Source organism: Miscanthus floridulus, chromosome 4 (assembly GCF_019320115.1).
Source record: "Miscanthus floridulus cultivar M001 chromosome 4, ASM1932011v1, whole genome shotgun sequence".
NCBI lineage: Eukaryota > Viridiplantae > Streptophyta > Magnoliopsida > Poales > Poaceae > Miscanthus > Miscanthus floridulus.
In genome coordinates, this window is record NC_089583.1 from 93,026,507 (window position 1) to 93,098,595 (window position 72,089).

Genomic DNA, 72,089 nt, shown 5'->3' on the forward strand with positions numbered 1-72,089 from the left:
AATTTAACTCTTTAGTTAAATTACAACATCTTTTTGTCCAGAAATATATGAAGATAAATATGACATTCATGTGCATAAGTGGTCTACCAATACCGTCACAGCTAACATCATGCTAAACAAATTACTCAGTAAACATGCAAGTCACAAGTGAATAACCCATAGTGGGACAACTGCTAGGGGGCACCAGGGGTGTTATTACTCTGATCTGCCAGCAACATGATCGAGAGTCGACTGTTCGATGTAATCGATCTTAAATCTTATGCTTGGAGTCGTGCCCTACACTCCTAGAATTAGAAGTTCAAGTACCACCAGGAAGTATAGTTGAACAAAAAGCAAGTTGTGAAGATGTGTGCTCTTAAAAAACTAATTGTCATAGGAGTACGAGAGCTTCTCGGCCTATTTGCTGGTTGGTTTCTGGGCTCATAAGCCCGACTGATGCTGGTTTATTGTGAGAGAAAAACACTATTGACTGGCTAATAAGCCATGTCAGAAATCAACAAGCGAATAAACTGTCTATAATTAGAACCAAAGACACCTATCTATAGACGTGATAGAAAGAAGGAAGGGCAAACAAGGGCGGATCTGGCGGTGGGGCGGGTGGGGCTTAAACCCTCTTCTAAGTCCTAGCATCTCAATGACAATGGAGCCCCTTCTTGAACTCTTAATTTTTATGGACATAAAAGAGAGAAAGGAGGGACTCGAGGTTGAAAATGACTTCAACTCCTCTTGCATTAAATCCTATATCCGCCCATGCAAACAACCTGAATGCTACTATGAGCCGCGCGTGCATTAGCGCGTGTTTAGTTCATACCCTAAAATCTCAAAAAGTGCTACAGTATCCATCACATCAAATCTTGCGATACGTGCATGAAACATTAAATGTAGACGAAAAAAAATTAATTGCACAGTTTGGTTGGAAATTACGAGACGAACGTTTTGAGCCTAATTAGTCCATGATTGAACACTATTTGTCAAATAAAAACGAAAGTACTACGATAACCCAAATTTCAACTTTGGGCCAACTAAACGCGCCCTTACCAGTGCTAGCCGCGCCATCACAACATCAATTACAACTCTCAAATCAAAGCAGTTGGAAAACCTTCTGTAGCGCTGGACCACGTCATGTCTGTTTCTTTGATAATACGAGGGACCGGAAAGGACGAACTACGGTACTTGTATGAGGTTATGATCAGCTAGCTAGGTCCAGGAGCTGTGTCGCTGACGACATGCATGCTATGATGCTGGACAACGAAGAACGAACGTTAGGCAAGCGTACCTGCCGCACATTTAGCCCTTGTCTAGTCGGAGAAATTTGGATTTTAGGGTTACTGTAGCATATTCGTTTTTTATTTGATAAATAGTGTTCAAACATGGACTAATTAGCTCAAAACGTTCGTCTCGCAATTTCCCACTAAATTATGCAATTAGTTTTTCTTTTCGTCTACATTTAATGCTTCATGCACGGACCGCAAACATTCGATGTGACAGGTACTGTAGCAACTTTTTAAAAATTGGAGTGGAACTAAACACGGGCTTACTAGCTACGGAGTATGCTACTGCTACAGGATGCCCGCTGTGCTTGCGTAGGGTAGATCCGGGATGACCTATGCCTCTGCAGCTACTGCCTACTAGTACCTTCCGAGTTGGAGTATCTGAATCTCCTGCCGTACAGATGCATGAGTGAAAATTTTGCATTTTGCATTTTCCTTTTAGAACCTATATATATATATATATATATATATATATATATATATATATATATATATATATATATATATATATAGGGAGAGGCTATTCAGCAGCCGGCTACAAAAATAAGTTATTCTGTAGCCACCTCTATTTACCATAATTTTATATACTAATTTATCATAATGTTAATACATATTTACAATAGTTGGGTTACTATAACACATGAGAATATTTACCATAATGTTATAGTAAACCACTCAGTAAGGAGTTACTGTAAATTAACATAGTAATTATCGTAACTCAAAGTGGCTACAGAATAAGTTATTCTATGGCCAACTACAGAATAGTAGTTATATATATATATATATATATATATATATATATATATATATATATATATATATATATATATTCTCGCCAAACCTTTTCTAAGAATGGACACCTCCGATGAGCCGGTTTGAACTTTGTGGGCTCGGTTGGCCTTCACCGGATGTCTCTGGTCAGTACACGTCCGGTGTATACCGGAGATCACGGTGCTCTCACTAAAACTCTCAATAGTTAGCGCACAGGCAGACGTGTCCGGTGCCCGGCTTCGGTGACGCAATGGAGACGTCCGGTGCATGCTAAATAGCAACATTGACAGCACACTCGATCTCATCTCTTCGCAAAATGTGCTAACTCTTAAATGTTTTGCCAAACATTTAAGCCCTAAGTTGGCATTTTTCCAAGTGTTTTCAAAACCATTTTTGCTTGCTACTCACCATGTCACTAGGGCTAAATGTAAATGCATGTAGATCAATACCTATTGGCACAAGATAATCGTGTTTGATAATTAGAGCTTCCCTCTTAATAGTACGGCTATCTATTCTAAACCCGACATACACTCTATTGCGTCTTGACCAGCAAAGCAAAATTCCTAATTATACCTTTGCCTTCACACCATTGGATTTTATTTTTCTCTTTCTTCTTTTCCAAGCGAGATCTTGATCCAATTGGACTGATCACCCTTCATCCACCTCCAAGCCTTGCCCTCCATCTTGGTGTAGACCTATAACCTAGCTTAATCACACACTTAACAAAAGGTTAGTACACTAGTTGTCTCAACTACCAAAACCAAACATAGGGCTTTCAGTGTCCTCAAGGTATCTGCCTACATTGTCATAAGCATCTCCATTTGCCACACCATAACCATCCATACCAGCATATGTTGGTTGTGTGAGTACTATTTCTTCTTCTGTAGGACGATTTTGTAGCTTGGGCGGTACGAATCCAAAGGTTCTATGTTCTGGCTTTGGATAGTACAATCTTTATGTACCATCAATGAGAGACCAAACTTCTGAGGCCAACACAGCCGCCATCTGCTTCAGTCTTGGACCTTTTGAACCCTAAACCACTCGGACTCACTACTCATTTTTAGCATCCTATTGGTTCTTGGACCTTTTGAACACCCTACATCTATCACCCCTTCCAACTGCACAACCACATCTGCTTCAGTCCAACCCAACCTTCCTTTCATTCGTTCCACTAGCTTGGTAAGGAGGGTGATTCCCTAAAAATCACAACACGTCCTCTACCATGTCCCCAAATTCAACACTATAATCCCTGGTCCTAAGTGCACGCCCTCCATGATGCAATCTCACTAATGTGTCCATCTACAACCATCATACAACTAATATAGTCACAATACATCGTGATATCCCTACATACGGTACGAAAATATACTTCTATCCACACTAACCAAAATTTTGTTATTTTCATATAACAAGTTATGCACTATCTATTCTACCTAATACTTCACAACATTGTAAGCAACACCATATAACCAACATTACACATCTAGCTCTAAACCACCAATGCACGACTAGTTTAGGGTTCTAACCATAAATCACCAGACCAAACCTATGCAATATATCATAAGTGAATAACCAAACAATTGAACACAGATGGTTCAGAGATTAATCATATAAAACTAACCAAACAATTCTAGCCTAGGGTTCTAGCCATAAAAGACACAACCAATGCAACTAAATCCAACTAGATTGAATAATGGAAGAGAGGAAGGAGTCCCTCGGGGAAGAGATGTCCCGAGAGAATAGGGGAGTTTGGGGGGAGAGAGAAAAGGGAGCCAACGCCGATGAGAATGGATAGAGGAGGAAGAGGGGCCGACACGTGGCTTTAGTGCCTGGATCTCAACGTTGAGTCAGACCACGGCATGGTCTGTTCTTTGGCATTAATTGAACCAACACCGAGCTCCGTAGGGCCTAACGCCACATTGGATCCTACATGGCTACAACGCCCGGTGTTCTCGCTGATGTGGCAGGGGTCAGCGTATTCTAACATGATGTCGAGCCATGTATCTCGGCGTAGTGTTCTATAACGCTGAGCTTCGGGTGTGTTCTTAGAAAAGGTTTAGTAGGGAATCTATTTATAAAAAAAATCAGAAAGAGCTAAAATATGCAAAATTTTCAGGATGCAGGACGGGATTGAGTACATGCGTAACTAAAGCACTGTCACCGTGAGGCTCCGACGAAAGAGGCTCTCACACTACGATCGACATGATCATGTGATCGCTGACCCCCCAGCCGGCGAGCACGGCCATGTGCGGTGTAAGAGAGCGCGGAATGCGTACCATACCATCGAGTGCACCAACGGTGTTCATTATATTGTTGCTCTTATTTATTTATTTATCATCATCGATCGATCGAGAGAGAGTGAGATAGTACAAGGCTACGTATATACAGTAATATCCTACAAGATCATCGCTCGTATGCATGCAGGTTTTGTTGTGGGATCCCCGTACAAGCTGAGCTGCAACTCCGATCGTCGTGCGCGGCGGATATGGCGGAGTACCATTTAGGGTTGATGAAATGATAGCGGAGGATCTACTTGTCCGATGTTGCAGAGAGGTGCAGCGGCGGGCCGCGCGCGTACGTCTACCGAACCGCCACGGTTGAAGAGAACCATTAACTCATGAAGTGTTTCAGCGGTTTTCGTCGCGGTAGGGATTATGACTGAGCTACGGTGTTGGTTCGTACACAGCTTGCACTACATATTCATACGTCACTGCTGGATTATTAATGTCGATTGCTTTCGAATCAGCAGTGATAATATATTACTATCAATTTATGGCTAGCTACCATCGTCAGTGATAGATATATTTTCTATCAGTTCTTAGCTACAACAGGCAGTGATAAGCTATTTTGCATAAAAGATTATAATTGTTTTCATATGAAGTCGAATCAAGATAACTTTTATATCAAAATTATAGAATTCAAATAGATCTAAAACTTTGCAGTTGATAACTTTTTTTTTAACTTGAGATGGTTTTTATGCCATCCAAATTTTCAATATAAGTTCTTGGGGCGGATTTAATTTGATATGGTTGAAAATGTTGAATGGATACAAAGTCAACATCAAAGTTATTGTAATTTTGACAAGATCTACAACTTTGTAGTTAATATTTTTTTTTTATAATTTAGGACAGTTTAGAGTGTCAAATATACAATATAAGATTCATAAAGATGTAGATAAAAGAATATCATCCGTTATATATTCACAAGTGTTGTGTAGCTCAGATGGTATATGTGCTTGAGAGAATGATAAGGTCTTGAATTTGAATCCTGGCAGCACATATATTTTGTTTATAACTGCTGGTTTGTGGCTACGCCTAGCAGTATAGGACGATTTCACTGTCGGCTTTGGAATCGACGATGACAGTTTCCCTAATCCGGATCCAGTTTCTTTTATCACTGCTGTTTTGTGGCTAGACCTGATAGTGATAGGATGATTTCACTATCGGCTATGAAACTGATAATTGCCCTCTGTTGGATCCAGTTTTCGACGGTGATTGTGTGTTTAGACCCGATAGTAATGTATAAATATGTACTAGTGTCGACATATTTTATCATCCTCAAAATATATTAGAAGAGCTAGTTTATTAATCATATGGTTGCAGCTACAACCCTGGCCAATTTTTTTTCTAAAGTTTGGTTCCACATGTTAATCTTCATTTTTTCTAATATTAAATGGTGGAAGACTTCTTGGTCCGTTATCGCTCACAACCGTCCAATAGGAATCCACCGAACCCAATTAATCTCTCACTTGCTCGTACAAAGTTACGGTAGTTTGTTCAAGCATGAGGCAAAGTTCAATTCCAAACCGAATTGGAATATACATATTTATACCAAAATTTGGAAGAAGAATTGCAGAAACTCGAAAGGTCCTAAGATCATGTCATCAATGAATCGATTGCATAAAGGTTAGTATCAGCTGATTCGAATGCAGCACTGGAATCGGCTCTCTTCAGATAGCGCCAGCAGATAACGATAAAAGCTACGATCGACGTCAGGAAAAAAACATGTTGGACTCTAGAAAAAGGAAAAGATTAGGGTCTAAGTTATCTTAAATTAAGAATGTTTTCTCTTAGACCAAAAATTATAATGAGTCTGCTTAAGTAGGATTCATGCGTAGGTTACGGGTATAAATATTGGACCCCGGCTATTGTAAAGGACACACAATCAATCAAATACAAGTTACTTAATTTTTCGGCTCTGGCCACCCCTTAGGAGTACGAGTAGAGTAGATCTCGGCGAGTTCTTCAGCGAGCAGGGTTGCATCGGTCCGGCCGACCTCCGGCTTATCTGTAAGTACCGTCATGGCTTATACTTCTGTTCGTACGGCTGCATCAATCCGGTCGACCTCCACTACGGCTCTAGTATAAGCTAGTTATCGACTCTTGTCTAGTTCAAGTATGGCTGCATCGATCCGGTCGACCTCCACTGCTTGAACTAGATTAAGGTCAAGTTATCGGCTCTATCTAAGGGTGGCGTTCTTCGGGTAGATTCATTAAGTTACCGATCTTGCTGATGTATTTCGTTGTTATTAGTTTACAGCAATATCAATTCGTCCGGTCGAGATCGAATTAGATCAGCCTTATATCCTTTCAGTCCGTCGTTCGCTTTACCACAACACGATGTTTCTTACTCTGAGCGACGGATTATGCTTCATCGGCTGTTTTTACTTCGATCTTGATCATGCATAGTACGCGGTTAAGGCATGAATAATTTTGAAGAGGTTTGCTGGCTAGTTGAATCTGGTCTATGGTTCACCATTATGGCTGTAACGATCCGGTCGATCCCCACTGATGGCAATGTAGATTGAAAGACGCTAGTTAGTAGATTTGTTTCTGGTTAGGCGTGACCTTAGCTGTTTGCTATGCCTGCATCGGCTAAATAGCCGATCGCCTGTGCGTTAACGCCTGCGGTGTGCGTCCATGATTCTGTTAAGCGTGAATAGATCTGTGTAGTTTAAGGGTATGATTCGTTGTCTTTTTCACGGCTACATCGATCCGGTCGAACCCCACTGTTAGAGATAGCAGGTTGAGTCTGAGAAATTCATAGGTTTGTTCATATGAAATAGTCGATTGCTCACACGTTGTAGTCCTTTTCACCTGAATCGGCTATTTTAGCCGATTCATCCGAGCCTTCACGTATAGCATGTCTTTCGGAAAGCCTGTCGAAGTACGTACGTTTTTTGTCGATTTTTTCGGTTTTAGTTTATTACTATCATCATAGATGCCATCGATCCGGTCAAACCTCACTGTTGGTGGTAACAGATTAGATTCAGAGCATTTATAGATCCGTTCGTATTAGATAGTCGATTCGTTCGTGTGCTATATCTTTTTCTGATTAGGTTCATCGGCTCAACGTTTTACATTTGATAATATCTGCCTAGCTGATGATCTTATTTACATATATGTGTACTGTACCTATCAACTTAAAATCAATTGCTACCTACGAGCTTTACAGTCCGTAACAGCCGATTTCTATGCCGATCAGCTATTTAGTCGCTCTTCCCGTATGGCTGCTCCCGAAGCGGCACCCTTGGAACTGTCTGGGCACAGACCGGCATGTTCCACCTTAAATTACTGGTAAACTTTCTCTTCTTATCAATTACAGGGTCAAATTGACTAGCACGTCTTGGGAGGAGCATGCAGGATTGACCATCCCCGCGTTTAAGCCAGGCAGATCTCTAGCTCCATCGAGCAGACCCTTTCAGCTTGCTCCTATGCCCGGCACGAGACACATTTTCGTGATGACGCACGTTCTAGCATGTCCGGTGGGACACCACAATCGTCATGGTGGCTTATAACAACAACGACATCCTTATGATATCTTATGATGACCTACCTGATAGAAATAAAGATGTCATCAGCAAAGCTATAGAAGAATTTCAGAACAAGTGTTTGTTGTCCTACACCAAGACACATGGTAATATAATTGTTCAGAAGTATCCTCTACCAAGAGTTCTATTACTTGGGCAGACAGATGCAGATGAAGCTAAAGACATGTGTTTCTTCATAGAAGCTGTAAACAAATCTGTTCATGATGCCATATCGAACTATAATGAAGTTTTCTTGAAAATATTCCACAACACCATGAAAGAGGTGTTTCATGGGTTTCCAGTTGATCAGGTTGGGCCGGCTTATTATAATATTTCACATCCGTCGACTCAAGAGACTAATCAAACCGGTACCAGCCATCAAGAAGCAACACCAGCGGGTAATAATGATGTCCAAGTAGTTCAGAGTTCATCTAAGCAAGCTCAAGGTGCTACTACAAATCAGATACAACATAATTCTTGATCATCAGTACAACATATGCAACAACCGGCGGGGCAAGGTCAAAACCAGATGATTAATTTTGGCACATTGGGCCACATACCGTCATCGGCTCAGAAAATAGCACCATCAATCCAGAGGATCCATAGAGATATAGATCCTAATATCTATAACTAGAGACTTTAAGCGGCAAACCAGCAAAGGACCCAACAGATAGAGATCCCACAGGGATATCATTATGGCACAGATTACAACACCCTTCACATGATTCCAAATCTAGGGTATCAAGGTACAAATGATTTCAATCCATAGATGGGTCAGCAAGTGCGAAGAAATCCAAATTCAAATGTTGATGAGTTGTTGCTGAGAGTGACTAAGATGATGAAGAATCAGTTCAGTTTAAAGCCAAAAGGGCAGACCTTCTCATACAAATGCCCATATCCAGAATAGTATGATTTGGTCGCTCTTCCTATAAATTGCAAGCTCCTAGAGTTTGCTAAGTTCACTGGCCAAGACAGCACAAGCACAATAGGACATATCAGTCGGTATCTTATACAGTTGGCTGAAGCATCTGTTGAAGAGGCCCATCTAGTTCGTTTCTTCTCCTTGTCCCTGTCAAGGCCAGCCTTCACTTGGTTTTCATCACTGTCAGTTAACTCCATTGCCAGTTGGGCTGACCTAGAGAAAAAGTTTAATACATATTTTTATACTAGGACAGGAGAAAAGAAGATTACGGATCTAACAACTATAAGACAGAGAACTAATGAATCAGGCACCGAGTTTCTTCAAAGGTTCCGAGAAACTAGAAATTTATGCTTCTCATTAAACTTGGCTGATGATCAGCTAGCTGCTTTGGCCGTTCAAGGAATGCTGCCAATATGGAGAGAGAAGCTGCTAGGACAAGAGTTTGATAACTTGGGTCAATTGGCTCAACGAGTGGTAGTGCTCAATAGCCAGTTCCAGAATATGCGCAGAGATACCTAATTCTAGAAAAATACCACAATGACTAAAGCCTATAATCCATATTCAGTCAATGACATCTATGAAGACGATGAAGAAGAAGAGGTTGCCATAACTGAATGGAATTGGGGTAAGAAGACGGTAATGGTGCCGAATGCTTGGGGAAGAGAAGTCGAGGAGAGCTATGACTTTGACATCACAAAATTGGACAAGCTCTTCGATTTCTTGCTCGATAAGGGACATATCAAGTTGCCCGATAATCATATTATGTTGCTCCCTGATCAGTCGAAGAATAAGAAGTTCTACAAGTTTCAAAATGTTACATCTCATTCTACTAATGAAAGCAGAGTTTTTCGGCAGCATATATAGAGGGCTATTTAGCAAGGAAGACTCAAATTTGATACGCCTCAAAAGATGAAAATTGATGATAATCCTTTCCTAGGAGATCAGAACATGGTGGATGCTAGGCTGCTCAAAGGGAAGACTAAGGTCCTAACATCAACCAGATCAAGGCAAACTAGAACAGTCAATCCTGAGATGCAAAAATTGGCTGATGAATATAGAGAAATTAGAAGACGTCGCGACAAGCAAAAGAGCCGATATGAGTAGGGAGAAACGTCAAAAGATGGAGCGATGAAGCCGCGTGTCACATCTCGATTATCAGCATTGGTTGGAGGAGCAAGAATACCAGCATCAACAAGAAAAAGAGAGGTATGAAAGGAAACAAGCTGAATCGCATTAGAATTGTCCTTTCTTCAGATATTGCTAGAACGAAGGTTTGAAGTTGCCTACCAGAAATAATTGTCTAGAATGCAGCGAACAATATTGGGAGTTTAGGCAATCTCAAGCCAACCGCTAGTCTATTAATGCTCAAGACGTGTATCATCATAATAACATGGATCAATGCTTAAAAAATAAAAGTATTCATGATCGGCTTGGAAAATGAGTTATTGACCAAGACTGGGCTGATTATGAAGAACAAAGCAATGAGAGAGAATATGTTTGGCAGGAAGGTCAATAGTGTCTAAGAGGTCTGACAAGAAGCCAAAAACAAAGAGTGCAATGGCTAAGGAACCGAGAACTAGAACAAACTCAAGCATCTGGTAGACCTCAAGTGTGGCGTGCTAAGCAAGCAGCCGATAAAAGGCAACCATCGGCTAATATTCAAATGACTTTTCTATTGCCATAAGAGTTTAGGGCTCTAGTGGATCAAGAAGTTTATTTAGATTTTGATGAGTCAGACTATGAGGAGATAGTTGCCAAGCTAACAGTTATATAGCAGGCTATATTTGATAAACCAGTCAAGCATCAACACTTAAAGGCTTTATATGTAAAAGGTTTTGTTGATGGGAAGCTGATGAACAAGATGTTGGTGGATGGAGGTGCTTCTGTCAATCTTATGCCTTACACCACTTTTTGTAAACTTGGCAAGGGACCAGGAGATCTAATTGAGACTGGTATGATGCTTAAGGACTTTGGGGGTAATATGTCTAAGATCCGGGGGGCAATGAACGTCGAACTAACAATCAGGAGTAAGACTCTGCTCACCACGTTCTTCGTCATCGATGGAAAAGGGTCATACAGTTTACTCCCTGGTCGTGATTGGATTCATGCAAACTATTGTGTGCCATCGACCATGCATTAGTGTTTAATTCAATGGCATGGAGATGATATCGAGCTGGTTCGCGTAGATAAGTCTGTGAGTATCGTAATAGTCGATCCAGTCTTTTGGGAGCTAGAAGACTTCGAATGCTTTTCTGGCAAGTTATGGGAAGGAGGCTTCATTAGGATCAATAATGAAAGCCAACAGCCGATCCAAGAAGTTAGCTTTGAAAATTTGTTTTAATGGATAATCCAATAGATGGTACAGATGGCAAACTAGGACATGTCTTCACGTTGGCCGATGAATGAGAAGAGGTAGATATTGGTTCTGGAGATAGACCTAGGCCGACATATATAAGTGCCAAGTTGGGTCCTGAGTATAAGCGAGAGTTAGTTGATTTATTAAAGGAATTTAAAGACTGTTTTGCTTGGGAATACTATGAGATGCCTGGTTTAGACCGATCAATTGTTGAACATAGGTTGCCAATCAAACCTAGATATCGGCCATTTAAACAAGCTCCGAGGAGATTCAACCCAAATGTGCTTGATGATATAAAAAAGGAGACTAAAAGATTACTAGAAGCAAAGTTTATCTGACCATGCCAGTATGTGGATATCAAATGTTGTTCCTGTGTATAAGAAGAATGGAAAATTAAGAGTTTTGCATCGATTTCAAAGATCTAAACAAGGCCACACCTATGGATGGTTATCCAATGCCAATAGCCGATATGTTGGTAGATGCAGCAGCCGGGCACAAGGTTATTAGCTTCATGGAATGCAATGCAGGATATAACCAAATTTTTATGGCTGAAGAAGACATAGCAAAGACCGCTTTTAGGTGCCCTAGCGCAATCGGTTTATTTGAGTGGGTTGTGATGACCTTTGGTCTAAAGAATGCCGGTGCAACTTATCAGAGGGCAATGAATTATATTTTTCATAAGTTAATCGGCAGGATTGTTGAAATCTACATTGATGATGTGATGATAAAATCCAAGGGGTACAAGGAACATCTAGCCGATTTACGGGAGACTCTAGAATGCACAAAAAAACATGGTCTAAAGATGAATCCTAATAAGTGTGCCTTTGGAGTATCAGCTGGGCAATTCTTGGGTTTCATGGTCCACGAGAGAGGAATCAAAGTTGGTCAAAAGAGCATAAAAGCAATTGATGAGGCAGTGCCCCCAACTACTAAAAGAGAGTTACAATCTTTACTTGGTAAGATTAATTTTATTAGGAGGTTCATTTCAAATTTGTCGGAAAGAGTTCTGCTATTTTCTCCCTTGTTGAAGTTGAAAAATAATCAAGAATTTAAATGGAATGGCGTACAACAAAAGGCGTTTGAGGAGATAAAAGAATATATGAAATGTCCACCTGTGCTGGTCCCTTCTCAGCAAGGTAAGCCTTTTAAGTTGTACATATCGGCTGATGACAAAATAATTGGATCAACCTTGACGCAATAGTTCGAAGGAAAAGAGCGGGTTGTTTTCTATCTGAGTAGAAGCTATTCTCTCACCGAAAAGCTATACTTGTGTTTATATTTCTCTTGCACTAAGCTGTGACACTACTTATTATCGGCTGAGTGTACGGTTGTTTCTAAGGCTGATGTGATCAAGCACATGTTATTAATGCCATTACTGAATGGGAGAGTGGGAAAGTGGATTCTCGCGTTATCGGAATTTGACTTGAGGTACGAATCAGCTAAAGCAGTCAAAGGATAAGTAATGACCAATTTTATCACCCAGCATCATAAGCCAATTATTGGCTATGTGGAGCCAGTACCATGGACATTGTTCTTTGATGGGTCATCATGCAAGCAAGGTGATGGCATTGGTATTGTTATTATTTTACCTTGGGGGCAAGTTTTGAGTTTGCTTTTCTGACTGTACCAATGATTACCAACAACCAAGCAAAATATGAAGCTATTCTTAAGGGACTTCGACTTCTTCATGAAGTAAAGGCCGAAGCAATTGAAATATTTGGAGATTCACAATTAATCATTAATCAGTTGATCGTCCTATATGAGTGCAAAGAAGATACTTTGAGGGGATATTATGATGAGTGCTAAAGGTTGCTCAAAGAGTTTCCTCATGTCTCTTTTTAACATATTCCGAGGGCACAGAATCAAGAGGCTAATCATTTAGCTCAAAGTGCTTCAGGTTATCGAGTATTTCAAGAAGTCTTGAATAGTGAAACCTCGAATAATGATTGGAGAATTAAAATAGCCGACTACCTTTGGAATCCATCATAGAAAGTTACCAGAAAGCTAAGGTATAAATCGACTAAGTATGTTTTACTAGATGATCAGCTATATTATAAAATAGTCGATGGGGTGTTGCTCAAATGCTTAAATCAAGAGGAACTGGATATTTCTGGCCAACGATATTGGAAGACTGTTTTGAATATTACAAGGGGTTCCAGGACTGTCAACGTTTTGGTAATGTCCAAAAATCGCCTGCATCGGCCATGAATCCAATAATCAAACCATGGTCGTTTTGAGGTTGGGGAATTGATTTAATTGGCTAGATTTTTCTGCCCTCAAGCAAAGGACATAAGTTCATATTGGTAGAAATAGATTGCTTTACTAAGTGGGTTGAGGCAATTCCTTTGAAGACGGTAACCTCAAAGAACATGGTTGATTTTGTCAAGGAGCATATTGTGTATCATTTTGGGATTCCTCAAACTATCACTACCGATCAAGGGACAATGTTCACGTCAGACAAATTCAGAGATTTTGCTGCTAGTATGGGAATTAAGCTACTAAATTCTTCTCCTTACTATGCTTAGGCTAATGGCTAGGTAGAGGCATCCAATCAGATTAAGATTAAGCTAATTAAGAAAAAGATTGAGGAGCAGCCAAGGAAGTGGCATTCAACGCTTAATGAGGCATTATGGGCATATAGGATGGCCTATCATGGATCGATTAAAACATCAGCTTATGAACTTGTGTATGGCCATCATGCAGTCCTTCCTTGGGAAGTTCAAACTGGATCAAGGCGTGTTACATTACAAAATGATTTGTCAGCCGAAGTCTACAAGAATCTTATGATAGACGACTTAGAGGACTTCAGTTACCATCGGCTGCGTGCTCTTGAAATATCAAAGCCAATAAACTGAGGGTTGTAAAATATTACAATAAAAAGGTCAAGAGCAAGCAATTTTCTAAAGGAGACTTGGTATGGAAAGTAAAATTACCGATCGGGTCAAAAGACAGCAAGTTCGGCAAATGGTCACCTAATTGGGAAGGACCTTATCGGATTAAACGTTGTGCGCCTGGCAATGCTTATATTTTGGAAACACAAAGAGGAGAGGAAGAATTTGGCAGAGCAATCAATGGGAAATATCTAAAGAAATATTATCCTAGCATTTGGATTAGTACTTGAAAACCAATTTGTTTGGTCGTCGGCTCTAATAGCCGATACTAGAAGGGTATCGCCTCTAGTACAAAAATAAACCCGAAGGGGTAGAAGCCGGTATGATATGTATCGCCTATAAGAGCAAAGCAAACACAGATAGATTGATGGAATATGAAGTACGAAGCAAAAGGAAAATCACTTAAGACGAGGAAATTGTTTGTTAATATCACCTATTACAAACTATAGGCTGGAAAAAACTTTGTTTACTATACCATCGTCCTGAGAAGTAAGGGCTACAGAGTTGGCAGGGTCAAAGAAATCCTCGACTAGGCACTCATGATCCCTAGGGTGTGCCATGGCTAGAAAACCATGGGGAAGAAGCCGAAGCTCATGGCCAGAACGGGCTTGTGCAGCAGCCAACGCCATGGCAGCACCATGATAGACGCCATGTAGAGCAACCTCCCTAACACAGTTCAGGATGTCATGCAAGTGAACCACTGGAACAGCGCCTCTAGCATTGACGAATCCCACCACTTACTCCGTAGCTGATCGGAGGCTTTCCAGCTGAGTCGATAGGTCTAAAAAGATTCAAAGGGGAGATGATCAGGATCTTGAAGATAAAATTAAGAGGAGACAGAAGGTTGTGGTAGACATCTCACCCATAATCCTGGCCTCAGCCTTGGCCAACCTATCCTCCACCGGATCAACCTCGGGAGGTGATCGGCACCGAACCATGGCCAGAGCCAATTCTACGAAGGAGAGGCAGTCGGCGAGGTTCTAGCCAGCCCGATCAATGGAGGTGAGTAGATTGTTGTTGTCGATCTATCTCCTCGGATAGCAGGGGAGCAGGCAACGAGCTATTGACGAAGAGGCCTCAAAGGCTAAACGGAGTTGGCCCTATGCCTTGAGGTAGTGGGGGCATCATGAGTTGTACCCTCCTGGTGACAAAGGCACTGGCGTGATGACGCAGCTCCATTGAGGGCCTCCTCAACAGACCTCTTGCTGATCTCCATGATCTCAAACCTATGGGAAAGCAGAAACTACACTAAAGACACGAAAGGTTTGAGACAAAGCAGGTTGTTTTTTGATCCACAGTCGTGGCCTGTATATATAGCCTAGGAAGGTGAGAAGATAGATTTTGTCGGGGTTATGGAATTGAAGTCAGATACAGAAATGGATCGACACTTTGGAAATTTAGGGGACGAATAACGAAGAGATAACAGATTCAGACTTATTGCTTCTCATAATCACAAAATATCATGGGATGTCTACGAAAGGTTTACATTGACCAGCAATCAACCTACCAAGGCTTCTTTGGATTGAAGGGAGTTCGGATCCCCACAAGGCCAAAGGTCATCACGAACCGAGTGACATCAGCCCTTGATAAAATTATGCTAGGAGAAAGGGAAAGGCCGCCTGCTTAACAGGTGCCTAGATGATTTCTCAGTAACTAGAAAACTATGGGAAAGAAGTATGTGGCTTTCCTGATGGGCATTTGGTGGAGCGAACAAGGGGAAGGTGTCCACACGTTTTAGCCCTTACAAACACTAGAACAGCTCTGCGAGCATGGAGAGAATACTCAGGTGATATTACAAGAATTCTTCTAACCGCAGTAGCTGATCCTCTTGCTCAACAAGGCGCTAAGATGAGCGACACAATCACCCTATACATAAGAATTCTTTTCTAACCACTCAAGATCCTCATAGCAAGGAATTAGACCATGGAGGGTCCAGCAAAGCCAGAGGCACTTGAGGAAGCAGATAGAAGAGAAATATAGCTGAGTTGTTGAATTACTCTCGCCAGAGTCAGATAGACATTTGATAGTCGGCCTAGAAAGATGGATCCAAGTGCTCGTGAAGCAATGATGCTCTCATAAAGGTTTTGAAGCATGGGCTCATAAGATGGCATAGATGGTGATAAACAGTAGACCCCAGATCAAGATTCTTTACCCGTGACTGCGAACCTATCGGGAGTACATACATGATAACTTTGGAATAAAATTACTTTTATCCCAAAATTAGGGGGCATGTGTTTACATCAAAATTTGGAAGAATTGTAGGAACTTGAAAGCTCCCAAGATCATGTCATCAAGGAATCGATTACATAAAGGTCGATATCAGCTGATTTGAATGCAGCACTGGAATCGGCTCTCTTCAGATTGCGCCTGCAGAGAACGATAAAAGCTACGATCGGCGTCAGGGAAAAAACTTGTTGGACTCTACAAAAAAGGAAAGATTAGGGTCCAAGTTGTCTTAAATTAGGAATGTTTTCTCTTAGGCCAAAAATTATAATGAGTCATGCTTAAGTAGGATTCATACGTAGGTTCCGAGTATAAATATTGGACCTCGGCTATTATAAAGGACACACAATCAATCAAATACAAGTTACTTTTTTGGCTCCGGCCACCCCTTAGTAGTAGGAGTAGAGCAGATCTCAGTGAGTTCTTCAGCGAGCAGGGCTGCATCGGTCTAGCCAACCTCTAGCTTGTCTATAAGTACCATCATGGCTTATACTTCTGTTCATACGGCTGCATCGATCCGATCGACCTCCACTGCGGCTCTAGTATAAACTAGTTATTGACTCTTATCTAGTTCAAGTACGGCTGCATCAATCTGGTTGACCTCCCCTGCTCAAACTAGATTAAGGTCAAGTTATCGGCTCTATCTAAGGGTGGCGTCCTTCGAGTAGATTCATTAAGTTACCGATCTTGCTGATGTATTTCATTGTTATTAGTTTACAGCAATATCAATTCGCCCAGTTGAGATCGGCCTTATACCCTTTTAGTCTGTCATTCGCTTTACCACAACACGATGTTTCTTACTCAGAGCGACGGATTATGCTTGATCGACTATTTTTCCTTCGATCTTGATCGTGCATAGTACACGGTTAAGGCATAAATAATCTTGAAGAGGTTTGCTGGCTAGTTGAATCTGGTTTATGGTTCATCATTATGGCTGTAACGATCTGGTCGATCCCCACTGATGGCACTGTAGATTGGAAGACGCTAGTTAGTAGATTTGTTCCTGGTTAGGCGTGACCTTAGCTGTTTGCTATGCCTGCATCGGCTAAATAGCCGATCGCCTATGTGTTAATGCCTACGGTGTGCGTCTATGATTCTGTTAAGCGTGAATAGATCTGTGTACTTTAAGGGTTTGATTCATTGTCTTTTTCATGGCTGCATCGATTCGGTCAAACCCAACTGTTAGAGATAACAGGTTGAGTCTAAGGAGTCCATAGGTTTGTTCATGTGAAATAGTTGATTACACACATGTTGTAGTCCTTTTCACCTAAATCGGCTATTTTAGCTGATTCATCTGAGCCTTCACGTATAGCATGTCTTTCGGAAAGCCTATGGACATTTTTTGTGGATTCTTCAGTTTTAGTTTGTGATTATCATCATAACTGCCATCGATCCGGTCAAACCTCACTGTTGGTGGTAACAGATTAGATTTAGAGCATTTGTAGATCTGTTCGTATCAGATAGTCGATTCGTTCATGTGCTATATCTTTTTCTTATTAGGTTCATTGGCTCAACGTTTTACATTTGATAATATTTGCCTAGCTGATGATCTTATTTACATATACATGTACTGTACCTATCAACTTAAAATAAATCGCTACCTACGAGCTTTATAGTCCGTAACAGCCGATTTCTGTGTGGATCGGCTATTTAGTCGCTCTTCCCATATGGCTGCTCCCAAAGCAGCACCCTTGGAACTGTCTAGGCACAGACCGGCATGTTCTACCTTAAATTACTAGTAAACTTTCTCTCCTTATCAATTGTAGGGTCAAATTGACTTGTCACATCTTGGGAGGAGTACGCAGGATCGACCATCCCTGCGTTGAAGCTAGACGGATCCAGCTCCATTGAGCAGACCCTTCCGGCTTGCTCGTATGCCCGGCACGAGACACATTTTCATGCCAACAATACACTACTATAGATTGATTTATCATTGTCACCACTTTCACTGCCGTAGTGATAGAAGTGATGGTGTTATACTTCCACCGCCGGTTGGACCGTTAGCGAGGCCTCCTAAGGAAGGAAACCGACAGTTGAAACTTCTAAGACCGACGGGTTAACAATAGATGCGGCAGTTGTATTTTCTCAGTCGTATGAAAAGTCGAGCCAACTGAGATACGTGTTATGGCCGTTGGCCCTCCATGACTATTTTGTCTTCTGGCGGTAAAGTCAGCATGAGTTATTTTCCAACTATCCACAACATAGTTGCATCACCATTTTTTTAGACAACAGTTGCATCACCATTACTTGCACTTCTCCATCTTCAAGGTTAGCCTATTTAACCAGGGTCTGGATGCACCTCTTGGGCTCAATCTACACACTCTTGAATCCACACACTCATGAGCTACTGTATCTTTCCTCATCGCCAAGAAGTGCTTTGTCTTTGTCCTGGCCATTAGAGGTGCAAGATAGACATAAAGCACCTCATGGAGTGTTTGGAGAATGCCTTCAAGATTGGGTGCTTTAGATTCCATAACCTTACTACCCCTTAGCACTGAGATGTAGATCTACATCCCTCGACGCTAAGAGGTAGAAAGATTATGGAACATATAGAACCTCACTAAGATGCAGGTGCAAGTTTTGCGAGGTGCTACCGCTGAACAGGAGCTTGACCTTGATGATTGCAGATCTCTTGCAGATCTTGTGTTAACAGAAGATCTATAATCCTCTAATTCTCTCCTATTGAGGGGCTCCATACTTGATTTGGGGTGCTTGAAGTTTGCGAGGTGCTCGTTCTTCAAGATTGGGTGCTTATATTCAACCAATCTTGTTATCCTCACGATCAAGAAGTAGATCACATCTCTTGACCGTGAGGGTTGCAAGATGGAAGGTAGAGCACCTCACTGAGGGTGAAGTTTTGCGATGTGCTATGTCATTCTTTAGATTCCGTGATCTTTGTACCTCGGAAAATCAAAATGTAGATCTGTTGGTTTATATGTGCAAACCATCGTATGATACAGATCTATTATCGTGTAGATCTCAATGGAAAATACATAAAGAAGTACTATATATACCCAAGTATTTGGTTCCATGCTTGATAGCCGAGTCCCATTGGCTCAAAATATAGCTGACACCTAGAGTATCACCTTTAGAACAAAAAATAACAATAAAAGACATAGGCTCAAAAGTGAAATTCAATTAGTAGATTTTTTACTGATAAGACCCTAGATATAATCTATGGTCCTGAGAAAACATTGTTTACTACATCTTCTGCATGGATGATCACTGCAATAGCCTCGGTAGCATCAGTGAAGTCTCCTATCAAGTCCTCTTGATCTTCCAGTCGATCAGTGTCTGGAAAACCAAGTTTCAGGTGACGGAGCTTGTGCCCTGAACTCAATTGCGCTGTAGCTAGAGTGGCATGGGCACCATAGCGGACCCCATGAGTTGCCACTTCTTTGGCACGAACTGGGATATTGTGTAGGCATTCTTCAAGAGAAACTCCCCTGGTGTTGACTGCTGCAATTGCGCCTTGTGCTGCCTATTGGAGGATCTCATGGTGACTCTCTAGGTCAATCTTCTAGCGACGAGCTTCCTTGATCTCGCAATGAGAAGCAACCAGTTGTTCCTCAAGATCTAATGAAAATGAAGGGTTATCGGATAAAGTCACAAATATAAAAGGAAAGACTCTTTAAAGAAATTTTACCTGCTACCCTAGCATGAGCTTCATCAGCCCTCATCTGAGCAACATTGGTCTCTTCTTTAGATGTAGCGAGGGCTGTTTTAATGGCATCGAGACATAGCTCGAGCTGACCTACCTCGTGCGTCGCTTCAGAATATAGGTTTCCTGCCTCCCTCCTTTCACGGATAAGATTCCGGACATCCTGACCATCATATGACTTAGAGTCAGAGGATGAAGATGAAGATGAAGATACCATGGACCTAGCAAGATGTGCTTCAATAGCACACACAATTGATTGTTTTCCAACCTTTGCCAGAGTTAGCCGATGTACTGCAGCATGAGATGTAGCACTGCATATTTAAAGTATTAATGCATGGCAGCCAAAGATATAAGAAATTATTCCCTTTCACCCTTGGTGACGAAGAGGGACACGAAGGCATGGAGGTAGATCCACAACTTCTAGAGTTTCCTCCCTTGGACGCTTGCCATGAGCCATTGTTTAGAAGAAGACTTGAAGGAGAAAACAAAGAAGAAAACATATGTGTCATAGCACAACAAATGAACACAAACATTATTCCTTGTACTCTGCCTTGCCTCCACATTTATAGCCCTAGGGGACCTATATAGTGGGTTCATCGAGTTACACATGAGATTGGAGGGCATGTGTTCTCACCAAAATTTGTTAAGATGCATAGGAAGCCCAAAACTCAGGGAAGCATGCATGAGTTTTGAATGTTATCCCTACTTCCAACACCGTCCCCACCACTTGTTATGTCGGGAACCATCGTGTACCTCATCATGCTCCCTAGATCACGTATCTTAACTGCACTGAGTCTAGGTGCATCTTCAAGGTGAGTATTGAATGTCCCAACTTCCAACACCATCCCCACCACTTGTTACACTAGGAACCATCATATACCTCATCTTCCCTGATGTGTGCTACCTAGATCACGCATCTTAACTGCATTGAGTGTAGGTGCATCTTCAAGGTTGGCCACTTTAAGACGGGTCTAGGTGCATTGAGTCTCTTGCCCCTACCCTCCCCTCTCCTTCCTCCAAATCCCTTAGCATTAGACTAAGTGAGAGAGTGACAACTCCTTTTGTCCACCATGTGTTCCTCCCCGACGATGAAGAAGACGGCGTAGGCAAGACTCCTCGTGGGGCTCCTCATCCTCTCAGATGTTAGAGGGAGTTTCGTGAGGTGGTTCTTTCCAAGGCTTCTTCTAGGCATCGTCCCTACTCGTGGTGAAGATCCAAAGCGCGATGAAGGTTTAGTTACACCTTGGTCTGGATTCTATGCTTCATGAGATGTCCATCACTGAGTGTGGTGATAAACCTACACTCATCGCTGAAATTTGGCTTATGCTGATTTGTTGTGTGAGAAAAAACATTGTTCGTTCGCTGAAAAGTACTACTAAAGTAGTGCTGAAGAATAGGGCTAGGTTTTTATCATCATAACTGTAGTTGTTGATAGATCCTTATTATTGTATGCCTGGTGAATGGAAAGTGTAATAGAGTTAATTGAAAATGAATGTCTTTTTATTGATTTTGAACAATGTTACCTTACTGAGATGCTAGTGGAGTGTTGCTTTGTATGTGCAAACTGTCATATGGTATGGCTTTATTATCGCTTCCATTATTATTGTAGAGATCAATACCTTTATTATGCAACATCAGCTGACAAACTTTGTCATGTTAGCGTCCATTGTTATTGTAAATTGTACGCTGTGTGTTTAGTAAGCTATTGACGCCCAGTTGAATTCGTATCAACATTGTACAATTCTATCACCGTTGGATATAAAGTATCACCTCCGCTAGGTGCTACGGTCCCATCTTTTTTAAGACCCAATCACCACCGCTGGTAGCGGGTAGCCTTCACCGTCGATATCATTAAAATTTGCAAGCCAGCGTGAGACTCTCGCCCATTTTTATAAATTTTGGTGGACATTTCTATCCGTAGTCACCTTACAAAGATCACTACCTACCAAACCACCCTATCCATCTCCTCCTCAAGTGTTGTGATTCCTCACCTACTAATCAGCGTGCAAGCCACCACTCACCGCCGACAAGCTAGTGCTCCACATCGGTACGCCTCACTGGTATGCCCGGACAAATCCACCAGTGACCAAGCTGGTACTCATCACCAACGTAGCCACTCAAGCTCACTGCCGCAAGATCTAAAGGTAAGGGTAATGCTTTCTCACACTTCCCTTATCCATGTTTCTTGACTTTTTATTTCCCTCTCATCTCATCTGAGTACGAATCAATCTTCCATCTGATCATTAAGAAGCTCACAAGCACATCTCCTTAGGTGCTCGTACTTTGATTCAGGCGATAGCGTCGCTGCTTCCATTGCTGGCCTCGCTCCACCACATCCTAGTCAAGATGGTGGAGGAGGCCACTAACAAGAGGAATGAAGTAGACATCCTCACAGATGAAGTCTTGGTCCTTATCCTCCGCCACCTCACCGCCCGCAACTTGTGTAGCTACAAGTGTGTGTTTTTGTTGGCATTTCTTAGCGCAATCACTAGGATTGGTGCTTCCTAGCAATGTCACCAAAAACACCATGATGATATTTCTAAACACATGCAGAAATATTCCGCAAGCGCACGAATATATCGTTGTAGCATTTCACCCGGAAGCACATATATCGTTCATTTATATTTTCCCAAAGGAAGACATGGTGTAAAAGTCTCTACTAAGGATATGGACAAGATAACATGGCTGCATAGCAGATCAAAGTCCATAATAGGGTCATTCAAAGATATATAGTGGATAGTGTGACACACACACTCAAGCCAATCTCAAGGATAAAGATAAATAAAAGAATAAATAATAAAAGAATATACCTAAATTGGAGGTGGCTTACCTTATATAGCTATGCTAAGCAGATAGTCATACAAATACATGAATATCTAAGGGTAGCGAAATTAAGATAGCTTTGGTCACTATAAACTTACTTCAGGCACCGGATAACACTTGGTCTGCCAAGCGTTGCCGGCCTACAGCTCTATGTCGTATTCGAACGTGGGGCATTATGAACGACGGATAGGGCTATCACCACCTACCGCCTACCCCTCAACCAAAGAATACAAGGCAAACAAAGGTAGCCTCTAGCCTAGACACCAAGTCTATGCTATCAATTACTACTCTAGCGTTGGCCAGGACCATCCATCTTTATCAAGAGTCCTCTACTAGAGCATCCGCCATGAGGATGGACGATGAACCTACAAGAATATAATGACCAAAACTAATCTTAAAGTATAACTCACAACCTCAATCTAGATCTTGGTCTAAACATGTATGTTGTATGAAATATTAAGCATAAAGTTCTATATGCTAACCTAATAACATAAGAACTTAGCGCTATTTCATAAGCATAGCTATATTGATAATATGAGAGCAAAAACATAGAATAATCCTTAATATTATTCATACCAAGAATTCTCCAAAGTACAAGCTCTCCCATGAAGCTTCTTGCCTTGCTCCAAGTAAAACTACTAAGAATAGTAAAAAGATACAAGTGTGGGAGAGAGCTCTTGTGTGGTGTGTGTGAGAGTGGGGAGACCTCCTCTTCTATTTATAGCCATGGAAACGTCGGTTCTAGAGAATATTTCACTAGATCCCACATGCAACCATCATGAAGGCCCCACCAGGAGATGCCACATGGAAGGAGGTGGAGGTTGGCGCCCCTTAGGGTGCGGGCACACCCTGGGTGCGGCCACACCTAGGTGTGGCCTTCCCACCACCATCTTCCGCATGGCGGTTTGTTCTTGGGCCAGGGTCACGTCTACGTCGCTGCTTGGCCTAGATTCACAAGGTAGGTAGGCTTCTCTCCTTATTTCTCTTCTATGCTTTGTCAGAAAGCATATTTTTGTCACCTTTTCCACTATATTTGTGTATATGTCCTGAAAATAATAATCTTCCAATACAAGTGGAAATAGGTCAAAGTGATAACATATATGTGTAAGTCATGCTTAGTTTCCTCTTCTTTTGGATCTTAGTTGGTGGTAAAATGTTGTCGCTAAGGACCACCAACAAAATCCCCCAAGCTTACCCCTTGCTCGTCCCGAGAAAGAGCTAAGACATTGGTTATTGATCAGGAGTTGCTTGAATGCTGATTACAATTTAGAAGTACTATGCTTATAACAAAGTATTCTTCCTTGATCTAAATAAGTTGGCATTTTATCCACCCTTTTACCTTGATCCCTGTGGGGCTTGTTGCTTTTCCAAGTCTTGGGTGGTTGCAAGATAGAATGGTTTCATAGAACCACTAGTCATTCATTCCTTGATCGAGTTTCTTTCCGGAGGTTTAAGAGTTTTGTAAAATAAAAGTAAGTTCCTCGAATGATTCACTCTTTCGCTCAAATGTGTACGTTCCTCACCAAAGGCTTGATATTGCCTTTCTTTTTATCCTGCCACTAAAGGCTTTTTTGGTGGAGTTTTAGGTAGGGATGAAAGAGAGACATGCTTGCATCACATAATATTGCTAAGTAAAAAATCGAACCTCAAGGAGATGCAAGTCATACACTTTGATCAAGAAGTGCAAGTGTGTGGAATTTTGAAATCTTCCTAATGCTAAAATATTTTTTGTACTCCTTTGATCATGACTCTCTCTCTTTTGGATGGATGTCTTTTATTTGAAAGTATGGGCTATCTTTTATTTCTTTTCTCTCGTCTTTTTTTCTTCATGCTCTTTGACATGCATTTCTTTTTCTCTTATCCTTTTTAGCATGGATATTTTCTTTCTTTTTTTAGCATAACAAATACTTTCTTTTGGCATATGAAAATTTTTAGAGAGAGACTCATGAAAAAGGTATGTAGTATTTATTTTTTGGATGGAAATAACATATTTTTATGTGACTCTCAGTGTAAGAGTCAGCGATTTATTTGTGGGTGTACGTGAATCTTGATCATGGGTGCATGACGAGAATCTTAACAAGGGTCATAAACAATTTGAGAAAGCTCAATGCAATAACAAGTAGCACATGACTAAGGTTCTGTATCTTTGAGTATTGTCATATGGCCTTGGTAGATATTCATAATCATTGAGGAACTTTTCATTTTAGCATTTTTAAATTAAAAACTCCGAATGTCAAGTCTCTGTTAGAACAAAATCATAACAAATTCCATTTATACCATATGATAACTCGCAACAACTTAGAAAGGATCATGCGTTTGCAACCCATAAGTTTTAAGTTTTAGAATGAGACATATTTTAGCCAACAAACTTAAATCTTGAGGAATACTAAGTTATAAACTAGGCACAGATGAAGTATAAGACAGAGCAACTATTCATCATTTCAACAAAGGAGAAACTAAACATTCTTACTACACATATGTGGAGTGAAATAAATATTTTTTATTTTTATTTTATTTATTTATTATTATTATTTTTAAGTAAAATAATGAAATTAATGTAAGATAGAAATGCAAAAAACATGTTACCTCTATGGGGTTCTCCCCCAAGCTAGCCTAAGGGCTATAGTCCTTCAGTTGCTTTTATTAAAAAGAGGCAAACTTGCGGGCAAATTTCATTTTAATATTTTATATATATTTTATTTTATTTGTTCACCCAACTTTTTATTTTTTAGCAAAACTCAAACAAGGCTTAAAGGTAAAACTACAGTAAACTTCTAGCCTTGATTCATCTCCTTTGTAGATTGCTTCCATTGTTTATGAAAATAATTACTCATAGTTCATTAATCAAGATTAAACACCATGTCTAATTTTGATTAAAAATCATTTTAACCTAAGCACCATGTTTAATTTAAAAAGCCTATGGATGTACCACATGTGCCCATGTGCATACACCCAAACCAGAGCAAAAGACATAAACAAGGTAAGCATGAATTTGTATATCTTCATGGAGACAAAAAATGAGTTAATGGAGTTGGTGAATGTTGGTATATTTAATGCACACAGATAAATCCATAAGTGCACGGATACCATTGTAGCTTTTACCCAGAAGTATTCTGAGTATCGTATCCATAGGAAAATATGTGAGATTAACTACGATCTAACTTAACAAGGGGTAGCGACTAGGTTAAGGTTTAACTTAACTAGGAGTAGCAGCAAGGCTAAGGATAAATAGGAGCGTAGAGAGGATAACTAAGGTTCTCTAATTCTAACTTGGTAAGCTATGCCTTCTACTGTTCAACTAGAGACATTACTAGGGAAAGACACCAACAGAGGATGTTTTCCTTCATAACCGGGTCCTACTTGGTCTACAGATGGGAGATGGAATACAAAGGATCAACGATGCTATATAGTACTGATGTCACAACCATGATCTACCACCGATCCAGAATGTAGGGTGCATCCATGATTAACCTAAGTCTAAGCACCACGTTTACACTCACAATTAATACTCTACTCCCCCTAGGAAGAGAATAAAGCACTCAAAAGAGAGTCATAATCCTAATGAAGAATATAAACAAAATACTTACTTGAATCAGAAGTTTATTACCAGAGAAATCTCAGAAGCAAGCTCAAGTAGAACTCGATTCCACCAAGGTACAAACCATAGAGAGAGCATCGACAAGCCAGCATCTCCTCCAAACTCTTCCCTCACTCTCTATCTCACTATTTCTAATCATAAGACTAAATCCTATAGAGGACTAATCTTCTCTTGATAGATGGCTCTAATCTTGACAAGGAGAATATAAATTAGGGTTTCTGGATGGCTCTAGGGAGGGTGGCAGGGGCTGGTACATATAGGTCAGAGCATCCAACATAAGCTCTTAGATCAAACCGACTTAAAGGACAACGTAGATTGGATCTCAATGGCGGCAGAGAACCGACATTCAAAGCGTAGACTGACAGGTGGGTCCCATGGGCTAGCCGGCCCCACATGTCAGTCCCTCGAGTTCTGCTTTGGTGGGTTGCCTTCCAGAGTGTTCTAGAGTCTTCTCACGCCAGTTTCATTGTGGATAAACGTGATTTGCTTTGATGAATAGGTCTACCTTAATGGTTTTCTAGATAAACCCTGCTAAAAACATAGATTCACCAAAACTCATAAAATTTATTAGTTTAAACCCCTATACCTATGTTTGGTGATGGAGTTAAATATAAATACAAGTTATGTTGATGGTTTATAATTGATGTTAGTGGCCGTCAACAAGTTCCCCAAAATTAACCTTTGCGAGTTCCTGAGCAAAGCTAAACTCAGCAATGGACCAGGAGTTGCTACAATGTTTTCACGCCTCAAAAGTACACAGGTGTTTAATAAAAAAATCTCCCCTGAATTAGAATAAACTGATCTGACTTTCAAACTTACCCATATTAACTTCAATCATGGGGCTTCTCAGCCTTCACTTGGGTCTTGAGAAATTGAAAGACAGAATGATCAAGTCAAGCACTATGTCTCAAGTTCTTTGTTCCACCATTGTTCTAGAGTTTTTTATAAGTTTTCAAAATAAAACTCAGAGATTCCATTGTATGACACTCTCAAGTCTCTCAATATATATGGTATTTGTGGATCCTCACCAAGGCAATAAAGATGTTATACCTTTAATCTTCCTACTACTAGGGCTTTTGTGGAGTTCATAGGTAGGGAGAAAGCAAGAACATACTTACAATGCATATATTGTAAAGTCAAATAATGGATCCAAAGAGAGTCGAGTCATACAATTAAATCAAGATGTGCATGTGTGTGGACATATTGTGGATATATATAGTGGCTAACCTAATTCTACTTTGCTCCTTGAAAACTTTTTTCTCTTAGAAACATTTGCTAGAGAACAGGGGCTATCTTATTTATCTCTTTCAGGCGGGCATCTGAGTACCCATTGTTTTAAATATCGTGGACACTTGTCCATTTTTTCAACTCCTTTTTTTCTTTTATATTTTTATGAATAACTTTTGCATAGCCCCATGTCTTTTTTGTACAATAAAACTATCGGTGTTTCGTACGAGCACCGGCAAGTAAATTTATAGTAATGCGCGTTAGGCTCGGATGGTGCGCTAAAGGACACAAGATTTATACTGGTTCGGGCCGAATGTCCCTACGTCCAGTTTGTTGCTGCTCGTGTTATTAGCACCGTGAATGGTCTGTAGTAAGGGGTACAAACGATCGAGAGAGGGACTGATCCCAAGTCTCTGATGAAAGGGTTGAAAGGAGGTCAAGAGCTTCGTAGCAGCTTGACTCTGTGTAGGTGTGGGTTCTTGTTCGGTCTCAAGTCCCCTCTTTGACGGAGGAAGCGCCTCCCCTTTTATAGATGAAGGGGCTGGCGTTACAAGGGTGAGGGTTTTAGGATGCGTACTCTACTTATTCTTGTTGCTCACGTCTACCTGGCCTGGTTCTTCGCTCTGATGAGTGCGAAGGAAGATAAGTGCCTACAATACTGTCGATGTCTTTGTAGAATGTCAGGTTGATTACAGAATGCTGCCCTGTGCAGGGTATGGGCTGTAGTACAGTGGTTTTGACTTATTGGCCTCCCCCAGCCTTGCTCCGCACACCTTCTGGTTCCTGTGAGTCTTCATCGGAGGGACGAGGGGTCGGGGTCTGGAGTGACGCCGTGGTCAAGGCCTTCTGACTTGGCGGATCTAAGGGGTCGGGAAGCGAGCGCTGCTCCCTCGGGTCCATAGAGTGGTGACGGAATATCCGTCGTTCGTGGAGATAGCAAATCCTTTTCTGGAGCATAGCGGTTGTCGTATATCTTCATTGGGTTCCGTGTCCCAAGGCTGAAGGCGGCGCCTACAACTCTACAGGGTGAGGAGCACGCACCTGTACAACCTTTTGGGCTCTACGGCGCCTGGAAGGGTCTAAAGCACCTGTCCCGTCATCCCCTGGCAGTACTTTTACTGCCAGGGCATAGGGTATGGTCCTTGGAGCCATGGTTGATCCGAACATCTTGTCTTGTCCTATACCTATCATCTTGAGGGAACGGGGAGAAGTTGTCAGGTAAGATGAATCTAGTCTTTAGATATGGAGCAGGGTGAGGCTTGTTCCTTGCCGTCGGGTGAAGCGGAGACCAATCCCTATCTCTTGGGCAAGACCGACCCTGCCCCTCTAGGGTTGGGCGAGGCGGAATCTATCCCTTAGCCCTCACGCGAGACCGAGCTCGCCCTAAAGGCATCGGGCGAGACAGAGACTAGCCCTAAGCCCTTGGGCGAGGTAGAGCCACCTCAAAGGCATCGAGCGAGACGGAGTCTATCATTCGGCCCTCGAGCGAGACCGAGCCTGCCCTAAAGGCGTCGAGCGAGATAGAGATTAACCATGAGCCCTCGGGCGAGGCAGAGCTATCTCAAAAGGTGTCGAGCGAGGTAGAACCAAACTCCTGACATTTGAAAAAGGGATGAAACGACGCTCTTATGCGTCCAAAAGTTTTTAACGTTTGGTGGTTATTGGTTCCACCTTCTTGGGTACCCTAGTATTAGGTCCCCGACAGTAGCCTCCGAGCCTCTAGGTGATTTGAGTAGAACCGCCTGGAGGGTGTTTTTTGATTTCATCGAAGTTACTTTGCCGAAGGGTGCGCGTGAGCGCACCCGATGGGTGTAGCCCCCGAGCCCCCGGGTGATTTGAGTAGAGTCGCCTGGGGGTTGTATTGGTCCCTTCACGGGTAAGGCTGAAGGACTTAGTTTTTTGTCAACTGGATGTTTTCCCAAAGGGATCGTGGCATCCCATTCACGAGGAACTCATTCAGGGCTGACCTAACTGGTGCTTGCGCCCTTGATTTCGGATCGTTCGCAGACCCTTCCTCAGTTGGGCTGGCCGCCGAGCTTTCGGGCCCTTGGTGGGCCAAAGGGAAAAAGGGGCTTCGTGGCTTGCGTTTCCTAGGTGGGTGGAGAGTTCGGATTCGCCTAGGGAAGGCGAACTGTCCACCATGATTTTTGGGGTGAGAGGATAGGGACTGCGCACATGTGTCCCGCGATGTGACATGGCGGGGCACATGGCAGGCCCAGAGATCGAGGCGGACAGTTGCCCTTCTTGCATCCGTCGCCCCTATAAAACCACGGGGTTCGCCCCCATGGTTCCATATTTTGCTCCCTTGTCTCTGCGTCTTGAAACACCCGTCGCTAATCGCCCCAGCCTCCTGCACCCGCGCTGCCACCGTCAGCTGGCTTGCACCCGTGTCACAGCCATCATCAAGCTTGTGCCGGCCCTATAGTCGCCATCAAGCTCGCGCCCACCTTTCTCCCCAATTGCTTTGATGGAGCTGTGGGGCAGATCTAGCATCACCCGACGGCGTTTGGAGGGCCTCGTCTGCCACAGCCTTCTCCGCCCGCTGTCCGTCGTCCAGGAGTGGCTGCTACCTGGCGACGAGGGTGAGCCGGTGCCGCTCGAAGGGTATGTCATTTCTTTCGCCATCTTTCATGAGTGGGGATTCACGGTACCCACGCATAGATTTCTTCGAGGGCTGCTGGATTATTATGAGGTGGAGCTACAGCATCTAACTCCCAACAGGGTTCAACACATGGCAGCATTTGTTGCCCTGTGCGAGGGTTTCTTGGGGATCGATCCCCATTTTGATTTGTGGTGGTATTTCTTTAACATTAGTTTGTCGAAGAGGAAGATTGGGGGGGAAAGATGTGAACGGGCCAATGGGATGTGCCAGCATTCATCTGCGCCATACCCGGTCGAGGGGTTACCCATACATGCGTCTGGCGACATCCAACAAGGGATGGCACTCGTAGTGGTTTTATGTTAGGGATGATGCGAGTGCCACCCTACCAAGGTACACTGGATGCCTTATCGAAGAGGCTCTGGAGTCATGGAGCTGGGGCGTCTAGTCCAAAGACAAGAAACACCTCTCTGACCTTCTTTCCGCCCTTCAAGCCCTAAAGGATCGGGGCGTAAAGGGGACGGGGATTATCGGTGCCTATCATGCGAGGAGGGTGGCACCGCTGATGGTGCGCATGGTTCCCCTGCATCGGATGATGCCCGGAATGTCGTTCAAGGGGATGGTGCTTGTCGATGAGGCACTCCCTTTTTCAGAAGTGGCACAGTGCATTAAGGAGGCAACGGAGCCGACGAAGGATTCCAAAGGCAGCGTCCTTGACATTGTATACCCGGTGCCCGAACATCCCCCAATGCGGCCAGAACCTGGGTTCTTTGAATTCGTAAGCCCTCTTCTCCCGTGCTCTTTTCTTTTTCCTGAATCTCCATTTTTTAATACTTGCTTTTGTGACATTGGGACCAGCCGAGGGGCTAGTCTTCAAGGATAGTCCGGTTCCGCTGCCGAAGGACAAGGCCATGGCGGCGGCGAATCGACTCGCGGCCGAGTGGGACAAGAAAGCAAGGGAGGAGATGAAGAAGGCGAACCGACTGAAGCAGGAGGCACGGGATCGGGAGAGGACGTGAGCAGTGAGGATGATGACGATGGCGATGATGATGATGATGAGGTAGCCATTGGCGTGGATTGGGACATCCTGGAGGACGAGGACACACTGACAAGTGGCCGCCCGTCCATGTAGGGACCCTTCCCGTTCCATGCGGAGGGAAGTGAATCGGTGAGGTTGGTGGAGGCCGGTGAGTCCGCCGCTTCGCACGGCGTGCCGGTCAAGGGCCAGTGGATGGAGGAAAGCGGGCTTGCCGCTGCCGACCCTGAAGTGATAGGGGAGGGGAGTGGCTCTGGTGCTGTGCCCCATGAGACGATGGAGAGGAGTGGCTCTGGTGCCGCATCCCACGAGGTGAGCCCCCCTGCCCCAGAGCAGGGGGTAGGCTCGAAATGGTCCCGCCCAAATGAGTTGGGGCAGGGATCTAGGGATCCGTCCCCAAAACGCTTCCGCCGGCCGAGGACATCAACGTGAGCTGCTGATTCCCCTATTTTCATCCTTTTTCCATTTCTATTTTGATCTAATGGCTAATACCTTTGTGTATGTTCTTGCGGACGGGTCACCCCTGGGGCTAGCGCCCAAGAAGAGTCTTGCCATTCAAGTGGGACAGATGGCGTTGCCTGGCGTCACCCCTATTTCGGGTAGGAGTGGTGCCGATGCTGGATCTACGTTGGCCAACCCGACAGCATCTATGGTGGCACCCACGCCCGTGAAGGTTACTGAGCAGGCGGCCTCCTCCATGGTGGATGTGGTACAGCCGGCTGAGGCCGCATACCATTGGTGGAGGTGGTCGTGACCGCGCCAAGCTAGGATCAGTCGGGCGCGGTCATGGTGGCGCTCGAGGGCGTAGTGCAATCTGTGCCACCAGGGGCCCAGGTGGATCCACCCGTGGCGCTCGAAGCGGCCTAGATGGAGGAGGGTCTAGTCGGAGGGTCCTCGAGTGCGGCGGTGGTGCCGCATAGGGTTAGGAGGGAGCCGCCTCCGGCCCCTTTGTCGAGAGGAAGCCGCTCCCCCATGTGGGGGGAGCCGCCGCTTCAGTGGATGGCCGCCCAGGACCCGACGTCAGCTCTGTTCTCGCTCGATGATCATTCTGAGAGCATAGAGCAGGAAGGTCTTGACATTGGAATTTTGACCATGCTGGAGGCCCTGGACCAGGCCAGAGGAGCCCTGCATGAAATTGTTGTTCCTACTACCTAGGTATCCGCTTGATTTTCTTCCTTCTTCGCATGTTTTTGTGTTTTCGCATTTTTGATACCAGTCTTCTTCCTCTTTAGGTTCTTGTTGCTCGTAGCTGGAATAAATCCTGATTCCTCCACAAGCAGAAGACAGAGTGGGATCGCCTCTTCGAGGAGGCCCGGCTGCAAGTAGACATGGCCGCACAGCTTGCTGCCGCACAAGAGCAGGAGGCCCAGGCGCATCAAGACGTGGAGGAGGCCCAAGCTGGATGGGGAGGAGATCGCTAGGCTCCAAAAGGAGCGAGACGAGCTGCTGCAGAGGAATACCGCGGCTAATGAGAAGGCCGGCGAAGTCTTGAAGGAGCTGGAGATGGGGCGGGACCTCTGGCGGAAGGCCAAGAGTAGGGCCACGGCCCTTCAGCAGAAGGTGGACGAGGACATCGAGGTGGTCCGCTCTCTCTGGGCAGAGCTCAGTGACGCGGTGAGCCAAAGGTTGAGCGCCAAAAATGTCTCCGTCAAGCTAGAAAAAGAGGCTGCCTATGCACGAAGGGCCCTTCAGGTTGAGAGCGACGAGCACGATCTTCTGCAAGCTGCGGTCGGGGTGGTCCTTGATGCCCTGAAGGTGGTGGAGCCGGTGGAGACCAGCCCGCTCGTGGCTCGTGCCACAAGTATCACGGCTTGAGTGGGCCAGCTTGAGGAGAGAGCTTTTCACGCTGGGATCACCTAGGCCTTCACCATTGCCCATGCCCATTACGAGAAGGAAATCAACCTGAAGGTGATGAGCGAAGGTTTCCCATCCACCTATGAGGATGATGAGCTGGAGGCAATGGAGAAGATGGTTGCTCCCCTTGCGAAAAACCTGGCAGAAAGAGATGGTTCTCCCTCCGTGGGAGTAGTTAGTCGAATAATTTTGAGAACAATTTATATGTAATATGTGGACAAGTGTCGGTATTTTTCGAGTCTGGACGCGGTTTCGTGATTTTGCATCGTAATTTCGTTTTGTTTGATTTTTTGCGATCTTACCAATCTGTTCCCCCGAATCTTGCCGCTGGTCTTGATGCAAGGAGATTGTTTCGAAAGAAAGAAAGGAGGTAGCCGTACCTTAACCAGCCCCCAAGTAAGGTCCAACCCCCTACAATTGCTGGGGTCGGGGGTTACTGGAGATCGGAACTGTTGTTTTGGTGACAGGGTCGACGAAGTCCTTGGATGACATTGCAATATTTCCCGCCCTGTCTTCCAATAGAAATCCCCAACTGGGGACTCTATGGGCTCGACAAGGTGGGGCCTTTGAACCTGTGTCCCTATATTGATTGGCTCGAGCCCTCAGGCCTTGTTAGGGTCTGATAGGGGTCGGCCATAATTTGTGTGTTACCCCATCCTCGATTTTCGTAATCAGAGGGGCTGAGTAAATGACACTTGCCTCGACGGCTCGAGTATTGCGCTCAACGAGCTCACTAACGGGTACGTTCGTGTGGAATCCGGGTCCATCATTTGCTGATGGGGTCGGCAGAGCCCTCTGGTGGCACTCCACAACTTCTTAACCCACCTCCCGGTAGATGCCCGAGCTGTTCGATAGGCTCAGGCGGCCTGATAGCCTCTTCTCGATGGAGATTCTGTGGGTTTGGCTCGGGGTTAGAATTGAACGAGAAAAGGTCGAGACGTCCCTGTCCGCTTCTGAGCGGGGTCGGGCAAGGCCGCTAGGGCTTGTCTCAGTTATTTCTCCCTGGCTCTGTTTGGCATGAGGCGGCCTCGAGCCCTTCATGGGCCAACCTTCGAACCTCGGCCTGTGGTCGCCTATATCGAATGAGGCGATGGCCATTTCGTGATGCGACACAAAGTGTTGGGATGTTTTGCATATGTATAATATAATCGAAATGAAGGTGGGGTCAGTAACATTACCTTGGCGGCATGAGTGATGAAAAGCTCCTACCAGATGTGTTTGTGTGGGGTTCGGACCTTGATGTTCGTAATGAGGTTGGAGTAACCTGCATAAGAATCGCTATTCTTTGTTTTTCGTGTCTCGGTGGTGGTCCGAGCCATTTAATTAACTTGGGCAACCTGATAGCTTCTCCTTTGGGGGAGACTCTGTAGGCGGACCCCTTCGATCCCTTCTTGAGAGGGCAAGCGTCGAAGCTAGAGACGCGAGGGGCATTGAGCCTGATTTTTCTGGCGAACAGAAACACCATAGCTACCGAGGCGTAGGGTCTGCTAGATCATCCAGTTTTACTCAAAGTTTTATGCCCGTATTTTGTATCCTTAGTTTCAAGCGTATGGAGGGGGTCGGGAGAGGAGGATGTCTAGATTGGTAGACATCCTCGGCAGCCCCCGAGTGATGTTCGTGTTCCCGCCATTTGACGGGGTCGGAAGCTCAAGAATGAATTTTAACGCGTAAAGTAAGAAGGCAGAGATGCTTATCTTTCTTTGGATGTTTGTTCGTCGTCTCTTCTAGGCCGAATGGCCGGCCTAGGAGATCCAAAAGGTCCTGTCATCGGATCATCCCGTGGTCCTGCATGGGGAGGCGAAGGGTTGTCTGCCTATGTGGGCACCTTAATTGCCGCGTTCGGAGTGGGTCAGTGGCGGGCCATACCCAGGCAGTGTTTAGTTTGACCCAGGGGGGACGCCTCGTCGACCGAGGTGCATCCCGTCAGTTCTGGCGCGTCCCCTCAGGTATCAATCAGCATTGATTCCATATTTAAAGAGGGGAAGGGAGAGGGTTTTTCGTCCAACCTTTCACCTTTCCTTAGCTACAGCGCCTCCTCTTTAAATAGGGAGGGGGAGGGGAGTTCTCATCCCACCTCCTCTTCTGCCTCTAAGCCGCTACTTCTCCTTCTTCTTCTTTTCCGCCGAATGCGTCCGTGCATCACGGCAGTTCCTAAGTGAGGAAGAGTAATGCCAGAGAGAGAGAGAAAACTCACAAATTTGCTCATGAATCTAGAGTGTGATGTCGAGCCAGAGGTTATCCAGCGTAGATGAGATGGTGCGTGCCGCCCTTGCCGAGGAGTCGCTGCCGTTGAAAGAGAAGAGGCGCTGGTGGGTGCCGTACGTCGTCGACTGCGCCATTGTTCGCTGTGCTCCTCCTTCGATGGGAGGCGTTTCCTGCCTTTATGCCATTGTCAGGGTGGTGGCTGGTGACGATGGCGTAGTCCCCGGATGCCCTGGTGGAGGCGTCGCTGTCGGGGTTGCGGCTAACGACGATGGCATAGTCCCTGGATGCCCTGGCGGAGGCGTTGTAGATGACGGCGCCTTCGAGGATCCTGCGAAGCGGTGGGATGTCGCCGATGGAGAGCATGACGTGGCGGCCGCAGTAGACGAACTGGCCTGTGTACACGCTCTGGGCGTTGCCAATGGAAAGCGTGGCACGGCGATTGCAGTAGACAAGCTGGCCCATGTACACGCCCCGAGCGTCGCCGATGGAGAGCGTGGCGCAGCGACCGCAGTAGACGAGCTAGCCTATGTACACACCTCGGGCATCACTGATGGAGAGCGTGGCATGGCGACCATAGCAGATGAGCTGGCCCGTGTACACACCCCGGGTGTCGCCGATGGAGAGCGTGGCGCGGCGACCGCAGCAGTACTTGTAGTAAAGCTAAGCAGTGACTGTAATTGAATAACTTTGTGGGGAAGCCCCCAAGTAAGAAGTCCTCTGAATTTACAAGTATATTATTCCTTTTTGTAATGAAATAACTTTTTAAGTGATGAATTTGTGCAAAAAATGAACAAATTTACATCTTTTGCTTATGGCAAGCAATTTTTTATCTTTCTCCTTTTTGTAGAAATGATTTTAGTGCTTTCCGACCCTTCTCATGGTCTAAGTCATAAGAAACTAGGAATGTGGGCGAACTAGTTCTGATTGAGCTGGTGAGCAAGGAGGTTGCAACCACTGGGGCATGGGTGTCCCGCAGTCCTACCAGTTGTATTCAGAATTGGTTCCCAAAATCTTAGCCCTTAGGACTCGTTTATGAGACGAATGGAAAACTTAGAGAATGTTTGTAAATATAACACAGGAGGTTTTTGCAAGCGTAATACTTGTATTACATATGTCACATGTTACGATCACATGCCAGCCCCCGAGTGAGGTCTGACCCCTCGCGATTTGCAGGGGTCGGAAGTCACTAAGGAGCGGGGTTTTGTTATGACAAAAACTGATAAGGAAAAGTATACGCTTATTTTAAGGGTAAAAACGACATAGCTACTCAATGTTCTAGGCGTTGGTGAAGACCTCACCATTGATGGTTTTCAACCGGTAAGCGCCTGGGTGAAGTACTTCTGCGATGACGTAGGGCCCTTCCCAGGGCGGGGAGAGTTTGTGGCGGTCCTTGTTGCTCTACACAAGATAGAGGACGAGGTCTCCGATGTTGAAGGCTCGACCCCGCACCCGTCGGCTGTGGTACCATCGCAACGCCTGCTGGTACTTAGCCGAACGGAGGAGGGCAACATCGTGGGCTTCTTCTAGCTGGTCCATGGCGTCTTGGTGGGACACCTCGGCTCCCTATTCATCATATGCTCTGATTCTTGGCACTCCATAGTCAAGGTCCATTGGAAGAACGGCCTCGGAACCGTAGACCATGAAGAAGGGTGTGTAGCCGATGGCCCGGCTAGGAGTTGTCCTTAGGCTCCAGAGCATGGCCGGGAGCTCAGCGAGCCAGCACGCGCCGGACTTGTTCAACCAATTGAAAATTCTAGGTTTGAGGCCTTGAAGGAGCATGCCATTTGCGCGCTTGACCTGCCCGTTCGTCCAAGGGTGTGCGACGGCTGCCCAGTCGATTTAGATGTGTTGTTCATCATAGAATCGAACGAATTTCCTGCCGGTGAACTACGTGCCATTGTCTGTGATGATGGAGTTTGGTACTCCAAAGCAATGGGTGATGTCAAGGAAGAACAGCACCGCTTGCTCGGATTTGATTGTGGATATTGGTCGAGCTTCAATCCACTCTATAAACTTGTCTATGGTGACAAGCAGGTGGGTGAAGCCCCCGGGCGCCTTTTTGAGTGGCCCAACCAGGTCGAGCCCCTAGACCACGAAGGGCCACGTGATGGGGATCATCTAGAGAGCCTGGGCCGGGAGGTGTGTTTGCCGAGCGTAGTACTGGCACCCTTCGCAGGTGTGTACAATTTGCACGGCATCGGCTACTGCGGTGGGCCAGTAGAAACCTTGTCGGAATGCATTCCCAACCAAAGTTCTTGGTGCGGCATGATGACCGCAGACTCCACCGTGGATGTCGCCCAGTAGGAGTTTTCCCTGTTCGCCAGGGATACAGAGTTGTAGAATCCCGCTGTGACTCCATTTGTAGAGTTTGCCCACTACAAGAACGAAGGACTTGGCGCGTCATGCGAGCCGTCGGGCTTCCGTCTTGTCTGCCGGTAGTATGTCGTGGAGGAGGTAGTTGAGGTAAAGCATTCTCCAGTCATTGGGAGGGTCGGACTCCGCTACTGGGTCCTCTTCAAGCTCCACGACCTCGGGGTCGAGCGGAGCAGTTGGAGGATCGGCCCCTAGGGTTGGACTAGATGGGCCATCGTCGGCTCGTTCCGACCCTATGTAGTGTACCGAGGGTTTGTGTTGGTCGCTGGCAAAGACGCCTACCGGGACTAGCTCTCGGCCGGATGCTGCTTTCGCAAGCATGTTGGCTGCTTCGTTGAGGCGCCTTGGGATGTGATTGAGTTCGAGGCCGTCGAACTTGTCCTCCAGCCATCGGACTTCTTGACAGTATGCCTCCATCTTGGCGTCATGGCAGCATGACTCTTTCATCACCTGGTTGACGACCAGCTTAGAGTCGCCCCTGCGTCGAGGCGTCGAATGCCTAGCTCAATGGCGATTCGTAGGCCGTTGACGAGCGCTTCGTATTCTGCAGTATTGTTTGATGAGGGGAAATGGAGCCAAACCATGTACCTCATGTGGACCCTGAGGGGAGATACAAAAACTAGTCCTGCTCCGGTGCCCTTCTTCATTAGTGATCCGTCGAAGTACATTGTCTAGTACACCTGATCGACGGCCACCGGTGGCATCTGGACCTTGGTCCACTCCACGATGAAGTCAGCTAGTACCTGAGATTTGATCACTGTTCGGGGGGCATAAGAAATGCCCTAATCCATTAGCTCGAGTGCCCACTTTGCGGTTCTTCCCATAGCATCATGGCTACGGACGACCTTGCCGAGGGGAAATGACATCACTACTATCATGGGGTGCGACTCGAAGTAGTGGCGTAGCTTCCTTTTGGTGATGAGGACGGTGTAGAGGAGTTTCTGGATTTGGGAATAGCGGGTTTTGGAGTCGGATAACACCTCACTGATGAAATATACAGGGCGCTGCACCTTGAAGGCATGCCCCTTTTCCTCTCGTTCTACTACTAAGGCGGAGCTAACCACTTGGGTGATGGCCGATATATACAGTAGGAGGGATTCTCCATTGCATAGAGGCACTAGGACCGGAGGTTTAGTTAAAAATTGTTTAACCATGTCAAGCGCCTCCTGAGCCTCGGCTGTCCACTCAAAGTGGTTAGATTTCTTTAGGAGTCGATAAATGGGGAGTCCTCATTCACCGAGGTGTGAAATGAACCGGCTAAGGGCAGCAAGGCACCCTGTGATCCACTGAACCCCCTTTATGTTTTGAATCAGGCCCATCCTTGTGATGGTTGATATTTTCTCCAGGTTGGCTTCGATGCCACGCTCGGAGATGATGAAGCCGAGCAGCATGCCCCTCGGGACCCCGAAAACACATTTTTTTGGGATTGAGTTTGATGCCGTTTGCCCGGAGTTTCGCAAAGGTTTGCTCAAGGTCGGTGACAAGGTGGTCAGCTCATTTGGATTTGACTACGATGTCATCAACATAGGCCTCAACGGTTTGCCTGATGAGGTCTCCGAAGCAACTAAGCATACAGCGCTGGTACGTTGCCCTAGCATTCTTTAGACCGAAAGGCATCGAGATGTAGCAAAACGATCCGAAGGGGGTGATAAAAGATGTCGCGAGCTAGTTGGACTCTTTCATCATGATTTGGTGGTAACCGGAGTATGCGTCAAGGAAGCAGAGGGTTTTGCACCCTGAGGTGGAATCGACTATTTGGTCTATTTGTGGCAAAGGAAACGGATCCTTTGGACACGCTTTGTTGAGGCTGGTATAATCGACACACATTCTCTATTTCCCGCTCTTTTTCGCACAAGAACGGGATTCGCTAACCACTCTGGGTGGTATACTTCCTTAATGAATCCTACGGCCAGCAGTTTGGCTATCTCCTCGCCGATGGCCCTACGTTTCTCCTTGTTGAAGCGGCGTTGGCGTTGCTTTACCAGCTTGGAGCCTGGGAGGATCTAGAGAGTATGCTCGGTGACCTCCCTTGGGATGCCCGGCATATCCGAGGGTTTCCACACAAAGATGTCTTTGTTGTCGCGGAGGAAGTCGATGAGCGCGCTTTCCTATTCAGAGGAGAGCGCAGTCCTGATACGGACTTTTTTGCCCTCGGAGCCGCTGGGGTCCAAGAGGACCTCCCTAGAGCCTTCTGCCAATTTGAACGACCCGGTTGATTTCTTCGTGTCGGGTGTCTCTTCGATGACCTCTTCCCTAAGGGTGGTGAGTTCTTTGGAGGCGATGACTGCGGATGCGTGTCCGCAGCATTCGACCTCACACTCATAAGCGCGGTGGAAGGAGGTGCCGATGGTGATGACCCCACGGGGGCCCGGCATCTCTAGCTTAAGGTACGTATAATTGGGGATGGCCATGAACTTCGCGTAGCATGGTCGTCCCAGAATGGCGTGGAAAGTCCCTGGGAACCCCACTACGTCAAAGGTGAGGGTCTCAGTCCGGTAATTGGACTGATCCCCGAAAGTGATGGGCAGGTTGATCTGCCCCAGTGGCACGGCTTGCCTACCAGGCACGACGCCATGGAAAGGCGCTCGGATGGGGCGGAGGTTCATTCAATCGACACCCATCTCATCGAGCATCTTGGCGTACATGATGTTGAGGCCACTGCCTCCGTCCATCAGTACTTTCTTGAGCCGCTTTGGTCCGATGATCGGATCGACGACAAGCGGGTACCTTCCCGAATGTGGGACAACATCCGGATGGTCGGTCCGGTCAAAGGTTATGGTGGATTCCGACCACCGGAGGAAGGCTAGCGTGGCCGGTCCGGCAGTATAGACCTCGCGGCACGTGAGCTTCTGGCGACGCTTGGAGTCATAGACTATTGATCCTCCGAAGATCATGAGGGCGCCGGTCGGCGTTGGGAAGGCGTCATCCTTCTCCTCTGCATCGTCTGTGGCGGGAACAGGTTCCTTCCCCTGCTCCCCTTTGTTAAGGCCCCCGGCCAAGTATTTGCGCATGAGGCTGCAATCCTTGTATAGATGCTTGGCCAGGAAGCCATGGTTTGGGCATGGCCCCTTGAGCATTTTCTCGAAGTGGTTCGGAGTGCCCTCCGTGGGCTTCCAGCCACCTTTGCGGTCGGTAGCGGCCACGAGCGAGTTGTCGCGCTGTTGCTTCTTATTTTTCCTTTTGGCGGGATGGTTGGAGGTGCCTTCACCGGCGTCCTCATTTTCGTCGGAGCGATCAAGATGGCTCCGACTGCCTCCTCTCCAGAGGCGTGACTGGTGGTGATGTCCAAGAGTTCCTTGGTAGTCTGCGGGCCCCTACGTCCTAGCTTGTGGACCAGGGATTCGCAGGTTGTTCCAGACAGAAAGGCTCCTATCATGTCGACGTCGGCGACGTTTGGGAGCTCGTTGCACTATCGAGAGAAGCACCGGATGTACCCACAAAGGGTTTCATCGGCCTTCTGGCGGCAGTTCTTGAGGTCCCATGGGTTTCCAGGGTGTTTGTATGTGCCCTAGAAGTTGCCCACGAAGATCTCCGTCAGATCCGCCCAACTCTGAATGGCATTGGACGATAGGTGTTCCAGCCATGCTCGCGCCGAATCAGCCAAGAACAGCGGGAGATTGCGAATAATGAAATCGTCATCACTCGCACCACCGGCCTAACATGCAAGCCAATAGTCTTTGAGCCAAAGCCTAGGATTTGTTTCGCCAGAATATTTAGGGATGTTGGTAGGCGGTTGATACGTTAGGGGGAACGCGGCGTTGAGGATGTGCCGACCGAAGGCCTGAGGACCTGGCAGACCAAGGCTTGGGCTTCGGTCCTCGTTGCTGTCGTAGCGTCCGCCACGTTGGGGATGGTAGCCGCGGCGTGCTGCTTCTCCATTGTCACCGTGGGCGCATCGATGATGCTGCGTACGTCGTGGCCATGGCCGAGGCGTTGATGCACTAGGACGGTAGAGGGTAGCCTGCCGCCTGGCGGCGTTTGGTGGACGAACATGTCCTTTGTGGGATGTACTGAGGGCGTGCGCTGGCTGGCATTGGGTTCGCGTCATCGGGACAACAAACTTTCCGCCTGCTGCGCCGCCACACGCTCAAGCAACGTGCGAATCTCCCTGTGGGCCTGGTGATCTTCGGCTATCGCGGCCTCCGGAAGGCCATGCAGCAAGGCGGTTGCTGCGGCGATGTTCTGGCTGGCTCGGGCAAAGCGAGGAAGGGTCACATCGTCGGTGAGGATCCTTTGGTGTACGATGCGGGCCATGGCGCGCGCGCCCCCCATCTTTGCGGCATTCAATCTCGCAATTGATGTCCGCATACTCTCGGATGAGCCCTTGCCTGGCCTCATCAATCTCTTGCTGATGGGCCCTCAGCTGCTCCATCCTTAGGCGAGATGGGGCTATCGTCTCTTCCCTGGATCTGCCGTCAGGGTTGTTCGTAGGGGTGACCTCTTCCCTAGAGACACTTTTGACATGACCCTCGGGGGTCTGTGTCATGAAGCATTTCTGGGAAGAGTGGTGGCTCCCCCTACTAGAATCCAAGCTAGAGAACGATCCTGGCTCCTCGTTGAGGAGCCCATAGAGGGTCTTCATATCATGCTCAATCACCCCACGAACTCGATGTCCGTGGGTGACTGAACTACACGTAGTGCCAGAAGGTGGCCAGCGGTCGCCACAGCGTTGCGGAGACCGAATGGAAACGCTGTCGGGGCACTCCGTACGGGACCTTCCAGACATAGGGTGATGTTGTGCGAGGCCTCCCTTGATGACTGGGGTCCAAGGGAGTTGCCCAACGGGGCCTCAAGCCTAAGACGGCTGAGGTCGATGGAAGAGAGAGACCGAGTGGCTGTGTGAGTTAGTGCTAGCTCTCCTTCTACTGTGATGATGAAATCTAGGTCGTCGAAACACAGGTGTGCGCCCGGGGCCTAGCTGATTGTGTGGGTGGCCATCCGAGGCCTTTTTTGGAACGCACAAAGGCCCCTACCTAGCGCGCCAACTGTTGGTGTTTCGTACGAGCACCGGCTAGTAAATTTATAGTAATGCGCGTTAGGCTTGGATGGTGCGCTAAAGGACACAAGATTTATACTAGTTCAGGCCGAATGTCCCTACATCCAGTTTGTTGCTACTCGTGTTATTAGCACCGTGAACGGTCTATAGTAAGGGGTACAAATGATCAAGAGAGGGACTGGTCCCAAGTCTCTAATGGAAGGGTTGAAAGGAGGTCAAGAGCTTCGTAGCAGCTTGACTGTGTGTAGGTGTGGGTTCTTGTTCGGTCTCAAGTCCCCTCTTTGATGGAGGAAGCGCCTCCCCTTTTATAGATGAAGGGGCTGGCGTTACAAGGGTGAGGGTTTTAGGATGCGTACTCTACTTATTCTTGTTGCTCACGTCTACCTGGCCTAGTTCTTCGCTCTGATGAGTGCGAAGGAAGATAAGTGCCTACAATACTATCGATGTCTCTGTAGAATGTCAGGTTGATTACAGAATGCTGCCCTATGCAGGGTATGGGCTGTAGTACAGTGGTTTTGACTTATTGGCCTATCTCAGCCTTGCTCCGCACGCCTTCTGGTTCCTATGAGTCTTCGTCGGAGGGACGAGGGGTCAGGGTCCGGAGTGACGCCGTGGTTAAGGCCTTCTGACTTGGTGGACCTGAAGGGTCGGGAAGCGGGCGCTGCTCCCTCAGGTCCATAGCGTGGTGATGGAATATCCATCGTTCGTGGAGATAACAAATCCTTTTCTGGAGCGTAGCGGTTGTCATATATCTTCGTTGGGTTCTGTGTCCCAGGGCTGAAGGTGGCGCCTACAACTCTACAGGGCAAGGAGCACGCACCTGTACAACCTTTTGGGCTCTGCGGCGCCCGGAAGGGTCTAAAGCACCTGTCCCGTCATCCCCTGGCAGTACTTTTCCTACCAGGGTGCAGGGTATGGTCCTTGGAGCCATGGTTGACCCGAACATCTTGTCTTGCCCTGTACCTATCATCTTGAGGGAACGGGGAGAAGTTGTCAGGTAAGATGAATCTAGTCTTTAGATATGGAGCAGGGTGAGGCTTGTTCCTTGCCGTCGGGCGAAGCAGAGACCAATCCCTATCTCTTGGGTGAGACCGACCCTGCCCCTCCAAGGTCGGGCGAGGCGGAATCTATCCCTCAGCCCTCGAGCGAGACCGAGCCCGCCCTAAAGGCATCGGGCGAGACGGAGACTAGCCCTGAGCCCTCAGGCGAGGCAGAGCCACCTCAAAGGCGTCGGGTGAGACGGAGTCTATCCCTCGGCCCTCGGGAGAGACCGAGCCTGCCCTAAAGGCATCGAGCGAGACGGAGACTAACCCTGAGCCCTCGGGCGAGGCAGAGCTATCTCAAAAGGCATCGGGCGAGGCGAAACCAAACTCCTGTCATTCGAACAAGGGATGGAACGATGCTCTTATATGTCCAGAAGTTTTTAACGTTCGGTGGTTATTAGTTCCACCTTCTAGGGTACCCCAGTATTAGGTCCCTGACAAAAACTTTGAGCATTTATTTGGTGGATAAAAAACCTATCAAACATGTTTTGTGTTGACTCCTATGTAGGAGTAAAATATTTTTTTGGTGGATCTAGATGGAAGACATGTTTTGTGTACTCCCAATGTAGGAGCAGTAGGTATATGTGTTGTGTACATGATCTTGATTTTAAGAGCATGACAAACCTCTCTTAAGGGTCAACAAAGCTTGACAAAACTCATGGAATTTGTTAGTTTAAACCCATAAACCTTCATTGGTGATCAAGAGTTTAAGAATTTTAAAAACATTGACGCAACTCCTCAAAAGTACACATGCGTTCAAACAAGAATTCTCCTCTGGATTAGAATAATCTGATTTGATTTTCAAACTTACCCATATTACCTTCAACCATAGGGCTTCTCAGCTTTCACTCGGGTCTTGAGCAATTGAAAGACACAACGATCAAGTCAAGCACTATGTCTCAAGTTTAAAACTCAAAGCTTCCTTTATATGACACTCTTAAGTCTCTCAATATATATGGTATTTGTGGATCCTCAACAAGGCAATAGTGGTGTTATGCCTTTCTCTTCCTATAACTAAGGTTTATGTGGAGCTCATAGGAATGGAGATAGCATGAAAGAGCATACTTGCAATACATATATTGTAAAGTCAAACCTCGGATCCAGAGAGAGTTAAGGCATACAATCAAATCAAGTTGTGTATGTGTGTGGATATATGGTAGATATATTTCGTGGATAACCTAATTCTACTATGCTCCTTAAAAACATATCTCTCTTTTAAAACTTGGAAACAACTTTGCAAGAAAACATGAGTTATCTTATTCATCTTTCTTTTTTTTTTGGACAGGCATCTAAGTACCCATTGTTTTAAATATATCATACACTTGTCCATTTTTTCTCATCTTTCTATTTTTTTATGAATAACTTTTGTGTAGCCATATGCTTCTTTTCCACAACAGAATTTTTGAGCGATAGCAACCAGAACTTAGAGCATTTATTTGGCGGATTTCCTATGAACATGTTTTTGGTGTTTACTCCTAGTGTAGGAGTAAAACATTTTTGGATGGATCCAGATGTAATGGCATGTTTTTGCGCCTACCCTAGTGTAGGAGTAGTGCATATGTGGGTGGTGTGTACGTGTTCTTGATTTTAAGAGTATGACAAACCTCTCATAAGTGTCAACGAAGCTTGACTAAACTCAATGCAATGCAAGTAGCATATAAGTGTATGTTTTTCTAATCTAAATATCATATATGGCTCTGGTTGGAATTTAAGCTTTGTCATACATGAGGCCATGATCTCATCATGTAGGATTCTTATGTTTTTTCAAAAAATAAATCTCCAGAACTTTAGTGTCACTTGGAACAAGATAAACAACAGCTCAGACCTTCTCATATCATATCCATCAATTACCTAGACTTAGATCAAGCATATGCTACCCACGAGTTTTAAGTTTAGAGTAAATTCTTATATCAAAACAGTCATATCCAAAATTCGGGAGAATTCAATGCTGAAAACTAGGTACTTGAAAGAAATTACGACAAAGCAACAATTCATTATTTTCATTGCAAGAGATTATTCTCAGAGTTCATTTATTTAGCTTCTTAAAAATAGAAAACTAGACGCACATTTTTTATTTTATTTTTATTTGTAAGATCACACCTTACTATTATATAGCTATGATAAATTTTTATTTATTATGCATCTTTTTATTTTAACTAACATGAAGCTAACTTAACAGTAAAACCAAAGGGAAAGAAATTTGTATCTAGATACATGGGGATGCTCCTCTCCCAAGATGGATGTTGTTGTGGTCTTTCTTAGAGTGAGTCTAACAGCAGAAGTCTTTCTCATCCGTCCAGAAGTTGTGTTCCTCATGCAGCGAATGTGGTGACAGTTTGGGAAATGTACTTTGGATGGATGCTTTACTCTTGATTATCCTATAAAATACTCCAACAAAGAACACCAAAACTCGTGGCACGGATTAGGATAAGGGGTTAGCAGTCAACCATTCAGAGATTTGTTGTCCTTGGAGGTTTAGACAGATTTCCTCATTGACAAAGTTCTAGTAGGATGTCTATTTAATATTTTTTAATTTTCTTATTTATATAATGTAGAAAGAAAACTATGCATGCATGTTATATATATATATATATATATATATATATATATATATATTATTTATGCCACCACAGTGAATCTTCCTGTGGGTGTTTACACACCGTAAAATTACTCACGTAGGGCTTATGATTTATGTTGCAATACTATAATGCAGTCATGAAACTTTTTATCTTCGTGTTCTAAATACAATGCTAATGTAGAAAAGTAAATATGCTAAAGTGAAAAGTAATTCATGCAATACTAAAAAGTAAATATGGATACCTACTGATATTAACTTTTGACGAGGGTTTGGATTTTTAGGTCCTCGGACAGAACTCTTTTTCCTATCTTGTTTATTTCTTGGGTGCATCAGTTGGTCCTGGGATGGAGACCCTGATGGTTACACCTCTTGTGACTCTGGTGGTGATGTTATCTTTTCTTCCCATACTTGCTTGGTCTGTGGACTTGAATTTGGAGGAGCATGCACATCTTTTACATCTTCTTCAGGTTCCTCATCTTCCTAACAACTTTTCTTTGGGGATTGATTCTTTTGGCTTCAGGATGGTCGACATCTCCTCCTAGAGCGGCACTTCTTCTGCTGCTCATAAGTGGTATAACTATTGAAATAACAACATACCTTTTCTCTAGGGAATTGGAATTGGACTTGTCCAGATCTGACGTAGATGATCGTGTTGGTTGTGTTGAGGAACGGTCTTCCAAGGATGATGGGTGTATCATCTTCTTCTTCTCCCATGTCTAGAACCATGAAGTTGGCAAGGGCATAGTGATCATATATCCTTACCATGACATCTTTTACTATTCCTTCTAGAAATCGGATTGATTGGTCCGCCATCTGCAATTGCATATATGTAGGGAACAAAGGTTCATCACCAAATAAGTATTCATACATTATCTTGAAGATTATATTGACGCCCGACCCAATGTCACAGAAGGTCTTGTGAAAGATTATTTGTCCAATGGAACACTCGATTGTGGGTACGCCTAGATCATCCTTCTTAGCAAGGAATGGTGAAGCGAGGAGTTGGTCGTACTCTGATTGGAGTGTGTTGATCATGTTGACTTATTCTTCTTGTGGTTACCTGGCTTTGTTCTTTCTCCTTCTCCTATTATTCTTCTTTTTGGTCACTGTTGTCTCTTCAGGTAGGTATGGCGTCTGTGGATGTCTAGGAGATTGCAAGATATGATTCTTGAAAGAACTCTTTCTTTCTATCCATGATTGTGAAATAGATCTTGGCACTTTTCACATAGATGATGGCTTTTGCGGTGCTTAGGAAAGGTCAGCCTAAAATAATGGGTGCCCTTACATCTCCACCTGTTTCCAAAACCATAAAGTCTATGGGAACATATGATTGTCCCACTCGAATAATAGCATCTTCAAGAACTCCCATGGAGTAATAGAGTGACTGATCTGCAAGCTGCAAACGCATATTTATGTACAACAAAGTATCTCTATTAATTTGATCATAAATTACCTTAGACATGATGTTGACACTTGCTCCGAAGTCACAGATAGCTTCTTAAAAAATGTGAGGTCTAATTGCGATGGGGTTGACAGGTCTCCCTAGACCGCTCTTCTTTTCCGGCAAGGTATAGTCTATCCACCTTCTCGTCGATAGTTGTATACAGTAATATGCTACATTATGAATATCGATAAGATTTATAGTTTCTAGATCTTCCAGTTGCCCTGGAATCTTACCTTTGTCAGACGGAGGAACAGCAACAACTAGTTGAGCTATTTGTGATTCTATCATTTTATTAAAGCTATGCTAGTTTTTAATGTTCTCTAGAATTTTATCATTGGTAGCTACCTTTCTAGATAATCCCTCCATAAGTTTGGATTGGCCAACAATTAATTCTCTTCAGGTGGTTAATTGAAATTATTAAAATTATTACCTTAATAGTTACTCCCTCCGTCCCAAAATATCTGTCGCTTTCGCTTCCCGAGAAACAACTTTGATAAAATATATATTACAAAATATTAATATTTATGGTATATAATTAGTATCATTGGAAAGATCTTTGAATCTAGTTTTTTAATAAATTTATTTGGAGATACAAATGTTGTACGTATTTTCTACAAATCGAGTCAAACTTGTGGCACGAAAATCAGAAACAACAAATAATATGGGACAAAGGGAGTACATTGGTAATTACCTTGGTAGTTTGGCCTATGTTGCTGATTCCATCCTTGATTCTACTGAGGACGAAAGTAGTTGTTGCTGACAATGTTCACATCCTCTTGGGTTTTAGGGCACCTATTTCCTGAATGCCCAATGTTTCCACACACTTCACATGTCATGCGAGAATCATGAATATGTATGACTTCTAGCTTCTCATTGGCTTGATCTTCAAGCTTCTTCATCTGCATGTCCATCTTGGCAGATAGCATGTCTACCTCCTTAAGTTGATGCATACCTCCACCCCTTTTGTGGGTTTGAACATGTTCTTCATTCCAACCTTGATTGGAGGCTATCCTCTCCACAAGAGCTGTTGCAACTGGTATGGTGAGTGACAGGAATGCACCTCCAGCAATAGCATCCATAGTCTTACGGGTACTATTGGTCAACCCATGGTAGAAAGTCTACATGAGTAGCCAATTCTCCATCTCATGATGAGGACATTCCGCAATGTAATCTTGAAAGTGTTCCCATGCCTCAGGGACATATTCATGGTGTTGTTGCTGAAAGCTTGAAATTCTCCCACGTAGAGCATTGGTCTTGTCTATGGGAAAGAACTTTGCTAGGAAAGCAGTGGAGCAGTTATCCCATATAGTATTTCTATCTTTGTTGGTGTAGAACCATTGCTTTGTCTTCCCCAAGAGTGAGAATGGGAAGAGGCAAAGAAATATGGAATCTTGGGTTACTTCGTTAATGGTGAAAGTGCTACAAATCTCTAAGAAGTGTTAGAGATGTGCACTCGTACCTTCATGTGCCTTTCCACAAAACTAGTTTGCTTGCACCATATTGATGAGAGCTGGCTTGAGCTCGAATCCATTATCTCTAACATTGACTGTTGGTCTAGTATAGATGTTGGTCGTAGTTGGAGCAGACAAATCATGGAGAGTCATGTTAGCCATGGCTTCAAATTTTGGTGTTAAGCTTTGCCTTATATGGTTGTCTTTCGACTTTAAAGCTGGAACTTTCTTGAGTTTAGCTCTCGTCCTTCTGATTAATGCTTTTGGATCTTCAACTTACTTTGTTGGAAGGTCAAAACTAGTCATACATTATCCTGCATAAGATACACAAGTAGACAAAATAAGGGTAAGCATGTTTGAGCAGAGGTTAATGGTTATCTTCATGAGATAGAACTGTCTAATCTAATGCCTCCCAGGAGTACTTGTCTTCCATTAGATACTAAGTACTCAAGAGAGAACACTAAACTACATAGTTCTATCGAGCACACCCCAAGGGAGAACTCAAAAATCCATATTTTTCCATTAGAATCATAAATGAGAGAATAAAGCTTACAACATTCTTAAGTAATTTCTTACATCACTTTATTATAGTAACAGAATATTACCTTAATTGATTATAATAGCGGAATATAATGGCATGGTAGAGCATTAACATAGTGGACATTTTTACACAAGAGATGCTAGCAGATTTTACATCTTTTCTTATAAAAACCTTAAGTGAGGGTTATAAATAAACACTACGGTCGTAGCGTGAAGGAATCCTCTCTGAGCCCACCAGGAGGTTTCCACACACAAGATCAGCCCTAAGTATCCTCCGATCACCTGCAACAGGAGGAAATAAACCCTGAGTACTCAATTGTATTCAGCAAGACTTACCCGATAGGAGGAAAAGAAAAAGACTCCAATGATACGTAAGGCTTATTTGGCTTGTGGGTTATTGCATTAGCAGAAGCATTACTAAACGTGCATCCTTATATTCAATTTTATTAGCAGTCATCATTAGTTCATTAACTAACCATTCTATGTAAGCACCTATGCTACTTTCGAGCAGGTGGTAGCAATCAGAACCATTTTATCACCTTTCAAGTTCTAGTTCTTACTATGATGCTAAACCATAGCCAAGTCGGTACCATCTCATAGAAACGGTGATTTGAGAATCAATGTATCCCAGCTGGGTATCCTGAAACACATGTCTTGCTTGTACCCCAGGCACAAACAAGACCAACCCATTTCACTCCTCTCACAGGGTCTAGGTCCCCATCCAAACTTGGACTCCAAGCCCCCACACTTGAGACCCAGTCTCTATATGGTGATTAGACCTCCACCTTTCCCCACCTCCAATCAGTCGGTCTAGAAAGAGCCAAAACCCACGACAAGAGCGTAACAATCCTTTCCGCTCCCATAAGCAAGTATGTGCTCAGGATAATAAGTCTTTGACCTGACTACCATCCACAGCAACGGATGATCCTCAATCGACATAGGTGGAACAAGTGCAATCAGAGCCTCGCTCGGATGCCTAACAAAGTCCAGATCCAAAGTACCATTCCGCCCGATCTCCAATTATCCTTCATATATATTCCATGTGATAGTAATATAATAACAACAATAAAATCTTTTCTATCTCTCGTGAGTGATAGGTAATCACTCGACTTCTACCATATCCTATAGCATAGCAATCGACACAATCCTGACATACTAGTAGGACTCATAGGATAAGGATATATATATATGCAAGTCGTTTTCATTCAACTCCTCAAAACTTAATGCACAAGCATAAAATAAAGTGCAGAATATTAGAGGTTATGCACCGGGGCTTGCCTGGGTAAGATACAACCAAAAGTTAGCATTCCATCATGGCGACATAATCATCAGGCACCATCTTTTCTGCTTTTTCGGTCAACTCCACGATCCATCGTTGTTCCTATTATGATATACGTGGATGCAACGTAGAAAACGTAATTAACCAACGACAACTGCAACTCTAAAATACGATTATGCTCCGCAAGCTAATGAGCTAGCTTTAATGACTAACGTACTAATCTACGTATCCATGTCATCAAGTAAGACCTTATTTCTAGAAAATGTTTTAGTTCTACAACCCTAAGGCGCTTTGGCATTTTATTGATTAAATATATATTTTCAAACAAGGGCTCATTTAGCTACCTTAGCAAACTAATTATTATGGAGCTACAAAAATTACAGTGAGCACCTAAAAATGTTAGGAATTTACTGTGAAAGTTTCAGAGCCAACACTATCACCAATTTATCACAAAAATTCCTTCAAGTTTATATCTTAACAATATTAAGCATTTCAAATTAATTAGATCACTCCTGAAAATATTATAAAACTATGTGAACAAAATATACTAGCAGATACATCTTGATTTTAGGAACCTAACAAAATTAGTTTCACAATTTTCGGTTAACTACACAATTTTATATTGAATTTACAAGTTTACCTTAGAAACTAAATTAGAAAATGCTTTAGAAAACAAAAAGGGCTAGTGGCAAGCATTCGGCCTAGCAGCTTAGTGCGGCGCGGCCGTGGGCACGTCGCAATGGCCCAATGCGGCCCAAGGCCAGGGGGCCCACACGCGTTGATGGTTTTGCAGAGAAGCCTCCGAGCTTTGAGGTAATAGTATGACTGCCATGCGTTCTATTCCTATCGGCAGTAGCTTTGTGACCAAGCCCTCGGTTGTTTTCGTCCTTGCCACGGGCAGGTCCTTGGAATCCCCACGCTCACCGATGCAATGGCTGATGGCATAGGGTAGCTACGCCGAGCAACCTAGGCTCGCTAAGACGGGAGTAAGGGGTTGAAAGTGCATCTAGCCCTTTGGTGGGTTTTGGATGATTGAATGACAACGTGATTAAAGGTCTAACCCATTTGCTAAGTGTGGACATGTAATAGGTTATCTCACAGATACTTAATGAAAGCCAAAATGATGTGTTGTTGTATAAACAATCTAGTTCAAGCACAAGACAACAATGCAAATGGAATTCATGCAAAGGCTCATTTATTGTGGGATTTCCATGTACTATGTGAAAGCAAGCTCGTAAGAATTAATTAGTGAGACATGAGAGATTGTATATGGAATGGTCTCATATTTGAAGCTTGCTAAATTGAAATGAAAAAGATAACAATACAAATGAATGGATGATTCAACACAAGATGTGACTTGATGGCTTGAGATGGTGAAGATAGCAAGGAAAGGCTTCGAGGTACTAAGCAAGGGTGAAGGGCAAGCGATGGCTTGGCGACCGAAGAACCTAGCTAGGGTGAAGAAGGAAGTACTTGCATTTAGTTGAGGTACTAATCAAGCTATGATGGTCATGATAATGTGGAGGATCAAATCACTATTGGAGTGTTTGATGGAAGTGACTTGATACATTTGGGATTATTCAAATTTGATGAATGGAATCAAGTCACGTGCTCAAGATGGCTATGCTCAAGTGAAAAGATCAATATCAACATGTTGGCACCTTCACTTAATGAAGATTGGAATACATGACTTCGGTTGAAAGAGATCAACTCAAAAGGTTTAAATTCATTATACTCTTTAAATTTGAGTTAATAGGAAAGTTGTACTATTAAGAGGGATGCATCATGTTGATAGATAATGTTTCATAAGTGCTCTTGCCAACCCATGTAAGTTTTGAGTGTTTGAGAGACCAAAGAGCTAACTGATTTTTTGCTGGTCTGGCAATACCGAATGTGTCCAGTATTGATACCGGACGTGTCTGGTATTTGCCCAGCAATTGTAAAGTTGTTGTTCTTGGGTTGGTTTATCGGGAGTTTCGACGTAAGTCAGGAGTTTCGACGGTCAGGAGTTTCGGTAATCATCGGGAGTTCCGACGTCTCACGCTTAACTAACTTGGAGAAGTTCACTATCCTAGTCATACCGGACATGTCCGGTATGGACGGCCAGAGGCCAACGGCTAGTTTTCAAATGCTTTGAGGGTCAGGAGTTTCGACGGTCGGGAGTTCCGACGGTCGGAAGTTCTGGCATGAGTCGGGAGTTTTGACACCTCACATACTTTAACTCAGTTACCATAGTTTTCAAATAAGCTGAGGGTTGGGAGTTCCGACGTAAGCTGGGAGTTTCGACGGTCGAAAGTTTTGGCATTCATTAGGAGTTCCGACGCCTCACAATGACACTGTAACTTAGTTACCGTTGGTGCAGTGTAAGTTATACCGTACATATCCGGTATGGCAACAGCTATAAAATGGCTAGTTTTTCAAGGGGGTATAAATACCCCCAAGCTTCCACCTTTGGAGGCTGCTGATTCTGCTGATACATTTACATGTTTTTGAGCCTTGCCAACTCTCCCAAACCCTCTCTTAGTAAGTGTGTGATCTAAATCGCAAAATCCATTTGTGGGTTAAGAGAGAATTTAAAAAAGAGAGAAAGCCACCACTTGAGCACTTGTGCATATTGTCTAATTTGTGATTTGCATTTGTTACTCTTGGACTTTTTGGTCCTAGACGGTTAGGCGTCGCTGGAGAGCACCTGAGAGATTGTGGTGTGCCTCAGAAAGTTTGTAACGGTCGATTCCGCCGCCTCAGAATCAACTAGTGGAGGGAGGAAAAGGAGTTGGAAAAGACTCTGGCTAGAGTGACCTTCGTGGTACCCTCTAGGGCTGACCTTCGCTGGGTCGCTCGTAGCCCCCTCAACGAAGAGTAGGACTCGAACAAGTCCAAACTTCGGTAAAACAAATATCATGTCTCAATTCACATTTCATTTGATATTTGTGTTGCTCTAGCTCTTGTGCAGGTTCTCTGTATATATTGTCATCTCTAGTAGGTACCTGTAGTTTGGCTTGAAGATAGAAATCGAAAGGAGCAAGTTTGGGGCTGCTCTGCAAAAATCGTGTATACCGGACACGTCCAGTATTTCCTACCTATGCTGAAAATATTTATTCTCTGTTCTAACTTTGTGTTGTAGGGTTATAGCTTCTAGATATATTCTTTATACATTGTTTACTCTGTGGCTAACTTGTGAGGGGTGGTATTACTCTTAATTTGGAGTTTCCATTTTGGAAACTCCATTTTCTAATTGTTTCCACATTTAAAGGTGTTAATTTTCAGAAACGTCTATTCAACCCCCTCTAGGCGGCATCCTAGGTCCTTTCAGGGGTCGACAACCATCTATGGCTAAACGCGCACTACAGGATGGTGGTTAGGGGCTCGGGGAATGTACTAACGTGAGCTACAGCGGCGAGCAGTTATCCACAGCGGCGACACAGCCGTTTCGATGACCTAGAGCGCTAACGGAGGGGTAGAGACGATGGGGAAGCATCAGGATCTCACCAAGGACCATGCTATGGTGATGGTTGAAACTAGGGAGTGCCGAGGTGATCTAGCCACACGTGCCCGTGCCGCACGGCGGCGCTCCAAGCACGGCACCGATGCGTCACCACGTCGTTGACGAGTTCCCTGGCCAAAATAGTGCAAGCACTGGATAGAGGGAGTCAAGGTGAGTTCGGGGTTACGACAAATTGAACTATTACCACTCCTACGAGCCTTACCTCCAACCCTTTGGTCATGGAGGCGCACATGACTGATGGTGAGGAGAAACCAAAATTGACCATTGACAGACCACGACTGGGCTCGATGAGAATGCGACACCTAACTAACATGCTAAGCTACCCACTGGTGCGAGGAATTGGACTGGGAGGGCTTGAGTTGGTGATTATGAAGGGGAGAGGAGAGCGACGCACTGCCACCGCCACATCATAGGGAGTGGCCCCGACGGAGGTGACCCGACCAAGACCTGACAAGGCATGGCAGCACGAGGACACAACCTCACGAGCGAGGGCAAGGGTCGTGTGGTTAATGCTCAGGTGGAGCCCTTAGGTGTGCCTATGCAGCCATGTGAACGTGGCAGCGCGGCGTCGCAATGCGGTAGACTACGTACGACGTCGAGCTCGAGCTTGGTATGTGGGTTGTGTGGCTGGGAACAAATGCTACAGCGATCGGGTGAGTTAGAGGCCGTGGGACAGCTCCATGAGCAGCGGCGCGGCTCGAGAAAGGTTCGAGTGTAGTAGTTGTTGACATTTCTTAGCGTCACTACTAAGAATAGAGTTTAAAATCTAGTCCCTATCAATAGCACTAGAAATACTTGTTGGTATTTATTAATGTGTCACTTGTTTTTAAATAGCCACCTATTATAAACATATATCTTTTAATTTTACTAGGTTGTCATCCCTAGTGATGATATCAGATATACTTGTTGGTACTACATAGCATTACTACTGCAATAATACTAAGCAGTTCTTTATTAATTATGTGACTAGGAAGAATAAATAAATATATGAATGAAAAGGATCTGCAAGTACACAAATAATATACCATTGTAGCACTTTACTGAGAGTATTCTAGGTATCGTTATTTATATTTTTACCACAGGGAAGGCCTAGCATTGACATGTATTGATAACTTATACTATTGAAGGAGAAGTAAACCATAACCAATATTATACTCATAACAGGGGTATGTCATAGGATAAGATATATATATATATATATGATGAGTATTGATCAATGATAATGATAAATCACTCAGAGTACTCCTTTCTATGGCATTAGCATGGCCAGGTAAAATATTAGAGGAATAATTCCTAAGTCATTCTTAATTACAAGTCAAAGCATACATTGATTATTGCAATTATACCTAGTAATCATTGCTAAGATCATCGTTATATCTACATATAAAGGATATTACTAAGAAAGATTAAGAACAGAGCTTGCTCTTCCTTCGTAACCGAACCCTACGTGCGTCTATATTCGGGGAGTGGACTACAAAGGACTCAATGAGAGTGTCACATCCGCGATCTACCACATGACCCAGAATATAGGGTGTATCCACAGGTAAACAACGTATAAGCACCACGCTTACACAATGTCGACCATCCACCCATGGATCCTTAGAGTGAGTGCTATACGAACTTATGCATGAACATAATGATAATCCAACTATACTAAGCATATAATCAAAGTAGACCATGAACATTATAATAAAGAATATGAATAAGATGAATACTGATATTGTCATAACAATTATAACTAGCATATAAAAGTAATGGAGATACAAAAGAAAGAGGGGTACAAAGATTATAACAAACCACGTTTTTTACAAGATCGGGAATCCAAACGAAGCCTGCTTGCCTCCCTCTAGACCTAGCCTAACTAGCTATGCCCTAGAATATGGTGGAGCTCTGAGGATGATTAGGGTTTCTGTCTTCTCAAATGATTTATGCCATCCTCAGGGGGGCAGGGGCTGATATATATAGGCCGGAGCGTCCAACATGATCCCTTGGATCAAACCGACTTAAAGGACGGCGTAGATGCAACCTAGGAGGCGGTGGAGAACCGACATAACAACGAGAGGCTGACAGGTGGGCCCCAGGGGGCGGTCGGCTTATAGGTGGGGCCGGCTGGCCCCACGTGGCGACGTCTCGCCCTCTGCTTCGGTGTGGAGTTCTCCCAAGTCTTCTAGAGTCTTCTGGTGTCCGTTTCACTGTGGATAAGCGCAATTAAATCTGACATGTAGGTCCACCTTGATGGTTTTCTGGATAAACCTTGCAGAAAATACATATTCACCAAAACACATGGAATTTGTTAGTTTAAACCCCTAAACCTTCATTGGTGATTATATTTATGCCCTTATACATGTTATATTGACGGTTTATAATGATTGTTAACTACCATCAACAGTAGTGATAGAGTATTTTCATGGTTCACCACTCACTGCAACAAAAATGATATCGTGAGACACTGCCCAACCATTGACGTAGCTGGTCATAAAATCCAACCGTCTCCTAAAATACCCGAGGATTTATGGAGGTGGACGTTTTGTTTACACAGGGGTCAAACAATGCCCGCCTCCTAAAACTGATTTATGGAGGCGGTCAAAATTTGCCCATCTCCTAAAGTCAGTTTACGAAGTGGGTCTCTTAAGAGGTCCGCCTCAAAAAATCAAGCCATTTTTGGAGGCACTGTTAATGAGGCTGAGCCCACGAGCGGCCCAATGCGACAGGTAACTCTTTCACCTATATAAACAAGTAAACCCTAATTTGTAGTCACTCTCGCTTGTTCTCTTTCTCACGACCCTCTCTCTCTGCTCTCCTCATCCACCACGGACGAGCAGGGGCAACACACATAGCTCCAGGGCACCTCCCCACGGCGAGCATGGGGCTGTCTCCCGGCGGTGACACGGCCCAGGCACCCTCGGCAACGAGCGTGGGCCGTTGCCCCGGCGGCGCTTTGGGGCCCTTCTCCCCCGACCAGCGGTAGATTTGGTCCACAGCTCCAGGCAGCACGAAGGCTTCTCCTAGTGGTGATTCTGGCTCCACCGCACTCCACGCGGTTGGGGGGGCACGTGCGTGGCGGTGCGAGCACGGCACGGGTAGCTGCGGATGGGCTTGACGCTAGGCCTTGGATGGGCTCGCGTTTGGGCTCGTAAGCTTTTCTTTATTTTCTTTATTTTATTAATGCAGACGGGCACTGTTCACCTCCGTAGATCCCGATTAATGCAGACCTTTAGCTGCAGGCGGATGGTATGGCCGCCTGCGTTAATGTATTTTGGCCGCCTAGGATAACTCTCTCTCTCTCTCTCTTCCGTGCTGTATAGGTTAGAGCAGATAATTTAGGCATGGTTTGGAGTCCAAGCAGCACACATCCGGTGATTGTATGAAGTTCGATTCAAGATGAATTGAAACACATAAATTGATTGTTGAATAAATCTCCAAGCCACAACGTAACAAGTTGTACGTAACCATTTGCACGCACGAGCATGCATGTTTGTTAACGATTAAAAAATGAACAAGATTCTCTTAAACAAATATGACAAAAAACATGGAAAATAATTAATTTTGGTCGTCTCACCTACTCTTATGGTCTCTTTGGCACGGCTTATATCGGCTTCGGCATCATCTATTTTGCGCAAATCAAGGCACTGTAGCGTAAAGCCGTTTTGTAAGCCGGGGTTAAAATGGACTAGAAGCCGGGAAAAGCCAGTTTTTCTGGCTTCATCGACTTTGGCTTCACCGGTGAAGCCGTTTTGGATGAGCCGTGCCAAAGGGGATTTAGACAAGAAACATAAGATAAGATTAACCCTCATCCGTGAATAAATTTGAGAACTCTCGGGGCCTCATGCACTGTTCACACACTATCTATGCTATTGTTCCTCACTGTTTTAACTGTTCCTTCACTGTTAGCCACTGTTTCTCTACTTGTTAAACACTTGTTACACTAGTAGAGAACAGACCTTTGATCCTCGGCCAAAATGGGCTCTAGTCCCGGAATTTTTTGCCCCCGAGACTAGAAATACCTTTAGTCCCGGTTGGTGGCTCCAACCGGGACTAAAGGTCCCTGCCCAACGGCTACTTGCGCCAGACAGAGGTGGCAGGGACCTTTAGTCCCGGTTGGAGCCACCAACCGGGACTAAAGGTATACTTTTACTCCCGGTTTGTGGCTCCAACCGGGAGTAAAGGTCTACTCCCGGGTCGTGGCTGCGCCCGGGGTTGGAAAGTTACCTTTAGTCCCGATTGGATCTATCAACCGGGACTAAATGTTCTCCCTTTATAAATCGGCCGTCTCCTCCTTCCTCCCCGAGCCCGAGCTCAGCACATTTTGAAGCTCACTGCAGTAGTGTTCTTGCTTCCTCCCTCCCTCCATTGTTCCTCCATCCATTCTTCGATTCCTCCGTCGATTCTTCAGTTGTAAAGGTTACCAATCTCATACTCTCATTTTTTACCATTTTCTTATGCCATTTTATTCACTATATATATTTATGGTTCTTTATTGTGGTTTTTTTTCATTTGTAAGCAATTTGAGCTCAAAATCACTTTAAGCTTGCATATTTACATGAAAGAAGGTTAAAGTATATATAAATATAAAGTTAGAAAATAGTTAGAAAATTATAGCAAATCCTTACTAGTTGAACTTGCGGACCGTGTTCAGGTCGGCGAGGATGTTCTCTGCCGAGCGGTAACGGACGTCAAGGAGGAGCTTTGATTCTACGAGGGAGAGCGATAACGGTCGTGGAAGACCGTGTTCCCTTCCTCGTAGAATCGGAGCTCTTCCTTGACCAAGTACGGTGCCGTCCGGTGGAGAAATCCTCGCCGAGCTGATCACGTAAGCAAGGTCAACTAGTACGGATGGTTATTTATTCACATGTCCCGATATCGTCGTAGTAGTCTGTCAATCACCGTACCTAAACGTAGTATATATAAATAAAAACTTAGAAAATAGTTAGAAAATTATAGAAAATCCGTACTAGTTGAACTTGCGGACCGTGTTCAGCTCGGCAAGCATGTTCTCTGTCGAGCGGTAACGGACATCAAGGAGGAGCTTTGATTCTACGAGGGAGAGCGACAACGGTCGTGGGAGACCGTGTTCCCTTCCTCATAAAATCGGAGCTCTTCCTTGACCAAGTACGGTGCTGTCCGGTGGAGAAATGCTCGCCGAGATGATCACGTAAGCAAGGTCAACTAGTACGGATGGTTATTTATTCACACGTCCCGATATCGTCGTAGTAGTCTGTTATGTGTGTACATTCCCATTCTTCTGTTAATTTGCGGAAATATCATATGAATTACTTACCTGCCGCAGTAAAAGACGAGAACACAATGACCATTAAAAATATCATTGTTTAGAGATCTAGATAATTTTATAGTTTGTTAATTTTATTTGTTTATAAAAGAAGAAATTTATAGTGTATTAAAAAATGAGTATAGAGAGTAGATGGCAACTGCTTCCGGGTCCTCGGCCTCTCATGGGTTTCCAAAGCGACTTAGGCCGGGCCTTCCTCTCATTCCATGCGGCAAGTGTCGTGATGAGATGAAGATTGTGATGGAGTACCGAGTGAAGAAGGAGGGTCCCAACAAGGATCGTATCTTCTACAAGTGTCCGGATCGCAATGTGAGTTATTTTATCGTATTTAATGATTATGGTTAGTTTATACCTATTTTCATGATGGTTGTGATTAAAGTTCTAGTTTTTTGTTTTAATTTCAGTGGGATGGCAGTGGACGATGTTCAGGCTTCTACTGGGAGGAAGAGTATGTTGAACTCGTGCAAAAATATCTTGCACAACAGGCAGATACGGCGGCTAATGAGGCAGTGATCCAGCCGAAGAAGCCCAAAGATGTTGCACAATCGGGGGATCTGTCTGTTTTAGTTGAGATTGGTCGCGAAATCCTTGTGCTCCTGAAATGTATTTTAGCTTTAGTTCTTTTAGTGGTAGTTGGGATTGTCTACATTGTAGCGATGCTTTCATAAATTTGTATCTTTTGTGGTGGCACGCATGTTGTATAAATAATTAATTATGATCTAGGTTTTAATATGATATTTATGTCATGTAATGCAGATGAGCCGTCATTGGATGTATAATGCTGATCGCCGCTCACAAGAGTTCATTGACGGCGTGCATTCTTTATTACGTGCGGCCGAGACAAACAAACGCGACGGTTTCATGTGCTGCCCATGTGCCATATGTAAGAATACGGTGGAATATCCTTGCTCAAGGACTCTTCATTCACACTTGTTCAAGTCGGGTTTCATGCCAAACTATATTTGTTGGACAAAGCACGGAGAAACCGGTGTTGTAATGGAAGAAGATGAAGAAGAACAATGGGATGACAATGATATTATTCCTGATGGTGCGTGCTTCAATGATACTGCAATGGGAGAAGCTGAAGAAGAGGTAGCCGTAGAAGATGAGCCGGCTGATGATCTTTGTCAGGTCATTCGTGATGCACAAAGAGAATGTGAAAGTGAAAAGGAGAAGATCAAGTTCGAGCGGATGCTAGAAGATCACAAGAAATTGTTGTACCCAACTTGTGATGCAGGGCAGAAAAAGTTGGGAACCACACTAGAATTGCTGCAATGGAAGGCAAAGAATGGTGTATCTGACAAGGGATTTGGAGAGTTACTAAAAATCCAAAAGAAGATGCTTCCGAAGTACAATGAATTGCCCGCCACTACCTACGAAGCAAAACAAGTTGTCTGTCCTATGGGGCTAGAAATAGAGAAGATACATGCATGTCCTAATGACTGCATCCTATACCGTGGCAAAGAGTACGAGAAATTGGATGCATGCCCGGTATGCCATGCGTCGCGGTATAAGATCAGGCGAGATGACCCTGGTGATGTTGAGGGCGAACGTCCACGTAAGAAAATCCCTGCCAAGGTTATGTGGTATGCTCCTATAATACCACGCTTGAAACGTCTGTTCAGAAACAAAGAACATGCAAAATTGTTACGATGGCACAAAGAAGACCGTAAGGTAGACAATATGTTGAGACACCCTGCTGATGGGTCCCAGTGGAGAGCAATCGATAGAGAATTCCCGGAGTTTGCAAATGACGCAAGAAACTTAAGGTTTGCTTTAAGTACAGATGGTATCAATCCTTTTGGAGAGCAGAACAGTAGTCATAGCACTTGGCCTGTTACTCTAAGTATCTACAACATTCCTCCTTGGTTATGCATGAAGCGGAAGTTCATTATGATGCCTGTGCTCATCCAAGGCCCGAAGCAACCTGGCAATGACATTGATGTGTACCTGAGACCACTTATTGATGAACTTCTCATTTTGTGGAATAAAGAAGGTGTACGTGTGTGGGATGAGTACAAACAGGAACACTTTGATCTGCGAGCATTGTTGTTCGTAACAATCAATGATTGGCCTGCTCTAAGTAATCTTTCAGGACAGTCAAACAAGGGATATAATGCATGCACACACTGCTTCGGTGATATTAGAGGTGTATTCTTGAAAAAATGTCGAAAGGTCGTGTACCTTGGCCATCGTCGATTTCTTCCTGCAAATCACCCCGTAAGAAAGAAAGGTAAGCATTTTAAAGGGAAAGCAGACCACCTGACCAAGCCTCACAACCGAACCGGTGAGGATGTACTCGATATGGTCAATGATGTGAAAGTCGTCTTTGGAAAAGGACATGGAAGCCAACCTATTCCGAAAGATGCTAACGGTCACGCACCCATGTGGAAGAAAAAGTCCATATTTTGGGACCTACCCTATTGGCAAGTCCTGGAGGTCCGTAGCTCGATCGACGTGATGCACCTGACGAAGAATCTTTGTGTGAACCTGCTAGGCTTTATGGGTGTGTATGGAAAGCCTAAGGACACATTTGAAGCACGACAGGACCTGCGTTGTTTGAGAGAAAGAGACAACCTGCATCCAGAGAAGACAGATGATGGACGCCATTACTTACGTCCTGCTAGCTACACTCTAAGCAAAGAGGAGAAGGAAATCATGTTTGAATGCTTAAACAACATCAAGGTACCATCTGGATTCTCCTCGAATATAAAGGGTATTATAAATGTGACAGAGAAGAAATTCTGTAACTTAAAGTCCCATGACTGTCACGTTCTCATGACGCAATTACTTCCAGTTGCATTAAGAGGAATTCTACCTCCAAATGTACGTCTAGCCACCGTAAAGCTATGTGCATTCCTCAATGCAATTTCTCAGAAGGCAATTGATCCAACTGATCTAGCTAAACTACAGAATGATGTGGTTCAATGTCTCGTCAGCTTTGAGTTAGTGTTCCCTCCTTCCTTCTTTGATATTATGACACACCTCCTAGTTCACCTAGTCAAGGAGATTTTCACTCTCGGTCCTGTGTTCCTACACAACATGTTCCCCTTAGAGAGATTCATGGGAGTCCTAAAGAAATATGTTCACAACCGTGCTCGCCCAGAAGGAAGCATCGCCAAGGGCTATGGAACAGAAGAGGTCATTGAGTTCTGTGTTGACTTTATTCCCGACCTTGACTCGATTGGTGTTCCTGAATCGAGACATGAGGGGAGACTAAGCGGAAAGGGGACACTAGGGAGGAAAACATATATTGGTACGGATGATGATTATTTCAATAAAGCGCACTACATAGTTCTACAGAACTCCTCTTTGGTAGATCCGTATATTGAGACACACAAGGATCTCTTACGATCCGAGTTTCCAGGGAAGACTGAAGCTTGGATTACGCATAAGCACATGGAAACTTTCGGCGGTTGGTTGCGAAAAAAATGTCAAGGTGATGAGAGCATCCATGAGCAACTGTATTTATTGGCTATGCAACCATCATGGCATATCGTCACATACAAAGGGTACGAGATAAATGGGAACATATTCTACACAGTAGCCCAAGATAAAAGGAGTACCAACCAAAACAGTGGTGTCCGCATAGATGCCACAGACCCAAATGGGAATAAGCAGACATATTATGGACGCATAGATGAAATATGGGAACTAGAATATGCACCTACTTTGAAGATCCCATTGTTCAAGTGCCAATGGGTCAAGGTGACCGGAGGCGGAGTAACAGTAGACAACGAGTATGGAATGACAACAGTAGACCTTAGTAATATTGGGTACAAAGACGAACCATTCGTCCTTGCCAAGGATGTGAATCAGGTGTTCTATGTCAATGATATGTCTACCAAACCAAAAAGAGGGAAAAACGATAATGACTCAACCAAAGAGCCAAAGCGCCACATAGTTCTTTCAGGGAAAAGAGTCATCGTGGGAATTGAGGACAAGTCGGACATGTCAGAAGAATATGAAAAGGATGACCGAATTCCGCCCTTCAAAGTGAACAAAGACCCTAGCATCTTGGTAAATGATGAGGACACTCCATGGTTACGAAGCGATCATAACCAAGGGACATACGTAAAGAAGAAGTTCACTGCTGTGCCCACTTGATGATATAGTGATTTAATATAGTGTGTGTTTGAGATATTATGTAATAATTGTGAATTCAGATGTTTATTATGTCATATTTCAAATTAAATCAATGTTTGATTTGGTGGGATTTCTCTCTCAAAAAGGTAAATTAGGATACTGAGTGATGAAAAATTAAAATATTAACGTTAAAATGATGTGAAAACAAATTTCCTGTCCAAAACCAATAATTTTAATAATTTTAATTAAACACTACATTTTTGCATTAACGAAATAATAAATATTAGTTACATTATGTTTTATAATTCTAACAAAAAATAAAAAAAGTTAGGTTATCGATTTTTCCTATGTGCAATAAACAAAAATAAAATTCATATTTTTAACAAAATAATTTTATGCCTTTTATTTAATTTACTATGTATTTAATAAAAACTATTGCATTTCTATTGTATTTAACAAGACTATTGCTTAAAACAGGCGGGAAACGAAACTGCAGGCCACCTTTACTCCCGGGTGGGAAGCCCACCCGGGAGTAAAGGTGGGCTGCAGTTTCGTGGCCCGCCAAAAAAAAGCCTTTACTCCCGGTGCGTGTTACCAACCGGGAGTAAAGGTATACCTTTACTCCCGGTTGGTAACACGCACCGGGAGTAAAGGCACCTTTACTCCCGGGTTGTAATACGCACCGGGAGTAAAGGGTTTTTACTCCCGGTTGGTGGCTGGCACCGGGAGTAATTCTCCTCTGCTATATAACCTCCAGCGCCTGGCAGATCGATCTGCTCGTCTTCTTCCTCGTCGAACACCGCCGCCCTCTTCTTCGACCTCGCGCCGCGTCCGTTCGCCTTCCGTGACACCGGCGCCGCCGTCTTCTTCCTCGTGCGGCCTCCACCGCGCGCGCCCGTGCCCCTCCTCCGCGCTTGCCCGTGGCCCTCCACCGCGCCCTCCTCCGTGCCCGAGGCCCTCCACCGCGCGTTGCCCCACCGCGCCGGCCCTCGAGGCCCTCCAGTACGTACACTGCCGAGCTTCGAGGTGATATATTCGTCGATCTCTTTGTACATTCGTCCGAGCCCTCCACTGCCGAGTTATAGATCACGTCGAAAACTACAACTTTGGTGTAAGCCATGTGTCAACGGTCGAGGTCGATTGAAAATTCCAAATTTTGAATCACAAAATCTATAGAAACTAAAAATGAATATTTGGAACTCTAAATGATTTTAAATAAAAACATATCTTAAGGCAAGTTTTGAATATTTGGAACTCTAAATGACAAGTATAATTAAGGATCACCAATGAAATTACTTTAGAAATTAATTAGATCGATGTAAATCCATGGCTTGTATAATAAACACGCTATATATTATTTGGAAACAACGCTACGAACCATCCGCTAATGATCCAGCCCATCAACCGCCATATATTCATCACTATATGATATGCCATTATTTCAAGATGCAGTTTCAATAGAAGAATTTTTTCTATCTTCATAGATCAATGTTTGTTAACGAAATTTTATCCAAATATATTCATGTAGGGTCTTTTTTTTGAAGGATTTGTTGTAGGATATATAATGGTCAAATAGGAACTCAATTTTGATACCCAGTTTATAAACTAAGCGTTTTTTAGTTTATCAAAAATATCACATGTTTCTTCATTTGTGAACTTTGAATATACAGATATAATATATTAATGTTGCTAAAGTAATATGAGCATTACATATTTTTTTCCGGGAAGACTATCTTCAAACTTTATATCATAGCATCAGAGATCGCCTGTAGAAGAAGAAAATAAATTCTTATCATTTCGGAAATAGTAATGGTTATATGAGCAATAAGACACATATACTTACATTTCATAATGACTTATACTTATATTATTAACATAGAATTTTCTCATATGATGAATGACTACATGGTTGATCACATGGTACATAGGATCACAACATCACGCACCGACACCGCCCCGGCCCGCCTCACGTCGTCGTCGTCGTCAGCACGCCGGCCCGCCTCACGTCATCGTCGTCAGCACACCGGCCACCGCGCCGACACGTATATATACGTCATTTGTATTCATATGCATTTCGTCCATGCGTTTCTATGTATACGGCGGAGCACCGCCGCCCTCGTTCACCCATGTGTACAGACATATATACGGCGGAGTGGAGCACCGCCACTCTTGTCACACCGCCCTTTCTCGTGCCCTAATTCGCCCTAGTACCGACGTAGTTCGTCCTAGTGTGGCGAATTGCGTCCGTGATCGAGGGGCAAGATTTAATAATGCATATTGTTTGTAGATTTTACGCATGTAATAAGCAAAGATTTGACGTACTATATATTGGTTTTGTTTTTTGAAGCTAGATGGCCGACCCGAGAAATATGGATGAGGAGGAGTTGATGATGAATTTGATCAACACTGGCACTCAAGTTGCCGGCGATGATGGTGCTAAAAATAACGTGCAAGAGGATGTAGATGACGGGAGTCAGTACTTAGCTCTTGAACAAAATGAGCAACAACATATTGGCCAAGTATATATTTTTTATTATTAGCTATATATATATATTATCATATGTCTTATGTGTGCTCATGACATTAAAAATAATGTTTATGTTTTGTAGCCCTCTGGATCGACATCAACAACTACAACGAAGAGTAAAAATGTTCGAGGTCCCAAAAAGCCATTGGAGGGTCGCTTCATCATCTCGGAGTTCAATGTGGATACAGGAGAACCGGGGGGGCCGAATAAAATGAAATTTGTGCACCACTGTGGTTACCTTGTACGGGACCGGCTCCCGATTAGTACCCGTGAATGGAAGAAGAAGACCAATGCTCCTCATATCAGTTTTGTCTCCGATCATGACAAGGCGTTAATTTGGAATGATGTCTTGGTACATTTCACGCTCCAAACAGATGATTATGATGATATAATAGATGGTGATGAATTGAAGGAGCGAGTTAGGGATTGGGCAATGAAGAAGATGGCCACCCAGTTTCAGACTTGGAAGAAACACCTATACACGACGTATGTTAAGAAGAACATAGCACCAGATTTTACTGTCCCAGGCCCGATCTCAAAGCAGAGGCCCTATTGGGATGAGTTTGTACAGTACAAGACTTCAGAAGAGGGTGTGAGTCGGGTGATAAAGAACCAACGTAATGCCCAACAGAAGACATACCACCATACCTTGGGATCAGGTGGCTACCCGACTGCCATTAAGAAGTGGAACAAAATGGAAGCAGACCTTCTTGCCAAGGGTATCAGACCAGAATCACTCGAGTGGGGAGAACGTGCAAAGAATTGGTTTTTCGCTCATGGGGGAACACTAGACCAGGAGACAAGGAAGTGCGTTTATGGTGCAAGACTGCAAGAAGCAGCAGAAAGATTGTTTTATGCTCAGAGAGCTACTGCTAGTGGTGCGTTCAGGCCCAACAGAGAGAAGGATGAGCTGACATACGCCATCGGGACTATTGAACATGGTGGCTGAACTAGAGGCAAAGGAAGTGTCTCGTGGGAGCATGGATTCCCTCAGGACAGACCTTCCTACAGAAGTCACCAGAGAAAGAAGGAAGAAGAGGCACACCGGCTCCAGAGGTTGGAGGAAGCGGTGCGTGAAGCACAGGAGCGGGAAAAAAACCTTGAAGCGAGAATGCAGGAGGAAATCAAAAGGCAAGTGCAAATAGCAGTGAGTGCAAGCAAGCAGGCATCAGAGCCAGGAATCAACATTAGCCAATCTGTTTAGTTGAAAAGCAGCTGCGCTTCCACGGAGATACCAAATCAAGGGGACACAGGACTGCGCTTCCCTGTGGATGACGTCACTGAACCTTGTACAACGTGTGAGCTACACATTCCGAAGGAGAATTCCACAATCAAGGTGGCTATCGGTCTTGTTAATCCTATCGACCGAACCAAGACACCAAGGATTCATGGGAATATAATCCAAGAAGGATATGCCACCATCTCGGTAGATAAAGCTGAAAAAGGTTTTAGTGATTTGCCTCTTGACATTCCTGGAGGTGATGGCGAGAAGACTCTAGGAGAAGCGGAGAAGACATTCATTCTATGGCGCAAGCGCTACATCATCATTCCAGGGATGTCGGCTCCACCTCCTTCTGAACTACCTCACCATAGGTACGTGCGGATGAAAACACTACATCATTAATTTGTATTGGCTTAAATAATTAACAATCTGCTCATAATAATATGTCATTCCTTTTTTTGTAGCAGATCCTCCCCCAACCTAAATCCAATTGTTCAATCGCCAGATCATCATAGTGCTCTGTACGATGACATTGTGTTGGAAGACGAGGCTGCATCCACACCCTCTCCAAGGAGGTCTCCAACGCCACAGCCGCCACCTCCAAGGAGGTCTCCAACGCCACTGCCAACACCTCCAAGGAGGTCTCCAACGCCGCTGCCAACACCTCCAAGGAGGTCTCCAACGCCTCCCCCGCCCCCGCCTACCAAGAAGCCTAGCAAGAGGCCAGCCCCTCAAACGAAGAATCAGTCCCCGCCTGCAAAGAAAGCCACCGTGAAACCAAGGGCTATTCCCAAAATAATATCTGAAGAGAAGGAAGAAGGAACTGATGCATATAAAAAAGACATGTCTAGATTCTATGACAAACTTAAAATAAATCAAGAAGCAAGGAGAAACCCAGAGAAACCGTACTTCTTCGTAGCTCCGGATATTTTAAGAAAAAAGGTGACTTCTTACCAGCATCAACAGCGGGAATCTCGTAAGCCGTCCAAATCAACGTTATCAGACTATGACCGCACTCTCACCAAGTCAATTGAGGCGGCACAGAAAAAGAAGCGGGCAGGGAAAGGAGTTGCCCAACTCGGACAACAAGCGCACCAATCAATCCCCCCGCTAGTTGTTGGTAATGAATATGGTTCGAATTTAGGATTAATGCATCAGGCAAACATACCTCCGGATGTCGATTTGGATCACCTTGGTGAATTTCTTGATGAGACTGGTCTCGACCTTTACCAGATGTTTGGTGATGGAAACATTGAGAGTGCGGCGGAGGTTGATATTTGGAAGAAAAAATTTGTACTAGGCCAGAGTCTATACAACCCTCAAGCCTTATCTGATCTGGGGACGCAAATGTACCTGCTAAACAAGTGGTACATGCAGGCGTCTACCAGTGGAGACTTCTGCGTTGGTGTCAGAATTAGAGACGAACATTGGTTCCGTGGCGATGATGTTATGTATGTTGACTTTGCAGAATTTCATCAACTATGCCACCTTACCTCTCTGGACAAAGTTATCATTAGCTGCTATTGCCTGTAAGTAATAATTCTTTCAATCTATTATTAAACTCATCATATGTGTGTATATGCATATAAATTATCCTAACAAGTACTATATATATGCAGATTTACAATGACAGAGCTCAGAAAGGAAGGCTGCAATGAAATTGGTTTTGTTGATCCCCATATAGTATTCAAAGACCCAATTACTCCAATGACTAATTGGAAGTCTGAGTCAGAGAGTAACCTCATGAACTTCTTAGTGAACCAATGCCACAAGAAGGATATACTCTTTCCCTATAACTTCAAGTGAGTGTTAATTATGTCGATCATAGCCTTAATGGCTCATATGTTGATTCTAGTTAATTAATGAGTGTTATGCGTTATATCCTATAAACACATGCAGCAATCACTGGATATTGATGGACATCGATCTGGTGAAAAGTCACTTGATAATCTATGACTCGATGAGAAAACCACAACAAGACTACCAAGATATGATAGATATTATCCAGAGGTAATTTCGGGATCTCTAGCAACTATATATACACACAAACATGATGATTAACTATATCTGATGACGTGGCAAATTTTTTATTGGGCAGTGTTTGGAAAACCTTTATTGAGAAGCAACACATGGAAAAATGCAAAGCGCCACTGAATGTAATCCCATTGAAAGTAAGTCCCCTGAATCGCATCATCTTTATTAATTAAACATATAGCTTTCACCGGATCACCAGATTGGATGACAAATCTTTTTCTCGTAAAGTGGTGTCTGAGGCAGGAACAGGGGAACAACTACTGTGGTTACTATGTTTGCAAGTTTATCAAGGTGCTCTCCCAAAGAACTCCTACAGAGAGACTCAAAGTACGTTAAAAATACACTATATATTCATTTAATTATTATTATTGATTGTGTTACTATGTCTTTATATATATATGTACATATATTAATTTATTTTCCTTTAATTCAAACCTGTAGACTCGATGGTTGGAGGAAAAGGTCATACGGCAAGACCAAATCAAAGCAATTCAAGAGTCTATAGCCGGATTTTTTAATGAGCAGGTCATCGATTCCAAGGGCGAGTTCTACTTCGACCCAACACTGCCATTGAAGCCAAGCTAGAGGATGAGAAGAAACTTGTTATGTCACAACAACTATAATGCAATCTTTTGTAATATATGCACATGAAATAATATAATGTAAAATACACATATGCATGCATGCATGTAAATATATATATGATGCATGCATATATATATATATATATATATATATATATATATATATATATATATATATATATATATATATATATATATATATATTTCTATGCTTGAATTGTGTGATTTAATACGTTCATTGTGCTTGAACCGAAACATACTATATGCGCATATAAATGTATAATTAGCAGCGTACAATACGACTTCGAAAACCTATTTTGAAAAGAAAACAAAAAAATGAAAAGAAAAGAAAAAAGAAAAAAACATTTAGTCCCGGTTCGTATTACCAACCGGGACTAAAGGTGCCGGCCATCGTGGCATGTCAGGAGGCACCTTTAGTCCCGGTTGGTGTTACCCACCGGGACTAAAGGTCCTCCTTTAGTCCCGGTTCCTGACCCGGGACTAAAGGACCCCCCCTTTAGTCCCGGATGCTTGCTCCCGGGTGGGGAACCGGGACTAGAGGGGGTTCCCCACCGGGAGTAAAGCTCGGTTCTCTACCAGTGTTAGGTGCCTTTTCACTGTTAGACACTGTTCCTCGGCCACGAGCGCGCCTACCCATGTTAGTATATCTTACACCCGCAGCAGGTTTTGCCGAGGCAGCAATATATATGGGCAACGGGCCGGCATGGCAACGGGCTGGCACGGCCCGATGGGGACCGGGCCGACAGGCACGTCGTGCCCTGCGGGCCATGCCAATCAGCCACGCGCGCCTGGCCTTTGGCCCAGGCACGGCCTACTGGGCCGATTTAGGGCCGGGTTGTCCCGATAAGCACGGCCTGTCAAGGAGGTCGGGCCAGCCCGAGGCCCGCTTCAGCAGGGGAGGAGAGGAGTCGAGGGGGAGCTCAAGGCTGTGGAGGCGATGACGGCAGCATCTGGGAGCTAGCGCGACCGCGTGAAGCTTGGAGAGGCGCGGGGTCGAGGGGGCCGTTGGTCGCGTCGGCTTCATCAGATCCGCGCAGCGGAGAACCTGCTCGAGGCCACAGAGGAGGTCAATGCCATGCTCGCCCCCAGATCCGGCGCAGTAGAGGCGTGGAGGCCGAGCGCGTGCCGTGAGGGGCCGTGCTCGTCTACCGGTAGTGCGGGGGCAGGGGGCGAGGAGGAGTGAGGTGTGTCACTGCCGTTGCTCCGAGGCAGGAAGAGAGCCACCGTCACGCTCTGCTCGCATGCGCGGGCGAGTTGGAGTGGAGGCGGGAGGTGGCGGCAGGAGGAAAGGAGCCCACGGTGGCACACCCTGCCAGCGAGTCATGGAGAAGAGAGGGAGCGAGCGAGAGCGTGGAGGAGGCGAGGCGAGCGAGTGGGCGAGAGCAGAGTGCGGCGACACAGGGGGGAGAGGGTAGGCGGTGGGGTTAAGAGAGGAGAGCTGGCCTGCTGGGTTGTTGTTGGGCCTTTGGCCATTTTCCGCACCGGGGCTTTCGCCATTTTATAGGCCGGGCCGGGCCAGCCCGCGTGCCTGGGGTAAGGGCCAGGCACGGCCTGCTCCCTCGGGCCGTGCTTGGGCCGGGCTAAAAAATGGGCCTCGTGCCGGGCTGATGGACTTGGGTTGCATGCCCACATCTGGGCAGCAATGCTCTTTGTATTCTAACCCTAAGGGTAGTGGTCGCGGCACACGAGTTGTTCTAAAACACCATTAACCCCTCCTCTTATATAAACGTCACTATTAGCATACCCTATTCGATTGACTCCAGGGTACATATATCCAATGCTAACTACATACTACTGTATGTACTTACGAGTACATACTCCGTATTAATCAAACAAGTACTATATATATATAATATCAAATAATGTACGTTTA

General features: G+C 44.6%; 1 protein-coding gene and 1 non-coding gene across 2 annotated transcripts; one reads left to right on the forward strand and one right to left on the reverse strand.

Moving 5' to 3' along the window:
• Positions 1-35,276: 35,276 nt before the first annotated feature.
• LOC136548829 (large ribosomal subunit protein uL2z-like) lies at positions 35,277-35,708 on the reverse strand. The gene has a single exon (XM_066540210.1). It carries the CDS (start codon positions 35,706-35,708, stop codon positions 35,277-35,279), a length of 432 nt encoding a protein of 143 aa, XP_066396307.1.
• A 13,112-nt stretch (positions 35,709-48,820) lies between these two features.
• Positions 48,821-48,928, forward strand: LOC136553060 (small nucleolar RNA R71). Its single transcript, XR_010782965.1, has one exon. It is a non-coding gene; the product is annotated as a small nucleolar RNA R71 (small nucleolar RNA).
• Positions 48,929-72,089: the final 23,161 nt, after the last annotated feature.

Excerpts from the sequence above, each read along its gene's own strand:
- LOC136548829 (XM_066540210.1), bottom strand. The coding sequence starts at position 35,708 with ATGGGCCAGCTTGTCTACTGCAATCGCCGTGCCACGCTTTCCATTGGC.